Genomic DNA, 51,622 nt, shown 5'->3' on the forward strand with positions numbered 1-51,622 from the left:
AAGTGTTAAATGCCTGCCAATTAGTGCCGTCTGTTCGATGCTCCATAAAGATCGTTCCCCTAATTGGCTTAAATATGAATTGCTATTCAATTTAATCAGCTTAATAAATCGCTAGCGTTATGTGGGAGCGGGACCTTGTATGAACTTTAAATTGTTTGCCTCAAAAGCCTATTCGCTAATGTGAGTCTATTTATAATTGGAGCTGAAATATTTAGGCCGCAATTATTATACATTGAACACATTGAAAATTATGGATTTTATATTTTCTTGGTCAGCCACGAGTCGATTCGCCATTCGAGTTTGTTTCATCATCGATAACTTCTCCCGTTTCCAATATCCGATATCGAAATTCCGGTTAGTGGCGGTTCGGCTTAAAACTAGTGTGCATCCTTGTTTTAAATTGCATTAAACTGTATCTACATATTAATTAAAGATATGCTATTTGGTTTTCCATTATACTTATATTAGAATATAGAAATTTGGTTGGGGTAGGGTATTTATCTCCCTAAGTAGAATATATGTATGAAAGTGGTCATTTTAATGACATTTCTAAGTTATTGAAAAATGTAATTTTCATTTGACGTTAATGGCACGCGACAAGTATGCCTGTGGAAAAATCATTTGAGCGTGGATGTGGTGCCATTAGCGCGGGGCTTTAAATCGGATGTGGCAGAACCCACTCATAGCAGTCACATTAGGTAGTGCCTGGCAATAGGCGAACATCTTGCATTGGAAGCGCACTGCTGGTGGGCGGCGCGCTGCCTAATGTCCTGGGCCGTAGACATTCGGGTCATCTGTCAATGTGGCAAAATACTGCCAAAGGCTATTGTCTGGGTCTCATAGCAATAACTGCTGTGTTGAAATAAATGTGTAATATTTCAATTTTTGAATGTGCACAGGACGAGAAGATGCTGGCCGGCTGGCAGCTTGTACAGGGGGAAGGGAGAAAGAGATGTCAGAAATGCGAACATGACACAATTTAAACTGCTGACCTTTGTCCAGTGCCATCCCCCGTTTCATTAGTTGGGGTGCCGCAGAGGTCCAAGATCTCTCCACCTAGCCACCTCGGGCATTGTCCTGTATTGTCCTGCATGCTCGGTTTATTGTTATTGTTATTATTTGAGAGTGTTCCCTGCAACTGTCAAACGGAACTATTTGGCTTTATATTCTCACTACCGCTGCTTTTGGGTGCATTTCTATGGTCGTTGGGGGGCAGGGATGAACGCCGGCACGCGCCGCTGGCAGCCTTTGCTTTGGGCTAATGATCAGGCCCGACCCAACAGAAGCCGTTTCAAGTGCCTCTTAAAACGGTGCCAGTAAGTCCGAAAATGACACCCGCACCATACAGAAACCCTAACAGAGATAGGCACATGGACACACCAAACAGTCATCCCCCGGATTAATGGAATCGGGTATCATAAGGCCGAGGCTGAATGTGATGCAAAGAATGCCCCGTTGATGTTGTTGTTGATGGGTCATGACACCCAGCAAAAACCAATAAATGTCATCAAATTTATTGCTTCTGATTCAAAAATTCTTTTGTTTGTTTCGGTTTTACAATAAAATCTATAGCGCATAGATACAGGACACAGCCCTCAGGCTGATTTTGCGAATTATATATGACAGGAACTTTTAAGTAATACAAAAATAGCTAACTGAGTCATCTATAAAACTTATGGTTCTTTCTATGACATAAGCTTGTTGCGAAAGCGATAGTCTCCCAAAAAAAATAGTTTAACAGATCCCATGGGCAGCTATTTATTAAAGCTCAACAGTTGTTTTGTCAGCCCTATATTAATTATAATAAATGCGAGTCATATCTGAGCCACACACTGAAATTCCATTGTTGAACGAATCAACATTTATCGCATGTTCCTGAAGCCCGTCTTACATAAATATCTCGTGTAAGGGACACGTATCCTGCGGGCAAGTCAGCGTCGTCGGTCCCTTTCCAGATGCCATACCTTCAACTGTCAACGCATCGTCAATTCTATTTTTATGTTTTATTTTCATTTATGTTCTTTTCTGTTTGGGCTGTTGTGGCAAATGTTTTGCTTGGCTTCCGCTTCGCTTCGTTTCATTTCTTCGTTTTGTTTAATATTCGAGTGTAATATTTCAGTTTTTTTTTTTTTTTTGTCGAGGAGCGTCTGTTGTTTTGTTTGTGTTGACAATTTGTAGGTTTTTTGTGTGGTACCGCTAAATAGCTACAAATTTATGAGCGTAAATAGCATCGTAAATCAATTTTTAATGCATTTCCATTAATTCTTTCTTGGCAATGTCAACATCAAATTGATGGCAACATCATTTTTTGGGGGCGGCCCTTCAACTGAGGTTAGTCGTGCATTTAGAAGGTGGACTTTCAAATAGAATCAACTATTTTTTTATTTTTTGCTTAATTTTAAAATGAATTTGCAATAAAAAGAATATTAAATAGTGCTCTAGTAGGGTGTCACAATGTGTAATGCTTATATAACTAGAGTTAGGTGTAAGCGTTATAAACAAATGCAAGCATACGCACACACACACACACGCAAACTTTTTTCCATGCACATGTGTGTGTGTGTCGCATTTGTCGCATGTTTGGTTGCAGCTTTGAGGGCAAATCCAATTTAATACGCTTAAGTTCTTACTTGTTTTTCTTTGTATTATTTGAAAAAAAACACATGCCGAAGAAGTAGAAAAATTGCACAGTATAATGTAATGCCCCGCCCATTGTTCGATATGCGCTCAGCAAGAGCGTCGGCTCAATTTAATATTATTGATTTTTAATTTTCCTTTTTCAGCGTTTTGTTTTTGCAGACTTTGAAAATTGGATGTGTTCTATGGTTTAATGTGCATTAAGAACCCCTATATCGTTCGGTCTACTCTCTTTCTCTCTCTCTCTCTCTTTCTCTCTCTCACCCTTTTTATCTCTGTATCTCTCTGTCTCTCTCAAGAACAACAAATACAGCTAAAGCTTGTAATTTAATCGTATTTGTATTGACGCCTTTGTGCTTTTTCATTTGTCGTTAGCTCATTTCAGCGTGTTTTTTTTAATCCCCTTTTATATAGAATTTAATGCTAGGCATAGAAAAATAGTTATACATAAGAATGGATCCAACACAGAGAGTACACATCGATGTGTCTATCCATTTATATGGAGCACTTCCCCCCCAAAACCCACATATATGCGAAGCCCCAAAGATGCAACCCGAGGCGGTTAATTTACATACATTCGTTTTCGTTGTTATCGATATTGTTGCGGTTGTTTCTAATATTTTTTGTTGTTGCTGTAATTAAGCTTTGTTTTTATAGTTTGTTGGCAATATCAAATAAATGCATTTGGCGCCCTAATTGGATTTGTGTAGACGTACAGAACGAAATTACGAAACTTTGAGGCAGAAACACACAGAAAAATTTGAATAATTAACATTACATATACTTACCATAGAACCTACAAAAAAAAAAGAACTTGAAGGTGACATATTTGCGAATTAAAAGCAACTATTAAAAGGAATTTAATAAAATAGCAAACCAGTACCAACTTTAATCGCTTTAATCATTCAATACATATGAAAAGCACAGTAAAAGGTGAATACACAGATACTGTATACACCCATATATGGTATATGTCATATATATGGTACCTTTAGCTCAAATAGTTACATGAGGAGCATATATGAAGATGTTTCCCTTTGTCTGTTTTTCCACATTCAACAATGTCTACAGTATTTGCTAACGATAAAACCTAATAATCACGTATTGTGAGCTCAATTTGTAAAAATGTTGAGAGAATGTATAATATTTTGACTTTGCTAGCCTAAAAACCCAGCCTTTTGCTGACATCGGAAATATTTTATACTTTAATTAAAAATCGAATTTGAAGTGCCAATAAAATGTTTGTTAACCAACATAACCGCATCTGTTAATGTCCGCAGAAAGGGAGCGCCGATGCCGATGCCGAAGCCGATGTCGACGTCAATGCCAACGTCGATATCGACGTTGACTGTGTGCAGTGAAGCTAAAGCCGTACCCGTAACCGTAACAGCGGCCGGGTCCGGGGCCTTGTTTCTGCTACTGGATCGTATCGGAATATACATTTTTCTCTACCCTCGCTGTCTGCTTTATCAAATTTTGATAAAAGGCCGCGCCAATAAATTAAATGTATAAATTCATTTAATGAATTTCATTTTTATTGTTTCAAGCCCGACAAATGACCCCCTATGTAGGTGGTGTGTGTGTGTGTGTCTGTGTGTGTGGATGCGTATGTATGTGCATATTAAAAAACCATCAGCGTGTCAATATGTAATTTGTGTCGTCAATTCGACCAACAACGCAAGCGAACAACGCGGAAACAAATAGAACATAAATTAAATATCAATAAAAAGCGGTCGATCCCAAATACTATCAAGCCCAATCCCAATTCCATTTTTAGTCGCATATGGCGCGAAACTCCATCACATCAGTTGCTACCGTGCAGATGAAGATCTAAGAAGATTCCGAAACTGATTCGGAGCATGCGGCTGGCAACTTTTCGGTGTTCGTGTTGACAAATTTTCCTCTCTGCTGCGCAGCAATGGAATGTACAATGGAGACAATGGGATACAGTAGCTTGGCCAAAACAATTGGAGAGCACTCGTGGAAATGTTACCTAAAAGTGCCTGGGATTTGCTCCTTGCGCTCGGTATGTGTGTCAGCCTCGGCCTCAGGCTCAGCTCAAATCGTGTGCAATCAACCGCAATATCTTAAACAAAGAAGGTAAAGACATAAAGTCTGGAGCTGACGGATGAGTTGTTTGTGCAACCTAATGAAATTCGGTGCGTGTGTGGTGTGTGTGTGTGCTTGCTGAGGATCAGCAAGGATCGCTGGCAAGAAATTTGTCAACCGCCGTTTTGTTGGGCTCGAGTTCATTAAGCCGGTCCCAGTTAGAGTTCTGCTCTCTGTTGCCTATCCCTCCATTAAATACCAATCTGTCCTTGTCGTCGCTTTCTTTTGATGATTGTGAAATTATTAAGGATTTATTATTATTATTATATTAAGAGCACAGCATGCTAGCCCGATATTCACAATGGCAGAATCAACAGTCCTTAACAATGGCGACGGAGACGAGGATCATTAGAGATTTGTCGCTCTGAGATGAAATATTATTTTACATATCAATTATTTCATTGTTCCCACAACATTTTCATTAAATTTAATTTCCTTTCTTTTTCGTCAAAAAATTTGTCCCTCATTTCGGCCTCTCAGTTGTCGTCTTAGTATACATTAATGTGGTTCTACCTTCTATCTGTATCTGTGTATCTGTGTCTTTGACAACTTGGAAAATTGCATTGCGCATAAATCGGTGCAATTTCTGCATTTAACAATAATTGTTTTTCTTATCCCTGTGTGGTTTGATTGAGATCCGTTGTAATTTGATACTTTGTGTTTGAATTTATGGCTGCCGTGCGGGAAAATTGTTTTTTTTTTTTATCAGTTCAACCTTAATGGGAAGCTATCGATTACGTTTCGAATATAAGAGAATAATCTTAACTATATAAATTCAACTTGTATTCATATACAACTAGAGGCTATATTCATTTTTAACGCAAAAGTCAAGTAAAGCTTAAGTAGAAAATGTAACAACAATTTTCTAAAAGTATGCAGCTAACTCTAAAGAGCTGAACACATTATTTATAATGAGTATAATATACTCAATCGTCCGACTTGAAAACCCTCCCGTACTCCGCGCTCATCGTGAGCATTGGGAAATAGAAAATTTGATAGCTTTTGAAACGCGTTTGTCTTTTACCTGGCTGTTGTCTTATTTGTTCTTTCATTAGAAATGCAAAACGTGATCTAAACTTTAATTTCAATCAAAATCTAAATTATATGAAAATGTGAAAAAAAGAAACAAAATTACTCGCTTGCTCGTTGTGCATTTAAATTATGTTAAGACGCTCAGGTTGTCGATGGGAGGAGTGGAGGGGGGGGCTTCAGCTAATGGTGTGTGAACCGACACATCAACTAGTTCGCATTTATTTTGGGCGGCTTCCCTTTCATTTATCAATGGCAGGTCATAAATTCGGCGGCAAAGCTCTTAAGGTGCCTTTACGAAGTCACCCGAGAACCCATAAAAGGATTTGCATTCGGAATCGAATTTCAGTTATGCCTTTAAAAATTGCTCGATAAAAACGCACAGAAAATCCATGCATAAAGTTCCTTATGAGCTTGTCAAATCTAGCGACCCGCATCTCAATGTATCTGCCCCCCCAATAAGCCCCCTTCACAGATTGCCACTCACGCATTACGCAAATGAATTTCGCCATACATACACACACACACACACACACATGCAGCACTTATGAATTAGCTGACGGCACACTCCCTGCGCAGGCTTAAGACTTTGCTACTCTAAAAAACCCACACACACACACACCTCCCAACCCGCTAAGGACACCCGTCTCTACCACCACGATGTTGACAAAGTTTATTGTTGCTCGTAATTTGCCTTTGGGTGGTGCGGGTGGTGTTGCAAGTTGAGAGGGCGACTTTTTTAATGTAACCATCAATGCGCTGTGCGTGTGCAAGATGTATGTGTGTGTATGTATGTGTGTGTGTGTGTGCGTGTGCCTGTGAGCGAGGGTGTCATGCATGTTACAAAAACATATGCATATAATTATTTAATTGAATTAAACAATTTCGTAAATGGTAAATGATGCGACAATATGGAGGCGACGGTTCGCAACTTCAACATTCGACACGCAGCCGGAAAATTTGCATAAATACATAATTATAGCCTTCGAAAAGAAGTGTGGGCTGAGAAGTGCGCTCAGCATGGTTGCCATTTTAGTTGTGTGGGTGAGCGTCGTCGTCATTTTTCACAGTGGGGGTGAAAAAGCTTTCACTGCCATTGTCGGAAAATATTAAAGTTAATTTTCATGAAAGTTGATTTGATTTGACAAGCTGGCAGGAGGAAGTTCCTCATTTAAAGAGCTTTAATCCGTCAATATAATATATATATATATATATATGAAATACTATATGAACTATGTGAACTAAATAAAGTAATTAATAATACTTTATTATATAAAGAAGATTCTTTTGCGTAGTCTACTCCAACCAGATTACAATTTCCAAAAATTATATAGATATCCCAGCAAGAAACATGCATAATCTTCTAATAATCCGTAAGAGAAAAAAAAAACTTTACATCGAAATATCTTTTAAATTGTCAACGCAATGTGATGTACGAATCATGCGAAAACAAAAACAACGAGAAGCGAGACAAAAGAACGAAAAACCCCGGAATAACAAACAGCCGCAGGAGCAGGAGCAGTCGATCACACAGCAGGATATGAAATTCGCATTAGATTCATAAAAGGATATTCGCCATGACAGATACACGCCAATGCAAAATGTGCACGAGTGTGTGTGTGTGTGTGTGTTTGTGTATATTTGGCGTGTGTTTACGTTTATTGATGTCGTCTCAGCTAAGCAAACATTTCGCTCGACAGAACCCACAAAATAGCTGGATCAATGGGAACTCGTATCTCTCTATAGTTATACATCATTCCCTTGCGATTCGCTGTACAGATTTCCAGTTTTTCGTGTTTTTGATTTTTATTATAATAAATAAAGTACTTTAATTTCAGTACAATTTCACTGGGTAGTAAACAGAATTGAGTCTGAAATGATGAATACCTTGTTCATAATCTTAAAATTTCCATACATCAGAGGGCACCACGTCGCATTAATACATGGGATGGGGGTGTGCCATTGACCTGATTTACATAAAACAAAACTGCCCGCAGTTCTTGGCAGATCGTTACAGTTTAAGTTTGGTAGCTAATTTTTGAATATTTAAGCTTTAACAAACACATGTGACCCAAACACACACACACACACACACACAGTGGCAAGCGAAACCGGAGACATTTGGTATATAAAACAGCGACTCCGATTCGCCTACAAACGCAGTGGAAATTTGAGTAGCAAAAAGAGTAAAATCGTCGCCCACATACAAAAAGTGAAACTGCGAGACGATGGTGACAAAAAAGCCAGACAGAGACAGTCGAAAAGGGTGCTAGCTGGAGAGGAGGCGTGTCAGTACAAAGCTAGTTTGGCTTTTGTGGGAGCAAAGTGGAAATCGGAAAGGACGATGCCGCTTAAAACGACCGAAACAGAGGCACATACATCTGTACGATACATATACATATATATATATATATATAGCTACTATATAGCTCTATATAAATACTTATGCTGGTTGCAACGTAATTTGGGGCATTGATGGGCCGAGACAACAGACGAACTTTGGTGGTAACACTTTCGCTAGAGCGGGAGACACAAGGCAGGCGGTCCCCCTGACTGCCTAATAATGAAGGCAGCTTACACATGTTGTTGCTGTTTTTGGGGTGCCGCCGAAAAAAAGAAGAAGAAGCAGCAGCAACAGCAACAGAAAGCGACAGACATGTCTATTTGGGACCATATCGATTTTTTCGGGAACCCGTAGACCCAAACTCGAACACAGCTCGCAGCCAAATAAGGCATGGGCTACGAAGCGGCGTCTCCGAAATTGGGCAACATTTAAATGCAACAATTGTCATCAAATTTTCATTTAGAGAACATTTAAAGTCGGCATCAAGTAGCTTAAAGTACATAAGATCACACAGTAGCAGGATGATGTCCACTAAATTTATAATCATAAAGTAAGTCTCAAAAATAGATGAATAAATGTAACGAAAACAATTGAAATTGAATTGAATCGAAAGAAACACATGTTGCCCCGCAGGAAAGGAATTCTTATGGGCCCACATGTGGTACGCACGAGCCATAACTATGTCCAACCCATGGCTCTTTAAGAATTTATGATGTCTTATTTTATGAATTGTATTTCCATTAAAATTACAAAAGCAATGCCACATAAATTAACACTCGAGCATTTGTCGCATCAGATCGAGAAGAGGTAACGCCCATTGGAGCAGACGCTGGGCGTGTTAATTACGCACACAGCCACAAGACTTGAATTATGCTTAAAGCACAGATTCCGACATGAAAAATCAATAAAAACTTTAAAATTGAAGTCAACTACAGTTCCAACTAGCAGTACACATTCAAAGGCGTGGCGGGGCAATAAGAGGCACAGAGAGGAACAGCATAGACTTAGACATAGTTTTCGGTGTCGCACACAGCAGCGTCAAGGACAACAGTGCCACAAATGCTTCCCATAGATGCATTTGCACAAGAGCGCGTTTGTCTGGCCCGGCTGTGTGTATGTAGAGCTGTTGCTTATTTACCTATGCGACTGCCAGCAAAATTTAAGCCAACATCGTCGTGTTCTCAGTGTTGCTCCTCCCTGTTCTAGCTGGATCCTTCCGCTTACGCGTACTACACTTTGCACTAGATTTTCTATTTATTTTTTGTTTTCCCCCTTTTTTTTTTTTTTTTTGTTTTTTGCCGATTGCTCAAATGCTTTTGCTTCGTTAAAGTGTGTAAATGTTTTTTCGCTTCAGGTCCAAAAAAGCAAATTTCTTCAACTTCCTTTTTAGTTGGCAGCTTGAAATTGCTTATTTGTGTACTTGTGTCTGTGCATCTGTATCGGTATCTGTGAATGCCGTGCGGCTGTTGACATTGGTTTCGAGTTTACAAAGAAATCGATTAAACGTAATCGAGTAAATGACCCAAAGTGACAGCCCTTATGTCGGCCCAAGGTCAATTCTGAAAAGACTCTTAAATTTGGGTAAAAACATTAAATGCAAATAAACATAACATTTTATAAGAAATACATCAGCTAAATTTTCATTCGTTGGTATTGTTTTCCCCCCCGCCCCAAAAAGAAAAACAAAACTAAAAGTTTAATTTGCTTTTTATCAATCGTTCACATAAATCACAAGGCAGACAAATCAAAAACACATTCGGTACGCCTGATATTTCATCAGGGTTCGGCTCTTGGGAACTCGGACTTGTTCCTAAATAAGTATGCCCAACGTACGTCTGAAGTACTTCATTTTTATGATGTTTAAAAGGCAACTTGAGCTCGACTTGTTTCGGTTTTTTTTTTTTATTTATTTATTTCATTTTCACGGCCAGGGTTCTTAATTCTATGTGGCCGAGTCGAGTCAAACGTGATATTAAAGTTGAACTCCCGATCGCATTCGATCAAATGACCGACCGACAACAAGAGTTGTGGTAATGCGTGGGGTACTATTAAAAATCGATGTCATTTAAATAAGCACATTTATTTGAGTTAGGCATAAAATTAAAGAGTGTCGCATTCGTCAACAGTCATGGCTTATGTATGTTGTCTGATGTTTGTGCGTGATTCAATAGTACTGAAAAAATGGGAAATCTCTATCAAAGTATCGGTAAAACTCTATAGAATACATTGTTTATTCTGCTACGATACGCAAAATAAATGATTGCTCAATATTGTCTAAAACGCAGCAGAGTTGGGAAAATATTTAGCGATACGACAAGAACTAAATCAAAAGCTATTGGGTTAATATTTTTCTAGTCGTTTGACTGCTTATATTTACATTTTTTCCGGGGTTTGTCCTTATTGTTGTTATTTTTAGGTTGTTTTAATTACTGTTATTTAAAATGAATAACAAAGATTTGATTTAGTTGCATTGTATTTTCTTGGTTTTCCAAGAACTCTTCAACATGCCGACGTTCTTTCTTTTTTTTTTGTTGGTATTTTGAACCAACTCACGTTTTCCATGATGATTAAAAACGTTGTTCTTCATTGGATTGGTTCAGTTTGTGGTCTTGAGGGCCTTTCGGATTTGGGCATTTGTCGCATTTACCTCAAAATGTGTATTATAATTTATTCCGACTTTAATTATGCTATGTTGGTCGAGTTCTGGTCGGCTTCGCTTTGTCTTTGATTTTCCTGCGACCTGAAAAATATGTGGAGGTTTTTCTTGGACAGTTTTTATGAATATAGTAGAGACAAATCGGCGTCATCAAAATTATAAAGCGGCCTTCGATTTGCATAGAAATTCCACTTGCTTTCTCTCGCGGGCGGCCATCATTGAAAATGTTTTCGAATTTGGTTTTTGTTTTTTTGATTAGAAGCAAATCATGATGACAAACGACATTGCGTCTGGGAAATTTTGTTGGGCTCAGACTCTGTGTCTATGGCTATGAAATGTCAACTCTTTTCCTTTTAATATCTCTGGCTATGTATATTGTTTTTCATTCCGTTGTTTGTTTGTTTTCTTTTTTTTGTCATTTTACAGGGAAATGCTCTCGAGATGATTTTTGACAGACCTCGGGCGGTACACATTTTATACAGGCTGTTAATTTGCAATGCAGCCTACATCCGATTGAAGGGTGTGAGAGGAGAGGGTTAGTTATTAGTTGATATGTACCTATGCAGGGTTTAGGGTACAAGATGCCGGCCGGGTAATTCGGGGTGGTGAAGAATGTTTGTCGTTCCTATTGTTGTTCTTGTTTGTTATCATTTCATTTCATTTCATTTTTTATTCAAAATGAATCCATTTTGAAACTGTTGTTGGTTCTATAAAGTATTTTTTTTTTGAGTAACTCAAAAACTCACACAGCGGGCAGATGTTCCGCACGAATACTTTCAGATTATATGGGCAACGAACACGGGGCGGAGAGGGTTGCAGCTCAGTAGTAGCAGCATATACATATATGTACATATGGTTTTTGTAAAATAGTACCAAGAAGATACGCACGCATTTATCTACAAATGAAATGCAATTGGTGGATATGGCAGTCGCCAGTCCCATGCATAATTCATGCCGCGAACTGCATCTGAATGGCATTTGAGCGGAGGGTTTCCCGCATCGAATTGTTGTGTTCGAGTTCGAGTTGTTAAATATGAGACTAATTCTTAACTAAGCAAATGATCAGTGTTTGAATACAACTGAAAACAGAACTGAAACGCACATGTTAATTCAAATTAAAGCATTTTTAAAAGAAAAAGTCTTATTTGATCAACTAAATTGCTGAATAAAAAAATAATAATATAACAATCCTAAGCAGATAAACTTAAAAAGACAATTTCTGTCCTGTTCTGTTATCTGTTTTAGAACTTAACAGTGCGAGCTTTGCTTTAGTTTTCAAAATGAAATTTATACGTTTCCGACGGCATTTTGTTGGCGCAATGTCTGCCAAAGGACCAACGGTAAAGTCGCAGCTGTAAAAAAAGCTTGAGAAAATATAGGTAAATAAAGAAACTCAAATACAAGCACACTACGTTACACACACTCGCACAGACACACACACGTAGTAAGAAATATGATTGAGAAAAATGAGAGCAGTGCTGACAACGACGTCGGCGTCCACTTCCACGTTTTTTGATATGCTCCGCCTAAAGTTGTCATAATTTGTTTTTGCTTTTGCATTGCGTTTTATTTATTTGTCGACGGCTCAGCGGCAACAACAACAATGAAGCTGCGCAAAAATCGGTGCTGCGCTGCCCGAAGATGACGTTGTCTGGTGTCGGACAGTTATTCGTTTGCTGCCGCTGGGGTATCGATTTGTGCGCCGTCGGCTCTTTCAGTGCTCGGCAGCCGGCAAGAGAGCAGCGCATTGGCACACACACACACACACGCAGATATGCCTGCTCCGCAAGTCTCTTTTTGATTTATGGCATTCGCAGAGTAACACACACTCATACACACAGTTAAGGCCTTTCATAAATGCAAGCGATGCGTGCGTTAGAGCAGCACCGCTAATGTGTTGCAAGCTTAACAGCGGTACTCACTGTTAGCCAGTTACTGTAACAGTGCGATAACAGTCTTATACGGGCAATTCCCCGCAATTTCGAAAATGTTGCACGCACTTTTACATATATTTCTCACTCTCTTGCTCGCTCTCTCGCCGCTGTTGTTGGGCACATCTAAGCTTTTGCAATGCCACCGAACACGAAAATCTGCCCCCAACGATAGCGACACTTCGATTCGCTGCTGCTGCGCTGCTGCTGCGTTTCGTTGTCTCGTTGCCGTTTTTCTTGCTGCGCCGCACGCTCGTTAGGTCCATAAAGGACATTCTCTGCTTCGGCTCCAGTCACGGCCAACGCCACGGCCAACGGCAGCGCCACCGACAGCGCCAGTTCAGCGTCAGTTCAGCCAGCCAGCGAGGCAGGCAGCAGGCAACAGCCGCCACTTCTTGGCTTTGCTTAGCCGCCTCAAAGCCTCCAGTTACCAGTGGCCCGTTGCCAGTTTACAGCTAATTTGCCATTCACATTCACAGCAAATTATTGTTGCCAAAAAATTTGACAGCGGCAGCACTGGACAGTTAACGGTTTTTATTACCGCCGCCGTCGTCGTCGTCGCCGTCGACGTTGTTGTCGCAGCTCACGCACGTTACTTATTTTTTTCTCCCGCCTCATCTCCAGCTTTAAGTGCGTGCGTGTGTGTGAGCGTTCGTTTAAGTGTGTGTGTGTGTGTGTGTGTGTGTGTGTGTGTGTGTGTGTGTGCGCGTTTATCTGCGTATGTGTGTGTGTGCGTGGTTGTGTGAGTGCCTGCGTGTGGGTGTGAGCTCGAGAACACTGCGGTGTCATGGGGGAAGAGTGCGCGGGGGTTCGACGTAGAAGTTTTTGTGGTCGCGTGTGTTAAATTAATCATAAAATAAAAACACAAATGCAAATGGCCAACGCAGCAGCAGCAGCAACAACAACAACAACAACGACAACAACGTAAACAAAAGTCTCTCTGGGAGAGCGAGCAACAGCAATGCAAAAACAATTTCAATATGTGCAATAAATTTGTTAAAAACGACAAAAGAGAAGTGAGGTAAAGACAAAATACTAAAAAAATAGTGCATATAAAAGGACTAACAAAACGAATCATTATCCGAATCCTCCAGAGGATTCGCTGAGCACTGTTTAACTGCCGTCGGTAAAATCAAAAAATCAAAACTGATTTACACATTTTCCACATAAGCGGATAAACAATTAACAAATTGCAAAAATATGAAAAGTGAACTAGCCCATAAGGTGAGTAAACCCAATCAAACTCTTTTATACATCATTTTCATTGAAAATCTAATTAAAATGTAATTAAATCAAGTGTGAATCTTATTTGTTTAGGTAGCTCTACTATTAAATAAGTTTTACTTTGCAAACAGAACAAACAAATGAACACAAAATAACATTTTTCACAGAATATATCTTAAATCATATTTAAAAAACCTAATACAAGGCGAAGAAGTAGCTCAGTTTGAGTAATTCCAATTTGTTGACGCATCTCTAAGTATCGTTAAGCTTTCTTTAATTTTATTAAATTAGGTGGGAACTATCCCTGATTGCAAAAATACAAAAAATTTAAGAAACGCATGAGCTGCAGTATAAAAACTAGTTTCCAAGGTTTGCATGCCCGAAATAAGACTGAAATTGTTAGGATTCAAACATTTTGAGGCTAAAAGAGAATTCAAACAAGTCTTAAACTAGATTTTTAACAACGTTTTGTACGTATTATGTATCTCATTATGTATCTCATTATATTTGCAGAATCATTAAATGCTGCCAGTTTTTAGGATTTACTTTCATTTTTATTTAACTAACATTTTAAACCCTTTTTGTAAATATATTTCTTAGATATATTAGCTGTTTGTCAGTGTGACTATCTAGTTCAGTTGTTGCCCTAGTGGCGATTATTTAAGTTTAGACACTTTATGCGAGCACATGCAACCAAAATGACAAGAACAACAACAACAATTACAAAAACAACAACAGAAATTTGCATGTCAGGCTTATGTCAAAGTTAACATAAATACAACTACTTTGCGCCTCAGCAGACCAGCAAGAAGGCGACTCGGAGGTTACGGCATTGGGGAGATTATTGGCATCTTGGTATAGGCACGAGACGCTACTCCAAATGACAGCACAAACACGTGAGAGCATGTTATGCCAGAATCCTCACACAGACAATTGATACACGCACACATATACACGGACGGGGCGCTTTGACAGGAGAGTAAAATTAGCAGAGCAACAACAATGAGCTGCAAGGGGAGAGAGTTTGGGGCGTAGGTTAAACGAAAAGATGACAGGTGTCAGATACATGAGTATCTTGTAGATGCACATGCAGCCAGCAGGAGGAGCTGAAGCGCTTAAGATTTGAATGATGAACAATCAAGCAAGTCAAGAACAACAACAACTAGAGGCATGAGCGTATTTTCAGTTACAGATAGAGATACATTTGACATCGCCACCCTCGCCCGAAACACACACACACACACACACTTTTGCATGCGCCTAATGCACTTATTGCCTTAATTAATTTATGAGTCGCGCGATTTCATTTCAACGAAAGCAAATTTATAATACAGCAGATATCTTTGTTTGCTTGTGTACATTTGCATCATTATGATGAAGATCGCCATCATCATTATGATCTACAGTCAGAATCATGTTCGTATCTTGGCTTCGGACGCTGTCGACAATAAATTCATTTATTTTTTCTTTGCCGTTCATTTATAAAATTCGAAACATTGTCCGCGAGTCTATTTTTCATTTTTCTCGTCACTCGCCACCCCAAAGGCTCACTGCCCTGCCTGCCCTTTGCCCCCTCTTTGAAAACAGCATATTTATTTGTATTTATTGGCATGCTATTTGGTTTTTTTTTTTCATTATTTATTTATTTTCATTTTTATAAATTCAGCATAAAGTCAACACAGAAATTCGTATGGGGCAAGGGGACTGGGACGGCGGCTGCGCAGCTAGTAAAAATATTTTTTTGTTATGACAGAAATGTGCGCAGATATAGAAAAACTGTCTACAGTTTCTATATCTACATTTTATCACTCGATTTTTCAGTTCTTACCTCGTGTACATGATTTTCATTTTGAGCTCTTCGCCCTCCTCGCCCCCTCGACGTGACGCTAGCTGTCCAAATATTTGCCAAAAGCCACAAAATTTTATTATTTTCGGCGATATATTTTGTAATGCGGGGCCGTTGAGAATTTTTTTGCAACCCAGAAATATGCCAACAAATCCGCGCACGCCACATGCGAATCTATCAGAACTCAAATATATACACAAACTCAAATATATACACAGATACACATAGTTTATTGTTGTTGTTACTTGTGTGAGACAATTTTCAATAAGTCAATGAATTTTGTTTTTCCATTTTGAGGCTGTTGCTTCAAATAACGCTCAGAAATGCAAAAGATATATCTCAACACCAAAAAGGTAAAAGACAAAAGAAGACGCAAATAATGCTCATGTATATATGTCATAAATATATTTTATAATAATTTTTATATAAATATATAATATTTTTATATAATTCGTTAATTTATGGGTAGCAAAAATCAAAATTGGACAAGGCATAAAAAATGTGGAGCACTGTTTTGGCCAAGAGTTCGGGCATACACATGCTTGCCAATAGGAAAGAGGGTGGGGAATTGGAAGGAGGGGATGGATAAGTGTGTGCGTGTGTGTGTGTGTGTGTGTGTCGGGTACTTTGCATAGATTGTCCACTTTAGATTAAGCCATGAATAATTTATGTGCGTCTCTTATGATTTTAATTGTTTGCAATGGCAGCTTAACAACTCTTCCTTTGCCGCCACACCCCCCGCCTCTCTCTCTCTCTCTCCCTTTCTCTGTCTCTCTCCCGTTTTCCGCTCTGGTATAACTTGGATGACTGGCCTTTATTATTCCTTTCAACAAAAACAAAAAAAGACAAAAAAAAAACGAAAGCAGAGGCAAAAACAAAGTAGCGCCCCAAAAGCAAATGCAAAACAATACAAATTCATCTACAAGGCCCAGAACAACTTTATGTGTGTGAGCCTGTTTGTGTTTGTCAGTGTGTGTGTGTGTGTGTATGTGTGTGTTGTCCAGTTGCCCCCCTCCCACGACACACTCCGGCCACTTGGCATTGGTTTGCTTTAGCTTCTTCTTCTTCTGTTGCCTTCCACTGCTGTTCCGCCTTGCGACTCTCCGCCTTCGTCTGCGCCCTCGTCCGTAGACACGCAGACATTTGCATTTCCCATACACACGACGTCCATTTCTCGAACGGTGTGTGTGGCGCTTGCTCCGCTGCTCCTCTCCACTTCCCTGCTGACCTCATCCTACCGCCGACAACACCCGCGGCGTCTGCTGTTCAACTGGTTGACCGCCCTTCGGTCCACCGAGCCCCTTCCGACTGCGTCTGGACTTAAGCTCGTCGTCTTTGTTTCGTCGTTCCATTTGGTTTGTTTTTCAAAAATTATATGAGAATTATACCAATTCAACTCATAAAATTTTTTCAGCTTAATAAATTTGCAGACATTTTGTTCTCCTCTGTGGCCGGTCCCAGCTCCATTCTCCGTTCCTGAAAGTAGCTTTGTGCGCTCTCCTCTTTAGACTTTTAAATACTGCAAGTTATTTAACTACGACCATTTTTCAGCCACAGTTCCGTTTTCACAGGCGCATTTGCAATGCTCTGTCTCTGTCTCTTTCTCTCTCTCTCTCTCTCTCTGTCTCTATCTGTCTGTCTTTCTATCTCTTTCTCTCTCTCTCTATCTGTTTGTCTCTCTATATCTGTCTCTGGCTCTGTCTCTGTCTCTTTCTCTCTCTCTCTCTCTCTCTCTCTCTCTCTCTCTATCTATCTATCTTTTTCTCTATTTCTCTATCTCTTTTTATCTATTTTTTCTCTCTCTCTCTCTCTCTCTCTCTCTCTCTCTCTCTCTATCTTTATCTCTCTCTCTCTCTCTATCTATCTATCTTTTTCTCTATTTCTCTATCTATTTTTATCTATTTCTCTCTCTCTCTCTCTCTCTCTCTCTCTCTCTCTCTCTCTCTCTCTCTCTCTCTCTATCTCTATCTCGCTCTCTTTTTCTCTCACTCTCTCACACTTTATCTCTTAATTTTTCGCTCTCTCAATTATTAGATTTATTAATATTAATATAATATTTCTTTGGACTACTTTCCCATCATCTAATGTGAAGTTGTGCGATTATTCAAATGGCATTCGGCCAGATCGAATACTCAATTGCTTTGATCGACTTGTAGAATAGCAAATCTTAATCAATATCTCAATACCATTCACTGAATGAATTGTTTACTTTATGGGCACGTTGGCAATTCACATAATCAGCTAAATTTTGAGCAATCCGGATGCATGCAAGTACTCGTACTTTAGCTATAGTATGGCTAGAGGTGTGCCGCCATCAATCAATCAAGCAAATTGCATAGAATTTTGATCCATATCCGCTGCGGAAAAAGCTGTGTATAAAACAAATGTACGAGTGCTCGTACATCCATAATTAACGGTTGAAGCAAATGATTGACGGCTTGTTGTATCTCACGGATAAAATATTTACGCATGCCAGGCTGTTGGCTGATCGAAGCGAGTATCTGTAATGCGTACGAAAGATTTAGAGTTCCTCTCAAGTTGGGCGCTGGTGGACCACCTGCTGACAGGAAACCTTCGGAACATGTATCGAAATGTGAATTTTGGAAGCACATCTGGCACACTTATTGAAGTGGATGACAAACGGAACGAAAACAAAGCTTCTGATATTCAATTCCCAATATCAGCCTCAAGTGTTGACCTTTTGGCGCCGCTAGATTAAAGGCAACTTCGGACTGAAGCAATTGCGGAAGTTTTATGTTTTTGGCTGTGCGTAAATCGCTCAAGAAATCAGCTCAAGTGGAATAAGTTGTGGCTGGCCATTCAAGGGTTTCTGACTACTTTGACTTCGGTCAACACTTTCGACTTTCGCCCAATTCAAGCCTTGCCACACGTAGGTGCCGCCCAACTATCCAGCAGACACAGTATTTACTATGTATATCCAACCCCCCTTCAATTCCTGTGTGGGAAAAGTGCGTCGCTGCGGAGGCTGTTGCTGCATTAAACAAATTGATTTCGGATGAGCCCATTGCCTTCGTCGGCATTGATAGAAATACTATACGATGTGTTCGCGTCGACGATTTCGAGAGCGCCCAATCGATATAAATATGTATGTATAGATTTGAGTACGAAATGTGGATAGCCAACAATCTGATTATGGCTTTTATCGGGGCGTGGGGTCAGGGCATGCATCTGGGCACACCTTGTGTTTACCTTTGCCAATAAATTCACTTAATTGCCGGGAAATAATCATAAAGCAATCGCCCGTAATGCGAACGGTATACCAACTCCACGCTCATGTGCGCATCGATTATTGTGAAATATTTTTTCCAATTTACTGTGGGACTAAAAATATGCTAGAGCATGGCAAGATTGTTGAAAATGTAACATACAAATTATACAGAATTATGGGGAAATCGATTTGCTGCCAAAATTGGTAAACTTGCATCTTAATCTTCTTCATTGCGAGCCCAGCTGAATTTGCCATTTGTAAGATGTTCCCTATTAAATATATATCGCATAATTTGAAAATCGTATGTATCCGAGTAAGACAAAGTAAACTTTGAATTTACAATTCGACACAATCCAAAACTGTTCTGTAATAGCTTACAGGTATTTGACAATGTCGTCAGCGCTCAAGGAGATCGATTACCCACCAGTTTGACCGATATTTACCTACGAAGCACATTTGAATCTGACATAAGGCTTTTAGCATTTCCGTATCATAAGAGACCCATATCGCAATCTGGGATTATATATTCCTATAGGACGGACTAGGCGTGTGGGTGAGCTGGCAGCAAGTAAATTAGATATAGCCGGAATAAATCGAATGGGACCAAAACAAAGTTATGCTGAGTGATTCCAAGTAATATATCAATAAATTAACCAAGCCAATGGCTCATGCAAAACGCAAACGCATCGAGCTTCGGCCAGTTCAATAATTCACAAACACAAGACACGGAAAGTCCAAAAACATTGTTCTGATATAGATATGTATTGCCCGGTTGGTTAGGTAGGCTAAAATTAAGTTATACGCCCCTAATAATATGCAATGCGTACATTTATTCATCACCCAAAGTTGCGACACGACGCTATTCATATATTCAAAAATTTATCATAGTCTGACCGGGTCGGAGCCTCCTTACGTGACGGCATCGGCATCTCGCCGGTTATAGCAAAAATAATTTGTCAGGAATATGTGCGTAAATTTGTATGATCCCACTTTCTGATTTCAATCTCTCTCGTTTCACCCACAGCGCCCATGAACAGCAGCAACAACGCTGCAATCACACCCATATCCACAACCGGACCCAGGTCCAGTGTCCAAGATAGATCTCGAATCAGTACCAACAGAAATTGTGAACCGAAGGAAGTGGAGCGATCGGCACCGACCGCTCTAGAGGAGAATGTGTTCAATATTTCGCAACCGCATCAATTACCGAAGCACAGGTACGCGCAGTGGCTCCTCTAATGGTGGCAGCTCGGTAGGTGCAGACACTACAGGCGACAGCAGTCTGCTAGCCAAGGAGCTGAATGCGGACAGCAATAACAACGGCAGCGCAGCTGACGAAATGCCGGAGCCGGAGGCGGCGTTACAGCTAGAATCGGAGACATCGTTGCCCTGCGCTGACCAGCCGGAGAACAGTAATGAGGCGCTGGATTTATCGGTTATCTCCGGCAGCCGGTTGCCTACAAGCGGGCACGTGGCACTTGAAGCTTTACAACATACCAAAGTGGCGGTGGCACAGTTTGCAGCCACTGCGCTGGCGGGAACGACTGATCCAAATGATCTGGCTATGGTGCAATCGACGATCTTCAATGTACAGCGGCAGCATCTGATGCAGCTGCAGCTCATCCAGCACCTACAGAGTCAATTGAAGCGGGCGGGTGGCGTGGTAGCTGCGCTGAGTAGGCCGGGTCAAAGTTATGCTGAGCCTGAAGACGAAGAAGACGAGGAGGACGAGGAGGAGCCGCCGCCGCCGCCGCTAAATCCTTCCAAAGAGCAGCCGAAACTAAATGGCGAGGAAGCAGAGATTGATCATGAAAGGCTGGAGGAGAGTTCAAAGACTGATGAACAGGAAATGTCAATGGAAATAGAGGCAATATCCAATGAGTGCAATAGGGAACGAGAGGTGCTCCTCACCAAAATAGAACGCGAGCGTGAAATTGAGGTTGAGGCCGAACGCGAGCTGGAGAGTGAATATAAACCGATAATGTGCGACATCAGCTCTAGTCTGGCATCCAGTATCATCACCAATCACGACCCACCGCCGGCGCCCAATGAGCCCAACTGCCTGGAGATGCTGCAACGCCGTACAGAGGAGGTGCTGGACTCGGCGTCGCAGAGCTTGCACGCCGCCCAAATGCAGGAGGAATATTCGGAATATGCCTCCAAGGAAGCACAGAGTCGTGGTGAGATCTTCAAGCATCGTTGCAAGTATTGTGGCAAGATCTTCGGCAGCTACTCGGCCCTGCAAATACACCTGCGATCCCACACCGGAGAGAGACCCTTCCATTGCAACGTATGTGGCAGCAAGTTTACCACCAAGGGAAATTTAAAGGTGCACTATCAACGCCACACGCAAATCTTTCCTCCAATGCTGCTGCCGCCTGTGGTCAACGGGGGGCCACCGCCGGCAACGCCCGAGCAGTTTGCCGCTCTGCCACCTATTCGTTTACCCTTTGTGACGCCAGCGCCCCTGGCACCGCCTCCGCCGCCTACCGTAGGTCAACCCAGCGGGGATCACACACCATTGGAGCAGCAGCAGCAGGAGCCACAGTCGCTGGCAATGTCGGGACATCTACAGCAGGCCGAGGATCTAAGCAAGCCGGCCAGAGAGATGTCGCACTCTCCCATGCAACCCGCGCAGACATCCAAGTCCCTGCCCGAACGGAGCAGAAATCAAAGTGCAACGGAATCTGTCCAGCCGCCGGTAGTTTTCACCGAGAAACAGGAAAAGGATAAAACGAAGGACAGTCCAAAGCCAACAACGCCGCCGACGACGGCGAATCGCCGAAACGGCAGCGTACGTAAACGTCAGACGAGCAATGCGGGTAGTCCGCCCGGAGATGATCGCGAACATCCCGAGCATCTACAGATGGCCAAGCTGGTGCGACGCTCTTCGGCCAGTCGCGATGGGACTGTGGCACTGCCAGGCGAGTACTCGTTGGCTCAGATGGAGCGCATCATTGACAAGTCGTGGGAAGATCTCATTGAGATAGATAAAACATCGGAGACGTCAAAGCTTCAGCAGCTGGTTGACAACATCGAGAACAAGCTGACCGATCCGAATCAGTGCATTTTCTGCCAGAAGGTAATGTCCTGCCGCAGCTCACTGCAGATGCATATACGCACTCACACTGGCGAGCGACCTTTTCGCTGTAAGATCTGCGGACGCGCATTCGCCACTAAGGGCAACCTGAAGGCGCACATGAGCATACACAAGATAAAGCCACCCATGCGCAGTCAGTTCAAGTGCCCAGTATGCCACCAAAAGTTCTCCAACGGCATCATCCTGCAGCAGCACATTCGCATCCACACCATGGACGACGGCAGCGGCAATCAAGGCCATGGTCAGAGTCAGAGTCAGAGCATTGGGCTTGGTGATGCTGAGCGCTTGGGTATTGAGGATCAGAATTCAAACAAGTCGCTAGGCACCTCAGACACTTTGGACTTCTCAACCACTATTTCAGACCACTCTGGCCAGCGCTCGGAGTCTTCGCAAGGAGGCGATTTCGACGAGTTCATGACCATGGACAGCACTGACGATTCGCGTGACAATTCAAGTGCAGCCACGGCCACGCTTCTTGACAGAGATAGAAGGACTGGCCACGATGACGACCGCTCCAGATCGGATTTAGAAGGTGGTGGTCGTGAAAGCACCAGCGGCGAGATGCCTGCAATGGACCTTTCATCGCCATCTTCGTCGTCGGCGGCAACAGCGGCTGCGGCGAGGCTCTTTGGCGTCGGTAACAGTACAACAGCTGTTGGTACTGGAGCCCTACCGATGCTTGGCATGCCGATGCCTCCGAATCTGTTGCTGATGGCGGCGGCGCGCGATGAGATGCACGCGCTAGGGCAAACGCATGCCAAGTTTCCGCTGCTGCCCTTCGGACCGCTCGGATTAATGGGTAAGTACGCAGCGACTGTCAAGCTTCGAAATGACAAAGCCTCTTTGTCTGTCACCTTTGACCCGCGAGATGTTTGCCATGAGGCAGTGAGGCAGTAGCTTCACGCGGCCGCGGCACAATAAATCTGCGTTCTTAGCGCGACATAACTCAATTGGACCAAGACAAAGCATTTACAGCCCCATCCACACCCATTCCCCAATATATGCCACGTCTGCCTATGCCAAATTCCAAAATTTATTTATAAACTTTTCGCGCATTTTCAATTCCAATACATCGTGATCGGCGTCGGAAGGCAGCCCTCAATGAATTACGCTTTGTTTCATGATCGTGGCGTCATTATGTCACAACGTTTTATTCTGATGAAAATTTATTATATTGAATTTCGGTTCCTCTCGTTTCCAACATGCGTCGAAAGTTATGTCGTATCATGACTGCCTTGTGCTTGATTTGTTATTTCCTTGACTCTCTATTTTTAGGTCTGCAGCCGCCCCCAAATGTGTGCAATTTGTGCTTCAAGATGCTGCCCAGCCAGGCTGCCCTGGAAACTCATCTACAGAACGAACATGCCAAAGAAATGACGGTTCCTTCCGCCCGAGCCCACTCCAACGAAACTATATCACCGTATGGGGCAAAGGTAAGTTTTTTTCGGTTATTTGTTGATAAATCTTTTCAAATGGGACTTATAATAATTCAGCTAGAAATTAGTCAGACATATAAATATCCTATCATCAATAAGGACAAGACTTTGACAAATTTAAACTGCTCTCTTGCAATGCTGCAAAAACGAATAAATATCCTAGAAATGAAATGCGCTCCTTAAACAACATCTAATGATGAGAATTAATGCCAGCTGTGCAAATAACTTTGTTGCCGCTCCGAACCGCAATACATACATATAGAGAGCCTGGTCTTGGCATCATTAATGAAATTGTTATGGCCAGAAATGCTCAAGAGTGGGCAACCCAATATGGACAGAAACTAGGAAACTGGGTAGACTCCCGTTTAGGCAGGTCCATACAAATTATGAGCTTATTATTAATTGCTCATCTTGCTCTTGTTCACGACTTTGGCATTATTATGAAGAAATTGTGGCCAAGTTGCATAGTTTGCCTTAATTGTCGGCGTTCCGCTTGGCGGTCGCATCTAAAGAAGAAGAAACATTGAGGTTGAGAGTTTAGCTCGCATTGCCCAGGGCCTTGTGCATGTCTTAAAGCGCTGAGATTACACCACACAACAACGCCAATTATTTATTAAAGTGCGTTCGTCTTTGAGCTAGTATGGTTTATTACAGAAACACGAGCGAGGGGAAGCGGCAAGTCTGGTCTGCGCTCAACGTTCTATATAGTATGTGTCTACGTTGTTGAGCAGCCATGTGGCTGCCCATAACTTAAGCACAAATGCGAGAATTAATATTTAAGAATGTTCGTCCGCAGTTTCATGTTGTGGTTCTGCCTTGCGCGCAATGCGGCATTGTCTATATGACTAATGACATCGTTCATTATATTTTAAATTCTTGGAGTAACTCCAAAATTGTAAGTGAATATCTGTGAACGGTGGCGGATTTAAAATTCAATAATATGACCCTGCGGAAAGTTCTAACTGTAGATTCATTTTGGACCTCTCAAGCTCCAATTGCCTAAAACAAAGTCCAGCACAAAGTCGGATAAGAAATTTTACGAATACTTCCTATTTCTATTTAAGTATAATTCTCCGTAGTACTATTATGAAAGTTTTTGCCCCTTGGGCGTGATTTTAAACCTCGATCCGCCCATGTGCCTTGCTATATTTTGGCCCAAATGTCATAACATTTTCAGCCAGTAATCAGCCCTGTTATGCTGCCTCGTCTTGTCGTCTTGCGGAGACAGACTGCACTCCATACTGGGTGCTCCGTTCCGTTTTGCTCGCTTAACACATTGTTGATGATCTTCATCAGACACGAGACAGAGTTGGCGGGCATCGGCATCGGCATCATTTTTGGGCTTGAAATTTTTAAATGATTCAAAAATTGTAAGTAATTACGAGAATGCATTATGATGATGCGAAATTTACGAGTTGGTCTGGTCCCAGAGTAGTCGCAGCTTCCCCCCATTCCGAGCTCTACCAGATAAATGTCAACGCGGCGAGTGCGCGCCTCGCGTGCCATCTCTTAAGAAATGGGAATAGGCGGTGGTATAGTCTTAGGGGGGATCCGGACAGCGGGGTGTTTGTGTGCCGGATCGGTGGCGGTGTGTGCGATGCATTCAATGCAAATAAATTATGTTACGCTTTATGCAAAATTATTTAATCTTTTGTTTGTCGCGCCTCGGTCGGCATCTGTGGGGCAGCCAGGGACTGTGTCAGCCGCCACACCAGCCGGCAGTCACAACAACCAGAACGAAAACCAGAACAAACAATTGTTTTGCCATAAAAATATGAGACCCGGCGGTTTTGTCTGCGCAAGATAATTAGTTGGCATTATTATACGCGATGGCATAGAAAAATTGTACTTTATGTTTTGTGGCTTCTCGAAAATAAGATAATTAGGAATCGCGTCTAGGCCGAACTTTGAGAAGTGCGATTTGAACGCTACATTAACTGGCAAATGCGGAGAAATTATCGCCCCTTATGGCAGTCCGTCTTTCGTTTTCGCTCAACTAAGACACACACATATATATATATATATTTCAGCTCACTCTCAATCCAAATCTGTTTGCAAAGAAGCCGAAGCAATCGCAGGAGATGGCGCCAGCGGAGCCAGTCACGCCATCGGCGGCACCTATTAAAGAGGAGCCTGAGTCCGATCGGCTGCTAGTCGACGAGGGTGGCGATAACGCTTCAAATACGGCCGCTACCAACTATCAGCACGAGACAGCCGCCGATGCGGAGCAGTCTCTGATGAAGATGCAGTTGCGTAAGTTCTTTCTACTGTGATACCAGCCCAACCACCATATTCCATTCATATTGGGCGCTGATCCTTCACAGATGCTCATCGCTTTCCAGCTAGTCCGCTGGACTTTCAGCAAGCACTTATGTCGGCAGGCCCGCCTAGCTCTAGCCTCGATCCGCCGGTTAACAACAAGCACTTCTGCCACGTCTGCCGACGCAATTTCAGTTCTAGCTCAGCGCTGCAGATTCACATGCGCACTCATACCGGGGATAAGCCCTTTCAGTGCAATGTCTGTCAGAAGGCCTTTACCACTAAGGGTAACCTTAAGGTGCATTTCTGATGCGGTTTTCAGTCGCCAGAGCTTATATTGATCCGCTTACATTTTCCTGTGCGTCTCCGCTTGCTTACTATAGGTTCATATGGGCACGCATATGTGGACAAATCCTACATCGCGTCGGGGCCGCCGTATGTCCCTAGAGTTACCGATGCGCCCTGGACCTGCACCGGGCGCTGCACATGGAGCGCCTTCTGCTGAACAGGAGTTCATGCAGCGCCGACCGGAACTCTTTTTTCCCTATCTGCCACCTTTCTTCAACGGAATTCCACCCAAGGTACGTGCTCAACTATCATATTACCTTTTAAAGCTGTAGAAAATGCACTTCTGCGTAAAAATTGGTATTCGACTGCTTTTTTTTCTCTATTCGTTTTATTGTTTTATCAAAATTGATTTTCATTTATTGAGCTAGACCTATAAAATCTCATATTTGTTCCTATAATATTCATATGCTGGATTTGTTCGAAATTTGCTTTTGTTTCTGTGGCTTAATAGGCATCACCTAAAGGTTGAATACAGAAAATTTCTTTTTACATTGTTCTTTATCTCCAAAATGCATATTAGCCCGGTGAATTAAGCCCTGGCGCGTTTACCAACATACCTCCACCGCACTTTGCAAATGGAGCCAAGTATCCATATCCGCCAGGTCTGCTGAGTTTTCCAAACTTCTTAGGTGGCGCTGGTCTTCATCACCAGTATGCCCATGGAGTGGAGCGAAGTAACAGCAAGTCACCAACGTCGGAGCCGGCGCAGAGCCCTGCATCTCGCGAGGATGACGGAGCTTTAAGTAATACCATCTGGCATCCACTGAGCAGTATCAAGATGGAAAACAATCAAAATGAGAGCATTGGCAATCAGAGCGAGAAGGAGCAGGAAGATAATGGAGGCGTGGATGTAGACGCCGAACCTGAGGCAGGAGCCGAGGAGTCGGAATTCCAAGGCGTTGAGAAATAGCTGTAAAAGATCGCCTTACAGTCTATTGGAATACACATGGTTTTTGTGGAGTACATATCTTGAGCATAACACTACGCTAAGCTTGATCTAGCACACATATACGATATATCCTCTGTGTCTATATACTATAGTATGAGTAATTAATGGCGATTTTGAGGCATTTAAATGCATTAAGTATAGCAATAAGTTGTATAAATTGCAAAACGTGAGCAAAAACAAAGAAGACCGAACCTGGCGGCACACACACACACAATTAACTAATTTTATGGCTACACATAACACTTAACAATACAAATACAAAAACAAAAGTAGATACACGTAATGTAAACTGTGGTAGTTGCATATAAAAGCGAAATCGAAAATCGAATGATCAAAAATAAAACCGTGCGAGCAAATTGCAAACCTCGAGTGACGTTTATATTTCAGCGATTGGAGAGGATAATGATGCGAAATGGCAGTTATTTTTGTATAGGAAAATATTGAAAATTGTTGTTTTTTGTATTGTCGACCCCTTAATATATATATTCTCTTTCAGCATCAATGACCGTCTGTCCGTGCGACCGCCCGTCCGTTCATCTGTCCGTGTGTCCGTATGTAAAAGAGCTAGGATCTCTGAACCTTTTAGAGCTAAGGACTTAAAATTGTGAACGTACTTCCTACTAGAAGTTTGTTTTCGATAATCGATGCCCCGTCTCCAGGCAATCGATGAAAATCGATATCGAAATCATGGTTTTTGAGCAAATGTCTTAGGTCTTTAAAGTCATAAAATTTGACATGAAGATTATAGAATTATAGAATTACAGCCAACTGCTTCCGTTGGTAGAAGATTCAGGGTATCCTTTAGTCGGACACTCCCAACTAGAGCACTCTTGTTTAGTATAAAACAATTATAAAACCTTCATTTTTGTTTTCATTTTTTGGGAGTTTTTTTTAAATTTGTGTTAAATTTCTATTTGAGATTTCTATCTGTTATAGTCAATTATCTTGCTGAGTTTCAATTCTCTTTGGTTTGTCGTCTATTTTAATTATTTATGCGTTTCTTAAACTTGATGAAAATCATTTTTGAATTATTTTTTCATTTATAATAAATGTGTTTCGTTTATTGTTAATTAGGCTGTTGTCATTTTGGCAACGCTTTTGTCTGCCAGTGAAACAAATTATAATTGCTAGGCCGCAACAAGTTAATGTCTCTACGAAATACAATTGTTTTCTGAATATGACAACTGGGCATAAGGCATAAATATCGTAAAATAAAGTAAGCATGGGTTTATAAATATCATATATGTTTCCTAAAAATTCTAATATTTCTGTAGATTTTGCATGCTTAAAATGTAATTGTAAATTTATTTTCGTGCGCCAAATTAAGAGTATTATATGACACCATGAGCTATGCGCGCTCTTCAAAAATAATAGGTTACTTTATTTGTGTTATAGAGAAAGTAGTCTCGCACAATTCTGTTTTTAGTTTCCTGGCACCTTAAAGACCATTTCCACTATTATAAACACCTCTCTGCCATTTTCAGTCGTACCAGCCGTACTCTAGTATTTTTCATGTACTTTGCAATTTCCCATTTTCCACAATGTTGCGATTTTCCAAAGAAATTTATGTCATTTCATGGACGCACATATTTCATATGCGGTTACTGCACGGACACTGATACCAGACACTGCAGACTGTCAGGCGAAGTAACAATTGGCAAGGCAGGGGTCGAGGCTGGTGGCAAATGCGATGTCGACAGGGCGCAGAACTATTATCAGTCCCCTAGACTAAAATGTGCCAAATGCGAGCTATTAAGTGGCAGCAAAATGACGAACAGAACTGGCAAGGAGGTGGCTCGAAATGCCTTGTACATTAAAATGAGGAATGGGAAATTGTGACATGTCTGGAGCACAGCCCGGCCGGGATTTCAAGATCAAAATTTTGCGTAGATACTTATGGCGATTTCATAATCTCATTTTGTTCGTTTACCCCAGTTTCATCAACTAAATCCCCAAGTGGCCCGACGATTTGCTCTATGTACAATTCATATTTATGTTGCGTGCAATTTGTTTGATCTCAACGAGTAATTAAATTTTGTCTGCATATGCGAAATTATGAGAAACGACTGTTGCAAATGCGACATAAATAAATATTCAAATGTCGGGAAAACTTATACACTGCGTTTGACGGAAAGCGTCTAGTGTCGGAGGCAACTTTGAAGTGTTCATAATTGAGTGTGTGTGTGTGTGTATGTAGCCGGCGCTAACAGCAACTATTTGGAGTACTTGGAACCGTTAGCACCAAACTGGGGATCCATAGACTCTGTGGTTTTATCGCCCACCTTTGGCAATGGCCATTGAAATGAAAATAAAAATGGAAATGGGAGCAAACGCAACATGCGGCCATCGTGTAGCGCGTTTAATGGCACCCACAAATTCCGTGCTAATTGTTGCACCGGGAACTGGTTTGCAGCATCTTGCAACGGCCAGCGCCCAGTGCCCATTGCCATGGCCATATCCGTATTCCAAGATCGGCAAGCGTTGCTAGCTGCATATATGCCCCTGCTGCGAGTTCGAGTAGTTTGCTTCAATTTTGCCTCAATTATTTCGCTTGTTTGTTTATGGTGGAATCTTTAATCTCAGTGCTAGTGTCGCTGACAACCTTGACGTCGGCGGTGCGGCATGCTCCTACAACTTTTCCAGCTTCAGCCTCAGCTTCTGCAGTTGTCTCATGCGTGGCCACGATCTAGACAACACCTTACTAGCGGCAGCCGAACGGATTGAGGACCGAGCGGCAGTCTTTATATCTATGATCGTCGCATTCGACTAAGCCGGCTACGAGGTAGGCGAACAAGTGTTTCGAAAAATTGATTATTCATGTTGTTGTCCTTGGCAGGATGTGTTGTGGTTCTCTTTGTTGCCGTTATAGGTGTTTAGAAACTGGTTTATGGGCTTACAATCTTATTTCTTCATAAATAAATAAATATATAACTCAGATTTTTTGGTAGAATTGGCCGATTTTTGATTCCTGAAAACTGTAATATTCCCTTTTTTAACCCATTTTCAATGCATTATACTGAACTCAATTTCATTAGTATAGTCCATATCAGGTTTTACTATACCCCCTTTCAGTTCCGCCGCTTGAGCCACGCGAGCATCGATAAGGCGAGTGATCGCATAGCATGCGAATAGGTTTGGCCTTTTGCACAATGCACGTGACTGCAACATCATCTACCGAAGCTAAGCCTTGTCTCTGCCCTCCCTTGTCATACAGCTGGCCGAGCTTAGCAGGTTGCTTGCAGTACAGCTACAGTTGCCGTGGACGCGAATTGCATTTTGTTCGCCACAGCAGTTGGTTAAAAGCGGAAGCGATAACGTAAAACAAATTAAACCATGTCCTGCCAAGCAGTCTAGAAAGACTTTATTAGTCGAAGATGAAGTTAGTTGCTGAGCTGGCGACTTAATTTCGAAATTATATTCCAATCAGACGTGCACATAAAACCAACTGGCATCAATAAAGGTCAGAGCCAATATGAAGTGGGTTGGTTGGGCTGTATTGACCCTCGGGGTTGTCCAGTGAGTGCTAAATTATTAGAAAAAATATTTTTGTTCGATTGACGTTAGGGATTTGACCGGTAATACTCGGGTCTCCAAAGTGTTTCTCCATATTCAATGTTCAATGTTGCGGGCACAAAGGGATGAGTTTTATGACAATGGCTGACAAGTTTATGTGACCCGAGCTGCACTGCTTTGTGCAGGGGCCCTCCCAGCAGAGCCATAAAGACAACTTGCAACAAATCCAGGAACTTCAAGGTGTTTGGAGCTGGGCGCAATGCAAAGCTTGTGTACAACATTTAATGGCAATAATAAAGTGGCATAACATTCAACACTTAGTCATTGGCTTTCTTGCTGTCTGGCCGCATTTATCATACACCCCGGCGGCCCTGCAGACGACAGACTATTTTGACAAGTTATCAAAATGAAATGTAGCCAACAAGTTGCCAGGCAGACGGCAACCAAACAAGTAAACAACCAGCAACAACTACAGCATTAACGTCGCGTCGTCTGTCAGCCAGTTCCAGCCAGACTCTACCCAGCCTCCTGCCCCGACCATTTTGTCATAATATAACCGAGTAGCGACCCTAGTGTTCTTAGCTCTAAGTTCTTGGCAGTCGGCACTCGGTAGACGACAAGTATATTTATGTTATGATTTGAATACCGCTAATGACAGCTTGGCTGCCACGTTTTGGGTGGCACAGTGCAGGGAGCCGCACAGAATCTAGCTCAGATACGTCTAAATTTGTGGCGAGAGCAGTTTTCAACAATTTCAGCGCTTTCATCAATCCATCGCATTGTTGTAGGTATTTTCACACCTCATCATTTTTCACCAAATTATATAAATTGATTTCTCTGCTCGCACGAAAATTCTTCAGTTTACTGCACGGGAAAGCCTCGTTATTACAAATAATCGTTTACATAGGAGCCTGCATACTCACAACCATTTCTGGTGGAAAATCAAAATCGATTCGTTGAGTTGTGGTCGTGCAGTGTAATGCTAAGATACCAGAATAATATGAGGCTTTATAAAATTATTGGAGCAAGTACATAAGGTGCAATGTTTGATAAACATAGACAAACATGTTTATGTCCAAGGCAACTAACTACCTATCTTCTTGAAAATAATGTTTCTATGTAGGAGCATTTGAGTGTGTTGAAGTGAAGTAGATATTCATTTATATGTTTTTTGTGCTATCAATAAGCAAATATTTTCAAAGTTCCATATCATAATTTTTCCCTTAATTCATATTAATTCACAATTTGCAACCATTTGTTGATTTCCTGTGTTACTGCTTTCTTGACCTCAACCTATTATTCAAGTAGCGGGGCCTACAAGGCCGCCAACAAAATGATTTGTTTGAGGTTTGATAAGCGGATGAGAATGTCGTTGGCATCAACGGAGTATCTTAAGATCTTCGCATCGACAGCAGCAGCAGCAGCAGCAGAAACAACAATAACTAAATGAGTATGGCTCCATGCGCAGGATGAGGATGCGGCTAAAGCCGAAGATTAAACAGATGGTTGCTGCTGCTAAAGTTGGATGACAATCCATGTTGCTGTCGTCGACAACGACGAGTGATCCACATCCACTTGCAATCGGCGCAATCAATACTTTGTTAGTTTTGAGCAACATGTTGCTGCGGTGAATGTTGTTGTTGCTGTTGTTGCTGTTTGGCTGCGTGGTTACTCGGTTGCAGTTGTTGCTGGCGATGTTTGGTATGCAAAAAGGCAACTTTTGTTATCTTCATGACAATCATTGGCCCGGCTCATCCGTGTGCCACAATTGCTCGTTCGTTTTGCGCTTGATTGTCTTCTGCTGTCTCCCCGCCTACCCTTTGCTGCCTACAGTGAAGCCATCGTCGACGACAACGACGACGCTGACGAGGGAGATGATGATGAGAACGGCGGCACGAAATGGCGACCGATGACGGGGATTTCGCTGATATGGCGGCTCTGCAGTTGTCGATATCGATGTTGATGATTATTGTAGTTCAATATTTGCCTTATGGAAGGAGGCCTCAACTGGGGCCAATAGAGAGGAAGCGGCGTCTCCACTACTTGTTTGCCGTTTTTGTCGCTGGACAGTTTTTTTTTCTGTAGTCTTCGCTGCCAGTTGTCAGTAGCATTCACATCAAATTAAATTGTATTTTGCAAAATAAATGAAATTAAAAGGAATGGCAACGGCGAATAAGCAGCGAGATGCGAACAGCTCCCGACTCAGTGGCAGCAATGGCGACAAGTGGAGCGAGCCCGACTCTAAGTCCAGCTTTGAGTTGGACTCCGATTTGGTATCCTCTCCTCACAAGTTCATATTGAATTTATGTTTCTTGTTTCATTTTTTCACTGTTCGTATGCCCGCGCTTGCGTCTCTGACTGGACAAGTATATATGTAACTATAGAGGTACATCTGTTTGTGTGTTTGTTTCTGTGTGCGCGTGTGTGTGTGTGGGTTTGTGCATTCCATTTATAGATGGCGACGCTTCCTTGCTTTCGAGTTGCAGTAAGTCCAATTGAGATGTACATTTTGGTCGCAAATTGGTGCACTTGAGCAACAGTCTATAGACTTGGGTAAATGCAATCCACAGACAGTGTTAGTAACTGATTTCGTTACACATCTAGATCCATAAAATATCATTCGGGCTTTCAGATTATAAACCTTTAAAAACCAGGTCTACTTTCCGTTCAGAATATATTTTGATCGAATAAAAACAAATTGGAATAATCTATTATGAAAAATATATTGTATATTGTGTTGGTCAAACTTTTTAAAAAAAACTCATTGGAAAGGTGACCTCAAATAATTATTGTATGTGCATATTTATATCCGGGCAGCTGTCATCATGAGGTATTTCAACTGTTTAACAGGAAGGTGGACGCTGTAGACCATGGCATCTATGTGTTGATTGGAAGAGCTCCAATTGCTTGTACAGGGAGCATGGCACCAAATGAGAAGGGGAAAAGTTTTGGCATATTTAGCATTCTGCCCAAGGCTTATATTAACACTAAATTGGAACCTGGCAATTCAAAATTATTCATATTTACAGTGACTCGGTTAACCGAAATCACATGGGCACGGCAAAGCCAACTAAAATTTGTACATTTATTATTTGTGGCTCTGCCACACACTAAAACTCCCTCCACGCACTTAACCAAATGAGCAGTGCAGTCCAATTAAAATAATAATTACATTTCTAATGTACTCGTAACTACAATTTGTGAATGTGTGGGTGTGTGTGTGTGTGTTTATGTGAGTATGTGTTCCAGTGTCGAGTGCAAATAGTGAGCCCAGCCAGACTCATCCATAGAATTGCATAAATATTAATGACGTCGTCGAACCCGCATCTACATGGGGGCATAGGGATAGTAGGAGGTAGTTGGGGGCCTTAAAAAGGAAATAAATGTGCGTGTCGCTAAATGTTTGCACTTTACGCACACAAGCTGCACCATATGCACACACAAACACACAAATACAAATAGAAAATAATACAATTTGCAGTCTGTGGTCAAACGTTCATATTTACATTCTAAATAAATAATATTCTAATTTGACAAAGTAAATGGTAGTTTTGATAAGTTGTTGTTGTCCAGTTGTCCAATTTTAGTTTCATTCTCGTTTAACTAGCTGAAATGTTCATTTGGGAAGAGAAAACAAAAAATTACAACAAAATGTCTAGGAGGATAGCTACTAATTTGAGGTTACAGTCCAGGAGTCGTCAACCAAATAATCAGGAAGATTTTCGATTTGTTTTAGGTTGTCAACAGAGTATTTTCCAGTTGTTCGGACCCGACTGAAAAATTCTTTTAAAGTACTTCTTTTGAACTGAGGTACTGAAAATTAGCGTCTATGTTTTCTCTTTAACGAATGCTGTTTTATGTCCATCAGTGTTGAGGGTGAATATGTTCGCCGATCCGTTGCCTGAATTAAAATGAAAACCGCTAGTACCGCAGCGGTCACTTTGTACGTCAGTTGTGAGATAGGGTGGCTGACTAGGAAAATTACTGTTGCTGTAAGTATGAAAACAGCAATTGGTATATTCAGTATACAGAAAGGGGAGCCAGACAGGAACAGGACCTCCTGCGTGTAATATAATTATGCTAGAGTGTGCCCGATGGAAGTAGCCCCATCCCCGATGCTAGACGAGTGCAACTGGGCTTATACTCGGTGGTATTGCAGAGGCAAGCAGTGTGTCTGTCTGCCAGACGGGGGATTATGGCGGCTCCAGTTGGAGCCGTGCACAACATTTCATATGCAAAGCCGGGTCGAGAGATACAGAGGTGCGGGACAGCAACATGCATCGACCTAACCACCAATATAGCCAACCACAGAGCTTGGCCAAAGGCAATGAGTTAAGTGTGCGACATAAACAATTTGCATTTTGAGCACTCGGCGCAGTTGTGATTGGTTATTAGCGTTACCCTTGGATATGATATTTGTGACTTGTATTTGTAAAAGGGAGTGCATGAATTAAAGTGTGTGCAATACTATCCTTTGTCGTGGCACGGCCGCATCGCTCGTTGGATTGAAGAGATATTAAAATGAATATTTTGCGGATAACATGAAATTGAAATTGTGTTCGAGCACGTCGTCTGCCCTTTGTGATGACCGCATGCTTAAATCGACGCTGGCTGAACCCCAGATTCGGCTGCAGCCTCGTCTTCATCCTACAGCTCATCCGCATTCGCAGCATCGCCGGTTGCTTATGGCGCAGCTGAATTCCGATAACAATGAGAACAAGGCGGATGACGACCACAATGATGATGATGGCGGCACCAACCAAAAACAGAGGCCTGTGCAGGGCGCAAAGAGGCAGGAATAGAGACAGCGCCAAGTGGCGTGCTCCATCGGCTTCCATTTGACGCTATCGTGTAATGTGTTTAGGCTGCGAGTGGCGACTGCCAACTGGCAACGGGGCACACAACAGAAGCAGAAGCACTTTCAGCTTCCAGCGGCTTCTCTGTAGATTTCCATATTAATAAATGGCCACGGCTGCTGCAACGGAGTAGAGAGCGGAGCGGAGTGCGGTGGAGCGGGGTGGAGTTATTTATTGGCAGGCGTGCTCTCAATAAAATTATGGTTCATGCAGATTATTCGAGTGCAGAAACTTGTTTGCCAAGCAGTTATGCTAAAGGGAACATGGGGGGATGGATGTGAGAAGTCAAGATTATTGTGGCCATCTTGTGAGCGGATGAGAGCCAAGACTAGTGCTGGGTCATGAAATGGCCAGCAGCGTGTGGATGTATCAAAATGGAGTGAATGCCGCAAATTAAGAATCGTTGACTTCAAACAATTGAGAATTATGGAAGATAAATTAAGTGGAACATACTAGGCCAATACTTATTTCTCAATATAGAAATTAAGTCAGTATTTCTTCAATATGTATGTTTGTTTTGAGTTATCGACATCGTCATATTATGTTTTTCCCCAATTGTCGTCCACACTATTCTATTCGCTTATATTTGCCAATAGACCCAACTCAAGCCGATATGCAGCTAGGAGACATCCTTGGTCGCTGTTGTTTCCAACACTTTGGAACTAATTAACGTTCGTTTCCAGAAGCAGCTGCGCTACGATAAATGTTAGCCCTGAAGCCTCGATCGGAGGAGTCTCAGCATTTACTCGCGGCGCTATTCAAAAATTTGCATATCAATTTGTTCACAAAAAAGAAAACAACAAAAAAAAAAAAACCAAACAAAAATGGCGTAAAAACTGAAAATAGCGCTTAAACTGCAGAACTCGAACCGAAGCAGAAATCATGATTCTCATTATTTTGCTAAAAACGCCACTCTAACAGGGAACGGGGATAAACTGAATGTCGGGCTGTAACTGGTACAGGGACACCGCAGAGCATTTAAGAGCAAAAGCGGCAGACTCAAATGAAGATATGCAGATTAAAGCAGCGAGATGGCCAAAACCGCAGAAAAAACAGCGTCAGTGTGGAAAAATTACGATGAGCATTACCAGCCACATTATAAGGTAACCACAGCCTGGCGCTGGGCCGGGTCACAATGGGAATGGGCTACTGTAGCCGACTGGCAAGCTCAGTCGCAGACCAATTCTGAGATATGAACAAGCTGCTTTCTGTCTGTTGTGAGGGCCATATGAAAAGCGCAGTAGCTGAAACGTGGAAGCATGGAACCTAAGAATCGAACCAGAAATATAGCATAAGAATGCACTTGGTCTGGCTCTGGGTCTTGCAGGCACATCTCTACGAGCCGATAACAATACTACGTGCGCCACGACCAACTGAAGCGGCCAACTGGACATACTCACATCGAGGGCGGGGGCGGATTTTAGCTGGCATCGTTTGCTCCAGCAATTGTTCTCGCCGCGTGCGCTTTTCTTTTCCGTGTCTAGTCTAAGGCTTGGACCAGCAACCAGGCCCAGTTGGCCTCGATAAGCGTCAGCGTGCCAGTTAATAGCAACAAATAAATGTAACTAAATGCTCGGCATGGCGGCCACCATAGCCATATGAAGATATCCAAAACGACGACACAATGCCACAGTTGCCTTTGGCATATAGTCGCCACTTGGTCCACCGCCTGCTCCTTAAAACTCCTTAGATTTAAAATTGCAGCTGTAGTTGTCTCTGGGTTTGTCTTCACATATTTCTGTTAGCTGCGCTATTGTCATTGTTTTGGCCAGCGCCAGGCTAACACGAGGCATTGTCTTCCTGTTGGCCTCTTATCGTGTACTAAGTATCTTCAGACTCAGCCTCTTACTCTGGCATCTGTGTTTCGGATTTGCCCAAATTTGGTGGCCACCGTGTGATATAATTCATAATTCATTCAAGGCGACATCTTTATTTGAATTTCGACTATGTTTAGATTCGTGTGTAGAGTATGATTGCCGTATAGTTCCTAGACGGTGAGAATGTAGATTTTGTATCACTTTGTTTGGCGTTATTCGGCTTTGGCTATAAGTTTTAGGATATATCGTACTTGACCAATCACGATCTATTTAAGTATCTTTATTATATACACGGACATTCCTCATATGAATAACATATTTAAATATATGTGTACTTTAAATAAGAAGGATTCTCTAAGCACTCTTTCAAGATAATTTTATTTGCAACCGCTATACAAATGTGCTGAGTGCTGTTCATTTGCGTTTCATATTTGGGTAACTCATGCCGTATTTCCCGCAATTACCAAAGCCGCTTTACACGCTATCCATTCATCAAATATCTCTCAACACGTTTCAAGCGCCTTCGCTAATTGCAAGTCCAGTGCCCCGTTTGGGAACCAGTCACCACCAGTCACAAAATCTTATCTGTGCATCTCGTGGTAACGCCAGGTTGTCGCCAAGTGCGGAGTTGCATGTCTGCGCCAGGCGCGAAAAGTGTTCAACTTAAAATTTAATAAGCGCAAACAACTTCATAAATTCAGTCGGTGCGAAGTCGAGGCGAAGGAACAGTAGACATTGCAAAAAGATCGCTGGCAGACACCTGACACCCGGACCTGAGATCTGGGATCGGGAACTCGCCGCAGACTTCTAGCGTGTGGAGAAGGTAGCCGAGCACGACAACGTACGACGATACATTTAATATTTAGCCATTAAATGCATTTATAATGGGCTTATCGTGCTCGGATCAACTTTATCACCCAATTTAGCGCGACTTCAAACTTTTATTATGCGCACTTTGTGCAAAACGCCTCCCGGGCCAAAGCCACAGCAAAAGACATGCAAGACATAATGGCTAGAGGACAGACGCTGTAGAGAACAAATCGCACATATCAGTTCAAATGTCACAACAACGTACAAGACTTCAATGTAAATGTAAATAGTACAAGCGATATAAAGATTTTATGCCAGGACTTGCGTTACCAAGAAATATAATTAAAGGTTGGTTGGAAAAAAAACTTAATACAAAACTGAACGGTAAAAAAATGTAGTCATTTGGAAATATATTTTACGGTAGTTGGTAATATACAAAAACATTTTTTAGTATTCAACACGTTCTGTTGTAGGCCAAGTTTTCGCAACACTAATTATCAAACACAATTAAGCACTTTGATTACATTCAGGCCAGTCGAATAATCAGTCCCATGAATTCTCTCACGATCGTTATCGGGGTAACTAAAGCGGGGCTGTGGTGCGGCTTAATTAAGAGGGCATCACGGAAGAGGAGGGTAGCCACAACAGAAACAGAGTAACTGTCACTTGCTACAAATTTGAAAGCCAACATACAGTCGATGCTGATCCTCGGAGTCTCAATTGTTCGAGTTAGAATTTTTATAACCGAATTGCTATATCTATTGATAGCTTGCCTGTAGCTGTGAGGCGGCAGCCGCGTGTTGCATGGTGTTGAAAAATTGCCGGCACCTTCAACACGCCGCCCGTCTCTATCGACCTGTTTGAGTTAAGCGTTGCGACGCGTCGCTTACAGCGTCGCACTTGTGTCACGATCGACGTCGCAGCCATTGTTGCATCTAAGCAGCGTGCACAAAAGCTGCGGTTGATCTCATAGAGATTGCATCTGTAGCGCGGCACTTTTGGGACTGGTCGAGACGCTGCTGCGATCATAGCAACATCATCGGCAGACGAGCGAATTGATGACCATTGCCAGCTACAGGCGTTGACCGGGGTCGGAGGCCGACACACGGACTCAAATGGAGATGGAGACGGAGCCGAGTCCGCAGGCCAAAGCCGAAGACTCTGACTACGACTTCGACTGCGACTGCGACTGCGACTGTATCTGTGTCTGAGGAAGTAAGCCGCCAGCTGCGTCTATTTAAGGCCGAGATTTGATTGTCAAGCGGAGATATGCCAATTTCTCTGTCGCCATTTGAGCCTTGGCAGCTCACAGCTTGTCGGACATTGTTCTGGCTATGAGTGTAGAATAAAGGAGGCCGTCAATTGATGCGATTGCCGCATGGTCAAGCTCCGGCTAAGTGTCCTTCTCCAGCCAATGGCCGAGCGAAAGTGTCAATATAATTGGCCAAATTGATGTTGCCTGCTTTCGCGTCCAAATTAGGCATTCACGTTTCTTTAACTTGGCTAGTTTGGTTTGCTTGTCACTGGCTCTCTATGAACATTCAAATTTCCGTTTAGAGCTCAAGCCGGCCCCTGACACTCACCCACAGTCAACGCAGAGGGACAGGCAGGGACACATTTCAATCAGATTTCATTTTTACGTGGAAAAGCGATAAATAAATGACAAAATCCATTTCATAAGAGAATGAATGCCGCTGAGTGCAGCCAGCTCTCTGCCAAGTTTCAGATGTAGCCGTTCAATTTTGCATCTGCTGGCAACTGGCAACTGGCAACACTTGCAGTAGCCGCAACAATTGCTGTTGCAGATGCGGCAGCACTTTGAGTTCGACTTCTACATAAATGGTAAACACTGAGCTGCTTTGCATGTCACATCGACTTTCACATTGTGACGTATTTATGGATATCATGTGCCACAATTTTTGCACACGTAGATTCATCTTTGTCTTCGCCATTGTCTCGACACTCGCAAATCTATAGAACTGGCTGTGGATTTCACAGGGAGAAAACTAGTTAGTTATGTTTGCAACTCTTCTTAACGCAAAAAACGGAACATTTTATTATCTATTTATTCCAACTTATACATATAATTTTCAAATTCATGCAACACGTTTCTACCTGCAATATCTTTGGCTTCCATTGCTTTAATTTAATGAACCTCTTAAGATATCGAACAAATTTTTATGGTTTGTTTGCGGCTATAAAAGAATGGAGTGCAATACTCAAATGACTTTGTTACTTTACTTTTCGCAAAATGGAAATTAATTAATTAATTAATTAGGAGAAACACATTCGCAACGGCGGCCACCTGCATAAGTGCCTGCATTGAAAACAGCCTACCAGCACCACCACCACCTCCATCGCCATCTCGTTCCCCTTATCAACATACATGTTGCTGGCGAAACTCATCGCTAATTCTTTGGAAATCTGCAACGTTTATGTGCTAGGTCTGCCGCGGACGCTGTTGTTGGTGTGTAATAAAAATTTTATTGGGTGCCGGTTGCTAAAGAATGGCGCAGAGTGCGTGGATACCACGATATTCCTCAATCATCGATGTATGAAAATCAAAAAATAATTGTGGAGACAAAAGTTGCGCCCAGCTGGATGTCTTAGCTGTGTTTTGAGCGCGCCTAATTAATTTTGATTTATAAACTGATAGCCCACCCAGACGGCAACCCTCTGACTGTACTGGCCAAAGCTGAGTCATACGGACTCGGCAATGGCCTCTTGAACATTTAAAGGCGTTCTTTAATAACCAATTGAAGCTTGAAGCGCTGTCAGCTTTGCAGCATATTTGGCCACTGGCCACTGGCTTAATGACCAGTTAGCTGGGCGAGCCGTCAATAAAACCAGAGTATATGTGCTAGCGTTTGCATGTTTAGCTAAAATTTGTGCAAAATTGATTGAAGCGTATTAGACTGCTTTGTGCAGTGGCAGCCAAAGTCGCAGATCGTAGTCCCAGGCGTATATTATTTCAGCATAAATCAAAACTTTCACTTAGCACGTTCATTTGTTTCAATGACCTGAACCACACACACCCCAACTGATGTCCCGTGCCCGACTCCGACTCCACAATAAAATCTAGTCCAGGCGCTGTCCATCCTTCACATTGTGTGTGCACTTAAAATGTGATAGAAATCTATTACAAGCTCATATCATATTTTATTTCCGCTTTTACGAACTTCCTTTTTCCAAGTACTACCAGTGAAATTATGAAAAAGCTTTTTTATGGCCACATACGTTTTTTACGAGAATGATGATGAGCGCAGGAGAGGAGCAGCAAGGATATGAGGACACTGACTTTGTTTGCCAAATGTCCTTGCCTTTGTCCCACGTCCCATTGAGCTCAAAGTGACATATTAAATTTAATGGAAATTGATGAGCGCTTATTATGATATGAGATAGCCGCACTGGCCAGCAGCTTCGTGGCTCGGTGCTGTCCTTGGGGGTTGATGGTATGCGCTTGGGTCAGCCAGTTTTTTCTTACTTCCTTTTTCTTCTGCCCTTAGTATCTTTTTTTATCATAAAAGAAATTTTGCTGATGGTCGCACTAAATTCATTGATTCAATTTCCTCGCTAGCTTTGCGATTGCCTCAATATGCTATATGGATACAATATTTCAATATCTGATGAAAATTAACGTAAATCACGATTTGTCCAAATACTTGGGCACAACCTTTGCGTGGACGAACTATAGGATTACGCTTGGCCATCAAAAAGGCTTTAAGATAAAATATACTTCGTTCTTTGTGCCCTGATGCTGGCTGAGGTCAACGCCAGAAATACTCACGATATTGGCAGCTGTCATAAAAATTGTCATGATTCATAAGCAGAACTCCTGCAGTGTAACGACACTTTAATAATTCTTATAATGCAAAAAAAAAATAAAGAAAGTAACGACGAAATGTTGCGGGAACGCATTTAATGACTTTCGAGTGCCTTTTAATTGGGTGGCGCCCATTGCCATAAACGTTAAGTTTCGCTGCTTACTCCATCTTCGACTCTGGCTCCACCTGGGGCATTGTTATTCATATTTTGCTGCACCATTGAAAGCGGCACTAAAACATGCCCGCTGTTGTGAATCCAACGAAAACACATATGGAATTTGATCTGGGCTTTAAATTAAAGACACCGTCGGAGTTCGTGCTTGACTTAAGGCCCAAGGCGACAGTTCTACAAGAATTTACATCATAATTTTCTAGGCATTTGCACTCAGTTGTTACTTTACTTACTTCTTGTTACTTGTTACTTCCTTTTACCCTTGGACCTTACCGTCAGTTTTAGGTTGTAATAACTTTTCACTTTGCAGCAAAATTTCATTAGACGTTCGCCTCATCCCAGACTGCTTTTGCCCGCTCCGCCGTTGTTGACATATCGGATTACGCACTAATTATCCTTCTAATTAACCCTTCTGTCTGCCGAGTTATTTTCTTTTTGTTTCGACGTTGTCGTCTTCATTTGCACTTGCCAACGGACTTGTAGCTACAACGGTTGCTCAACCATGACCCTAAGTTGTCTGCCTGGCCCTTAACGTTTTTAAGCCTATTAGGCAAACTCATAATTAGCTTGTTACTCGCAGTTGCCTCTTGACAGTTGTCAGTTGCTCACGGAATTTTGCTATCGGCATCTACCAGAAAAGCCAAACCATATCGATGACAATGACAGTTTTTCTGCCAATTAGGGTTCGAAGGGTTCTTAAATCCTTACGATATATTCTTTTCACAAGTGTGAAGGAAATGAACGAGTGTACAACATTGTTGACTATACTAAACATATGTGCCAATACTTATTTTTTGCACACATTCAATTACTAGATAAATAAAGATCATTTATGTTTAGTTGTATGAATTTTTCTTTGTAGTATGCATTTGGTCACTATGCTTTATCGGTCATTAGATCAAAGGATGCATTTGTGACAAAGGACAGCAAATTAAATATTGATTGTTATATCAATGCATCAATATCAAAATTTACATATCGAGAGCCGCAAACTAGCTCTCTATTGCACAGGCAAATAAGTGAGTATCGTATTTGCTTATGCCTCTATATGCAAATGTCACTAAATTATCCTGGAAATGGCTGCAGCAGCAGGACTAACCACCTGCCACCCGGCATCTATTGAAATTGGCCTTTGTGATGTTTATCATTAAATTCATGTTAGGCCGGCCGGTTTCAGTTGGCATTCGACATGTACATGTCGCATGTGTCTATTAGTTATTGCCAACAAATAATATTCTCCTTCTTGTATGTCAAACGTGTTGTTATTGTTGTTGCAATTGCCTTTGTTGCTGTTGTTGTTGTTGTGTTTTGTTTGGATATGCCACACATACACGCATAGAGAGACCACAATAGAGCAATCAGCAGCAACAGCCCCAACAATTGAAACAATTGTCGACAAGTGCGAATCTTATATTCGTACTCAATTTTATGAGTGATACCCATTATGGTAATGCGGATGGTATCATTTTATGCTCTTTTATAGATCCAAATACACACATACATCGGCATTTTATTGCAATAAATTCAATTTGATTCATTTAATGATAGCTAAAAACTGGGGTTGGGATATGAAAATACTGAAGCCATATTTAAAACAATTATGTATATATATAAAAAATCATCATATTAAATAATTGGGTGGATTTAGCTTATTTGACGGTGAACTTATCATATGTATAATTTTCAATTTTGAAAATCCACAACTAAACAGCATATCATATCTGGTATATGTTTTTATGTATAGAAATATGCATACACATTTATGCATATTTGGTATACTGCATGTGTTTAATTGCAAATATTTGTACTCACTGAACCTCAAAAAGCCAAGATGTTTGTTGCACCCAAATGAACGAAAACATCGTTATGAGCGAGCATCTAATAAGACATGGACCGTCTGTAAATATGTATTTGTATCGGTGACAATCTTCCTCAGCCGGTGGCCTCTTAGCTGTTGACCGTTGTTTACAATTTACGTCGTTGATTAAACAGGCATAAAGCCAGTCGGCGTGTCTGGCAAATAACATAAGACATTCGCAATTCAAACATTTGACATTGTCTGTTGGTCTGCGTGCGTGTGTGTGGTTGTGTGTGTGTGTGTGTTTTTGTGTCACGCCTCCTTTCCCTGGCATGTAATTCACAAATGGCTACAATACGAAATTGATATGCTGAAATCAAAGACGTTGATTTCCGTTGGGAATTGTCGCGCCCTGCTTAACTATACTTAACCCATTCGAGGTCCAAGTCCAATTGTCTGCCGGCAGTTGACCTTTCATATAACCCAATGTGCAAGAGTCCATTACCAGTCCACATAGGAGTGTGTACATGTGTATATGTGTGCATGCGAGTGGCCATCATATTCAATTACAGGGTTCCCAATGTTAAACTTCCTTCTCGGGCCAAGTGTTGAAATTAATGTGCACTCTGATTTACATTAAAGGGTGCACCGCACCCAGCTATCTATATTATATTTATTCACAATAGCAACGACAAACATTAAGAACAACAACTATAACAGCCACTACGACAACAAAAGGGCAGCAGGGCAACAATTGCATTCATATCCGCATCGTTAAAGAATACAAGACGCTGTTCAACACTCGCATATTGTAAATATATCTGACCGCTGACCGATTTCGAGCCCAGGACAGTGGTCGAAAGGGGTGGTGCGCACCGGATGCACCTGAAATCGATCGCAACGGTGAGAATTGACTCCGAGCACATAAGTTGAGCTGTAATTATTGTATAATGAGCGCGCTGTAATGCATGTGGCTTCATTGGTCTTCGGAATATACTTCGATATCATTATTAATATGAGTGAACAACCAAATGAGTCTTCTCTTTTCCAATCCCCGTTGCGGTCAATTTGCTTAAACGCTACTTAACTCATGAAGCCACAACTTGCCAAAATTCCCAGCGCTTCGGGTGGCAGCTAGTGGTTAAAAGCGATTCTCCCTTCTGTTATACGATACGAAATATACTAAAAGGTGTTGACAGAAGAGTCTGCTCCTTCGAAGGAACGGAAGTATCACTTTGACTTTGATAATTACCAAACGGGTAATAAATTCAATTTTCTTCAAGAATTCCAATATAAAACAAAAATGATTTGTGGTCAGGTTCACTCCACTTTTTTTATCCATATATGTATAAGTCTTAAATCAAACGCTGATGAAATTTATTTTCCTCTGCGTATTTTCGAATACTTCGCTACTTTGAGATCCCTATGACCTGTTTTGAATATGCCGCCAAGCCAATAAACTTTTCCTCAGCACATACTCTTATCCTCTCTCTACTTATTCTGTCCTTCTAGGTATTAAATAAAAACCAGTCTTTCTTCGATTAAAAGATGACATTAAAGTTAATGCTTGGGTAAGTACATATTTACACAACAATTATATATATAAATAAGATTATCTTGCAAACAATTCAGAACAGCTTATCTGTAGTAATATGATTATATGGTGGACTGTTATTGATTTTATTTTAACATATCAATGCTCGCAACCTTTTCATTTATAATATTTATTTCGTCTGAATTTTGAGAGATTGTCACATAAATATGAGCAAAAATATGCCGGCGAGCATCGGGCTGACACTTCGTACGCATAAAATATATAATTCGAATGGGTTTTTTATTTTAATTTGGCACGATCAGAGCGATATACTCGCTCAAATGAATGTCTGTATATGTAGGCATATGCAGACCGTAGCTGCCATTTGCCAATTGCTTTGCCCCAGAAACGGAAAAATCTGCGAAACAAGCACACGGATAAGATCTACGGGCAAAACAATTTTGTTTTGACATTTATGATGAAATTTCTGAAAGCAACTGTCATGTTTGGCTGTCATATTGAATAATTTCGGCGGCTTTATGGGCCCAAGTTTCGCCACGGGTCTGTATGGACTGGATGGTGGATCGCACTTGCTATGCATAATTTATGGCGTCTCTCTGGAAACTCCTGCTACTGTCCGGCAAAGTGAACCCATTCTAATTAAGCGCGGAGCTGGAGCCTCTGGTCTTGGGAGCCCATAAGCAAGCTATGCTACGTGAGCCAAGCGTCGAGCTTCAAAATATAAAATGCGCTACTCATTTAAAATGCGAGGCAGGCGCACAAAAATGTAATAATTTCGCTTTTTGCACAACATCAGAAAGTAGCGATGGACTGGAGCTTATGATTTTATTATTCTCAGTTTTAATGACAACGATGATGACCAATAAAGATATTAAAACGGTGCACGAAATGTGCCCCCGAAATGGTTTTACAAGTGACACTGCGCACGCCTGCCCGGCGTAGAAGATGGCCTTTGGGCTTTCCCCCATATGCCTTGAATACGTAATGTTCTGCCAGCCAAAATGAATATGTATATGTATATGTATATGTATATGTATATGTATACGCATTCGATTGGCCTTTCCATTTCTGTGAAATTCGGACGTCTCTGGCGGCGTGTGGCGCTCTGTTCAACATCAACCGCAGCTGCAGCTGGTCTGGCAGGTAATGATTGTAGCCAGAAGATCTTGTTGCTGTTTAGTTGGCTTGTATCTTCCACCCCAAGTCGGCGGTCGGCAGTCGTCTTACGACGACTCTAACCACGCCAGGAGATTCCAAGATCGTTAAGATCTACTGCGTTGGCTGTGCTGTGATCAGCCTAAGATCTGGCGGGTTCTCTTGCACTCTCACTCTCTTTCTTTCTCCCTCTCTCTCTATCTGAGTTTTAGCCCCGTTGCGCGGTGTGTGTTTTTACGAATCACGGATTCGATGTTTCGCATGAATACGTAATTAAATCTATAAATCGGCCAATTAAAATGCTTTGATATCGTGACAACATAGCATTCGACAACGTCGGACGTTGCCCGCCTCTTCAGCCCCCCGCTGATCGGCTGTATTCGCTGTCGGGATCGGGCTTAAAAACAAAATAAAGCAAAATTATTATACAAACAACCAATGACTGCGGCAAGGATACGTTAAGAAGGCTCTGCTCTGCATGTTGGCTTATTTATTACAAGCAAGTCTAGACAACGATCGCTTGTTAAATATGTAATACATATTCTTCTTACCAATTGTGACAGTTCAATGCACAGCATAGCTTTAAAACATGATTTTTTGGTTACGGTACACCAAGATATAAAAATAATAAATATTTCTTGAAATGGGGCTCTTTTTTTGGTATTGATCCGATTATTGCTGTGACAAACTATCCAATTATAAGATGAAATGGCTTTGGTTAATATTCGGCCTCAACGACGGCTTATGCAAATTCAGTAGCTCCGCCCTATGGCCAATGACGATTCATAAAAGTTGCGTCAATTAACAGCAACGAGATCGAGCAAGAAGCGTTGGAGCTGGGTACACAGAACCACTTCGACAGAGCCACCCACACACTGAAACTAACTAAAGCGTCGATCTGTGCGATAAATTGCGACAAGTGAATGTGGCTTTGGCGTAAAAGCATGGCGGCGGGAGAGGATGCGCTGTCGGGCCGTCGCTGCGATGTTGGAGCGTAGAATAATTTTAATTTTTGGGCCTAAAGGTTTAAGATGAAACCGGCTGCTGAGGACAAACTTGCCGCCTCTGGCGCCGGTACGCGTCCCAGGTTCACCAATCGAAAACACATTTGTCGCTGGCTGGATGAAACAACAACAACGACTATGACAACGGCCACGGCGACGTCTCCGGCGACTGGGATCACTTCGTGGGCTGTTTCGGTAAATTCTCGGCATTACCGGGGACCTTGGAGCAGCGTTGCAATCGCCTAGATCGTGAGAGTATCGAGCTCGGGCTGAAATCCAAGCTTAGTGAGTCGCAATTGCATTTGGGTCGTACCGATGCCTACCCAGCATCATCGCATGTTGTTCTTATTGTCATCATTTTATAATTGTCGTTGTAAGCTGTTGCTGTAGTTGTTGTTGGTCGATGTTGTCGTGGTCGCTGCTATGTGCAATTGTTGTTGCAAGCCAAAGCCAATCGCAACGCCAACGACGACTGCCAGACGCCGTCCGAGTTGTTAGCTTCATTTGTCGCGGCCAGTCAGCCACAAGGATACAGATAAACAGCAGAGCCACTGCCTCAGCCTTAGCCTCAGCCTCAGTCTTAACCTCATCCAATGCCTCATTCTACTCTCTTCTGACTGTTGTCCATTGTAGTAGTCCAATGAGCGCGAATTCTTCTGCATTTCTGTCTGCCTGCCCAGTCAACCCGCAGAGCCACTGCAACTAGTTGTTGTTTTTGTTGTTGATGGTGCATTTTATAGCTGCTCCTTTGGCTTTAAGTTGCAACTGCAACGAGTTATTTCTGTAACTTGTTGGAATTTTTGATTTTGTTCATGTTTGTCGCTTAAGAAATGTTCGCTTATGTTTTCCATAATTTAAATATGGTTGAAATTTACATTGGTCTTGGTCATGACTCCCATCAAATGGGCAAAAACCTTAAGGCAATAGGCTATACATACAAAATATTTTCCACAGGTCCCCAAATTACTTTTCAGATACATTCGACTGTGTTGTTTGATGTCGTTAGTTTTATTTATCCTGTACCTATAAACTTGGCAGAATGGGTATAATACATTTATGTAGACGTAAGTGACAAGCAGAAGTAAATTTGTATGTACAATTTTTGATACGACAAAAGTCTCGGTCCAGTGTATAGTTGAATCGATCAGTCTTAATTAAACCACTTTTTCATAATATTGACTACCATGATTTGTGTATATCCGACAAATATTAATTGAAAGGATATATGGTAGGAAAAGTTTGCTCGAAACTTAACAAATACATACTACCTTTTTTATAGGTACAGGGTATACCTTAGGGCAAACCTTTTTAAATAGGCACAAATTAAAGCTAAGCATCCGACACGATCAAGCTCGTTGGCGGCGGCAGAAACTACAAGTTTGGCTACTGTTTGCCAATCGATTTGATCCCAGTGTGCGTGCCCAGGGCAAGGGCATGGTCTTTCTTTTAGGCACTCGGTCTACGACTCGGGCGCTTTGAAGTTGACCAATGGCGACGACCGCCGCAGCTTAAGCTGCAGGTCAGCAGGTTGCCGTTACCGATATTGGTGACAGTTGTTGTTGTAACTCTTGCTGTTGCTGCTGCAAAGTTGTTGTCAGCGCTACACAGCTCGTGTAAATTCCTTAAATGCTCGGCCACAACTACTACAGGCTGCGCAAGTTGGCGCTAGTACACTGTAGGACATGATCAAGAAGTATCAAGCGCTAGCCATCGGTAGTCGCCAGTGCCAGTGCCAAAGATAGTGGGTTAAAAGGTTGTATAGCTTCTATTACAGCGTCCAGGCGAAATAAATAAACAAAAAAATTGTGTTTCAAATCATGTTCGTTTGGACAGGCTACAAACAGTTTGGACAAACTGTGGAAACGTCTTTGAGATTGTCATTAGTAGGCGACTATTATCAGACGGTCTTTCCCAGACCCACAGAACAATACCAACAGCAAGAAATGCACAAAGCAAAAAGTTGCCAGCAAACGAAACGTAACAAAATACAAGCCGTGAATTGCATTCGAACAACATCGTCTACAAGACAATCGAAGGCGACTCTAGCGACATTGGCGACACCGACAACGTCGCCCGAGGAACTGCACACATTTTTGGAGCGATGAATCCGCAACAACAGTCGGCCAAGCTCAGCAGCGCTTCTATTCCTCTACAGCAGCAGCAGACCGGCAGCAAAAAGTTCTCGTTTAAGGACAGAGACAACAAGTGGGAGGGGTGGCAGTGGAACAATTGCAGCTTAGCAATTATTGTTACAACGCGACAGTCGAGCATCGAGAATTGGTGACTCTCGTCGAGCAGCCCCAGTGTTAGGAAGCACATTTTTACGAATTCACTCAGCACTATTTATTTTCACTTTAATGTTAGAGGAAAATTGGCATAGTGAGTTTTTAAGCTGGGCTTTTAACTATTCTTAAAGACCTATTCTCCATAATGTAAAACTTTTTTTTTAGAAAGTCATCTTTTGATATTGTGCTGGTTTTTGCTAATCTTGTGTTAATAATAATAGTGGTTATAAAAACAAAAAAAATAGCAACCATTAAAAAACCAACACAAATAAATTGCTTGAAACCATCTGGCAATTAACAGAAAAAGCAAGTTTTCACAACGAACAGATGACTTTGTTAAAACTGGGTACGAATGCTGTATGACAAAATTCCCTCTAAATTTATCGGAAGTTTCCCTATTGCCAAAAAAAAAAAATAGAATCGCTTTTAAGCGAATGTCACTTGGGTTTTACTTATATTCCTATGACTAAAAACTATATTTTAGTGATTATAACAAAAGAACATATGCGGCAGGTGTAAAGCACCTGCATGAGCAGGTATTAATCCATCACTTGCTTAGAACAGACCGGCCCGTCGGCACTTATTCATTCATTCATAAAGAGAGATACGGCTAAATATGTAAACAAACAAATCGCGCCAACAACTGACAACAACAATTGATCTATGCCATCATACGACCCCATACACACTTCCAGATTCCTATCCATGCGCCGTATGTTACGCACCTGCCGCTTGGATCTGACGTCACAGACGGTGTGGGCGGGGCTGGGTATTACTTGGGATCTGGGTGGGCTGCACGCAAATGAATGAAATATCCGTTTTTAAGCTAGATAAAAGTGTATTTGGCTACCTCATTGCGTGTACGTGAGGTGCGTATCTGTAAGATTTCAAATTATTAACAAAGAAGTTCTTTGTTTATTGCAATCGAAGCCCATTCATATACATTACAAAAGTCTAGTCGCAGCAAACTTAAAGTTTGTAAAAGTAGCCAAATTTTACTGAATGAAAGCCATGGTCAAAATACTTATATGGAAAAACAGAACGTGCCTCAATCAAGGTGTGGGTGTGCTTGAGTATCCGGTCAACTAACAGCAACAACTACAACTACAACTACAACTACAGATTCAAACCGAATACAAATACAGGTGGCTCCAGCAAAGCGCGTTTCCGGCGCTATTTTGCCTGAAACAGCGCCCACAATTTAAATATTCATTAATTTTATATAAATCGAAATTCATGCGAAGCAAATCTAAGCAATTTCGCGCTCTCAGCGCTACTGTATCTGTATCTGTGTGTCTAGTTGTTAGCGGTAGCTGCAACTTTTGTTTTTGATTTTGTTTTGTTTCTGAAATTAGGGTTGGCTTGTATATGTGAGTGTTCGCATTTCAGATTCAATAAAATTATTGGGTGCGTCGCTATTCAAGCGTTAACAAATATTATTGTTCAATTTTGCTGTTATTGTGATAATAAATTTTCGTATATGTTGCTTGGGTAAACAGCGACAACAACAACAATATCCACATCAAAATCAGCAGCAGTAATACCAGCAATCGCATCAAAGTTGGGTGCAGCTTGCGAGCTATATTACAGGTGATTTTAAATGTTTTCCATATTATTGTTATTATTTTCATTTTATATATCGTTGACTTCTGTAAATCTTTTGTAAATCTTTCTGCCTGCAGTCCCAATGCATTTCAATTGTTCATATCCCCTCACTTAACCAAAGATTGGGCTGA

The 51,622-nt window shown here is 41.8% G+C and overlaps 1 protein-coding gene across 1 annotated transcript; it reads left to right on the forward strand.

The window, feature by feature from the left end:
• The first annotated feature begins 19,374 nt into the window (after positions 1-19,374).
• LOC115758971 (homeotic protein spalt-major) lies at positions 19,375-27,435 on the forward strand. The gene is made up of 7 exons (XM_030699774.1): positions 19,375-19,638; positions 20,030-22,904; positions 23,381-23,538; positions 25,572-25,794; positions 25,866-26,098; positions 26,184-26,381; positions 26,669-27,435. The coding sequence occupies exons 2-7, from the start codon at positions 20,180-20,182 to the stop codon at positions 27,056-27,058; spliced, it is 3,927 nt and encodes a 1,308-aa protein (XP_030555634.1). The 5' UTR covers positions 19,375-19,638; positions 20,030-20,179; the 3' UTR covers positions 27,059-27,435.
• Positions 27,436-51,622: the final 24,187 nt, after the last annotated feature.

This window comes from Drosophila novamexicana, unplaced genomic scaffold (assembly GCF_003285875.2).
Source record: "Drosophila novamexicana strain 15010-1031.04,08,12 unplaced genomic scaffold, DnovRS2.1 tig00000193-arrow-pilon, whole genome shotgun sequence".
Taxonomy (NCBI): Eukaryota; Metazoa; Arthropoda; class Insecta; order Diptera; family Drosophilidae; genus Drosophila; species Drosophila novamexicana.

Coding starts and splice junctions, on each gene's coding strand:
- LOC115758971 (XM_030699774.1), top strand. CDS start 20,180: ATGTGTTCAATATTTCGCAACCGCATCAATTACCGAAGCACAGGTACG. Junction 22,905..23,380: donor CGGACCGCTCGGATTAATGG/GTAAGTACGCAG, acceptor CTCTATTTTTAG/GTCTGCAGCCGCCCCCAAAT. Junction 23,539..25,571: donor TATCACCGTATGGGGCAAAG/GTAAGTTTTTTT, acceptor TATATATTTCAG/CTCACTCTCAATCCAAATCT.